Genomic DNA, 60,948 nt, shown 5'->3' on the forward strand with positions numbered 1-60,948 from the left:
TTTAAATTAACAAAAATTTTTTTTATGACCCACATAAAAAGGTACACACAGCCTCTTTGTAAAAATACATGGAAAAATCTTCATCTTACGCCCAATTTGAGTGAGACTCAAGGGACTGTGGACCAAGAGAGCTTGTTTTAAGGCCTCTGAAGGTTCCGGGACCTCTGACGTTACAGGGACCGCACCCCATACCAGGGCAAACCTCAAAATGTCGCTACGGATCCCATTACACATATGCATTTTTGCTAAAAGTATCTGAAAAGGTGTTAAAGTAATTCACATATACGGGGTTTATGAAGAATAATTTTTCGTGTCCTTGTGATCTGTGCTTTTCTATTTCTAAACACAAGTGCCGTTGGATAGCAGGTGACTCACTAACATGTTGTAGACATTTAATCAGACATGTATTAATTTTGAGTTTGCAGTTGCCTTTTGGTGTTCTGGGGTCGATGTGCTAGTGAGTTCAGGTTTCAAATATCTCTGTAGGCCCTTGACAGGTTTGTAGATCTCAAAATGCCTCTAATGTGGGACCATGGAGGTAGGGGCCGGAAGCAACTCCTTGGGTCTCAGTTTTCCCATAAGCAAAATGGGAGTGGTTCACGAAAAGATGTGCACAGAGAGAGAGAGAGGGAGGGAGAGGGAGGGAGAGAAAGGTAAAGCAAATGGGGAAAAATATAAATAATTGGAGAATCTAGGTGGAGGTATAAGGGAGTTCCTTGCACTACTGTTGCTACTTTTCTGCAGGTTTAAAAGGATATCAGAATGATGGCACATATCTGGAAAAGACACAAACCTTAGTCTGAAAAGACACATGCGCCCCAATGTTCACTGCAGCACTATTTACAGTAGCCAAGACATGGAAGCAACCTAAATGTCCATTGATAGATGAATGCATAAAGAAGATGTCGTATACACAATGGAATATTACTCAGCCATAAAAAAGAATGAAATAATGCCATTTGCAACAACATGGATGGACCTAGAGATTATCATGCTAAGTGAAGTAAGTCAACAGAGAAAGATAAATATCATACCATATCACTTATACATGGCATCTAAAAAAATGATACAAATGAACTTATTTATAAAACAGAAATAGATTCATAGACATAGAAAACAAATGTACGGTTACCAAAGGGGAAAGGGCAGGTAGGGATAAATTAGGAGTTTGGGATTAACAGGAACAAACAACTATATATAAAATAGATAAATAACAAGGACCTACTGTATAGCACAGGGAACTATATTCAATATCTTGTAATAACCTATAATGGAAAAGAATCTGAAAAAGAATATATATATATGTATAACTGAATCACTTTGCTATATACCTGAAACTAACACATTCTAAATCAACTATACTTCAATTTGAAAAATGAAACATTATATCAAGATGAAAAATGAAGAAGTCCCCCCACCCAAGGTGGGAGGGGGCAGGGTCAATGGATGAAATGGAAGTTTGGGGCTGTGCTCAGATGGAGCCTGGGGACAACCAGGGAACTGAGGGGTGTGGCTCCCTGTCCCCTGACCCCTCTAGCCAAGCACGTCCATTTTCATGTGCCTTATATTTTGGGGATCCAGATTCTTCTGGAAGAAGAGGGTTCTCTAAAGAAAAAGCCAGATATCAGTGGCCGTGGAAGTGCTTGAGGACGGAGGCAGGTCTAAGGACATGAAGGATCTTGTCCAGCCATCTCGGAGGCCTTGGGTTTTCCTAACAGTGAAGGGAAAAGAGGCCAAGTCATTGGCTGTAGATTGTGGGTGAGGCAGGAGGAGGAGGTGGGCAATGGGAGGAGAAACACGTGGAAGTGGCGGAAGACGATGGTGAGCTTGAGTCTTTACCAGCCAGTGCTCAGTAGGTGCCAGGTGCTAATCTAGGTCCTTCACAAGCACTAACTCCTTTGAATCTCAGGATACCCTCCCAGGCAGGCACTGTTACCATCCCTATGTAACAGAGGAGGAACCTGAGGCTCAGAGAGGTGAAGTCACTTCCTCAAGATCACACAGCCAGGCAGTGGCAGACCCAGTGTGGCTTTACTGCTTCCCTGTTAAGAACACAGCAAGAGGGACTTCCCTGGTGGCGCAGTGGTTAAGAATTCGCCTGCCAATGCAGGGGACACAGGTTCGAGCCCTGGTCTGGGAAGATCCCACATGCCGCGAAGCAACTAAGCCCGTGAGCCATGGCCACTGAGCCTGCGCTCTAGAGCCCGTGAGCCACAACTACTGAGCCCACGTGCCACAACTACTGAAGCCCACGCACCTAGAGCCCGTTCTCCGCAACGAGAAGCCACCACAATGAGAAGCCCACACACTGCAATGAAGAGTAGCCCCTGCTCGCCGCAACTAGAGAAAGCCCGGGCAGCAACGAAGACCCAACGCAGCAGAAAAAATAAATAAATGTTCCTTTAGGAAAAAAAAAAAAAAAAGAACAGGGTCTTTGGTGAATGATGCAAGGCCAGAGCAAGGAGGGAGGATGGGGGGAAATGGGCTTCCAGAAATAACTCACAGAGTTATGGCAACACTATGTATTAAGCACTTGCTCTGAGCCCCATGCCATATATACGACATGTATCACCCCGGAGAATTCTCCCAACCAGCCCTATGAGGTGGAGATTATGTTCTCCATTTTACAGAAAGGACACGGGAAGCCCAGAGAGGGCAAGTGCCTTACCCAAGGTCACACAGCAAGGAAGTAGCAGAGATGGGATTCAAACCCAGATCTTTCTGACCTCAAAAGGTTGTGTTCCTACAACATTGTACATCAACTATACTTCAATTAAAAATAAATAAATAAAAGGCTGTGTTCCTGAACTGCCCTAATATGCCGTGGCTTTGGTGTATCTGATCTGTTTCTAGTAGCTCACGTAACAGCTGGCTTTGGGGAGGGATGGGCAGGCATGGGGGCTACCTCAATCCATCAAACATTTCCAGTAAGGGTCAGGTCTAGTGTCAGGAACTGGAGCAACAGAAGTCCAGAGGCTGAGACAGGTGTGCACATGGCAGAATGAAAAAGCAGTGTGATTTGAGAAAGGATGGATGTGTTGGCCAAGTACAGACCCACCTGGCAGAAGGAGTAATCAACTTTCCCAGGTAGGTGGGAAGAGAAGGGACAATCCTGGAAGGCTGACTGAAGGAAGGGACAATTGAGCTAGGTTTTGAAAGATGACCAGGTTACCAGGTGGCTGGGCACAGGGCGGTGAGAGAGACCATTACTGGCAGAAGGGGCAGCTCAGGCAAAGGTGCCAGGATTTGAAACTGCACGATGGGGTCAGAGTTGAAGGAGGGGAAGAGGTGGGCCATGTGGCTGGGGAGATGGGCAAGGGCAAGGTAATAGAAAACCTGTGTGTGTGTATGTGTGTGCGTGCGCACGCCATGTGTAGCACAGGTGAGAGGGTTCTCTGGGAACTGGGAAGCTTGCCTGCTCAGGACTTGCTGTGTGGCTCTGAGCAGCTGCTAACCCTCTCTGGGCCTCTGTTCTACCCCCTGGAAAATGGAAGCTTTCCCAGAATCAAGCGACATGCTGTCAGGCACCACCTGAGAGCTGGGGAACTGCAGGCAAGGGGGCTCCAAGCTTCTCCCAGCCCCATCCTGGAGAAATGGGCCGGAACAACCTTGCCGGCTCTCCCAGCACCCCAGGCATCCGGGGTGGTCCCCCCCCCCCTCCACTGCCAGAGGCAAACTGTCTCTTCCAGCAGGAGGAGCTGGGCGGGTGGGGTCTCCATGGCTCACGGGGCAGCGGTGGGCCTTATCAACCCCTCACCAGGACAGTCCCCTCCCCTGGTCTCAGAGTTGAGGCTTCCTCATTCCTTATCCTACCCAGGCTCCACTTAGCGCTGTTAACCCTTCCCAGCTTGGATGAAAGCCCAGGGCCTGGATGCTTGCTGAGTGGACAGAAACCTGGGCTGCTAGCATCCTCCCATCTCTTCCTCCTTTTCAACCCCCCTCCAATTCAACATCTCACCTCAGACAATCTCCGACAGCTCGAGGGACCCGCCTTCACCCGAGAAGTATTAACTCTTGCTGTTACTTGAACCCAAATCAAGTTTGCAATACAATTTTTGGCTGAGGGTTTGACAAGTGTCCAGTGATACTTGGCCCAGGGCTCAACTCTCCTGTCTCGATAACTCTGCAGCCCTCTCAGTGGTTAAGAACCAGGACTTGCCTGTCAGGAAAAACTCTGGGTCCTCAGCCCAGCTGGCCTGGGCGGTTGTTGACTGGTCATCCATCTCTTCATTCATTTAACAAATCCTTATCGAGAAGGGACTACATGCCTAGCACCAGTCTCTGCCCCCATGGAGTTTACTTGTAGAGGGGGAGATGGGTGGTATATTCCCAGCACAAATGATCATCACATTACGACTGAGGTTGGTACTGCTGTGGAGGTCAGGATGCTACAAGAATGGACAACAGGGGTGCTGACCTGTCTCAGGGGGTCTGGAGAAAGTGACGTTTCAATTGACATCCGAAGGTTTGTCTCCTCAAACTCTTTTCAGCTTTGCCATCCCTTTGTTTTCTCCTTCCTGGGAGATGAGGCTGGCAGGAGCCCAGTTATGGGGGATTTTGATCAACCAGATTACAGACATTGTACTGGGGAGCCATGGAATGTTGTTGAGCAGTGGAGGGACTCTGAATGAAATGGAGCATCAGGAAGGTGGCTCTAGCAGCATCCCAGGGGAGATTAGAGGGCCTGTATTTGGGAATGTAGGCCTCTTAAGGCCCAACAGAAGGGGGAAAATCCAACATTTATTGAGTGCTGTGCGCCAGACTCTGTTCTAAGCATGTGGTGTGTATCAACTGATTTCATTTTCCCTGCAGTCTGAGGTTGGTTCTTTATTACTCTCATGTGCAGAGTAGAAAGCTGAGATTCAGAGAGGTTAGGAATTGCACAAGGCCACACAGCTAGCAAGTGGAGCAGGGACTCAAGCCCAGATCTGCCTGCCACCAAGGGCAGTGTTCTGGTCTTCTCTGGAACAGCCCTTGTATTCATTTCCTATTGCCGCTTTACAAATTACCACAAATTTAGGGGTTTAAAACAGTACACATTCTCCCACAGTTCTGGAGGTCAGAAGTTCAAAATGAGTATTAAGGGGTTAGAATCCGGATGTTGGCAGGGCTGGCTCCTCCTGGAGGCTCTAGGGTAGAATCCATTCCTTGTCTCTTCCAGCACACAGGCTGCCTGCATTCCTTGGCTCGTGATCTCAGATCTCTGCTTCCTTCATCACCCTACTGCCTTCTCCTCCCTTTTATCTCCTGCCTTCCTCTTCGGAGGCCCCTTGGATTATACTGGGCCCACCCAGATAATCCAGAATAATCTTCCCATCTCCAGATTCACAATTTAATCACATCCGTAATTTAATCTCACGAGCACTGAAGGAACCAGAGAGGATAAATGACTTGCCCAAGGCCACACAGCCCAAGGCCACACAGCCCAAGGCTGAAATGGAGTTCTCATTCGGTGTGGCTTGTTCATGCCTTAAAGAAAGTCCAAAATTGGCACAGTTTGGTTTTATAGAGAATCCTGCATGTCACAGAAAGCATCTTTGAAGGCTCCCTTTGGTTTGAGAGCCTCTCTGGTGAATCTGCTTTAGCTGCTGATGATCAGGAAGATAGAGGAATCATTTAGCTTTAACTAGGATATTAGGGATCCATGAACAGTAAAGATCAATCAGAAATAAATACAAAGGAGTGTGGGAATTGAGATACAGATTAGATATACACTAGGATCTGCCAATTGCTGGAACAAATGGGGCAGAGCTGGAAGCAGCCCCTGTGCCTTCTAGTCCAATGGGATGGACTTTTGTTGGAGGACAGAGTGGGATGAGAAAGCCAATACGACCCCACCCCACTCCCGTCCAGGGCAGGCATTGCTAATCAATCACTGTGCTCTTCCCAGCCAGGCCTGGATGTGGCCTCAGATTCCCTTAAACAGAGAGCTCCAGGACTCCAGAACCAACCAACTGGAGTTGGGCATCAAGATGAAGCCTGATCGGGCTTCCCTGGTGGCGCAGTGGTTGAGAGTCCGCCTGCCGATGCAGGGCACACGGGTTCGTGCCCTGGTTCGGGAAGATCCCACATGCCGCGGAGCGGCTGGGCCCGTGAGCCATGGCCGCTGAGCCTGTGCTCCGCAACGGGAGGGGCCACAACAGTGAGAGGCCCGCGTACCGCAAAAAAAAAAAAAAAAAAAAGATGAAGCCTGATCTGCATGCACCCCTATGTTCATAGCAGCACTAGTCACAATAACCAAGGCATAGAAACAACCTAAATGTCCCTTGACAGATGACTGGATAAAGAAGATGTGGTGTATATATACAAGGGAATAGTACTCAGCCATAGAAAAGAATGAAATAATGCCATTTGCAGCAACATGGATGGACCTAGAGATTATAGTAAGTGAAGTAAGTCAGAAAGAGAAAGACAAATACCATATATCACTTATATGTCGAATCTAAAATATGACACAAATGAACTTATCTATGAAACAGAAACAGACTCACAGACATAGAGAACAGACTTGTGGTTGCCAGTGGGGAGGGGGTTGGGGGAGGGAAGTATTGGGAGTTTGGGATTAGCAGATGCAAACTATTATATATAGAATGGATAAACAACAAGGTCCCACTGCACAGGGAACTATATTCAATATCCTGTGATAAACCGTAATGGAAAAGAATATGAAAAAGAATATATATGTATGTATAACTGAATCACTTGGCTGTACAGCATAAATTAACACAATATTGTAAATCAACTAGACTTCAATAAAAAAAAAAAAATGAAGCCTGATCTGCCACCTTGGAACGACACAGTTTCTATGGGAATAAACAGAGGCATCTTTGCAGGCCCTGAAGAGCACCACGTCTCTCTCAGGCCCCAGTATTCCTATATCAGGCCTTAGATTTCAGAATCCTTTTTAAAAAAAAAACACCAAAAAGTCAAAAAACTCACCGAAAGGCTTTTCACTCCAAGGAAGAAAACGCCAAACTTTGCCGCCATGTTCAGAATGGTGGCCCAAGACTGTGGCTTCTGATTGGTCGGAGCAGCGCGACTCCGCCTGTTCCTCGCCGGGCCGGGTGGGGCTGTGAGCTCCGACTTCCACCTCTGGGTCTCCGGCCTCCGGCCTCCGAGGCCTGGCTGGCTGGGAGCCCAGCGTCCTCCCTCAGCCTGGTGTGGCTCCCAGCTGATAACACCTGAGCCTCATCATTATAGCCTTGGGTTGGCTCGGGAGGCGTGAGGCCTCCGGGGGGGCCTGCAGTAGCGGCACCCAAGGAAGGAGGAAAAGGCAATATCCATAAATCCATCCAGAGGCCGGATTCTCCCAGCTCCCCTTTCAGGATCTCCCCTCCCCCACCCCCAGTGTGCTCCATCTTCCTGGAAGGCTGCTTCCTCCCTCTCCTTCCCCCCTCCATCCTCTACTTCCTCCCCCTTCCTTCTCTGACCCCCGCCCCCCCACCCCCGTCCCCTGCTCCCTCATCCAGAACAGATGAGGAAACTGAGGCTCAGCGAGGTGAAAGGACTTGCTCACACAGCTTCCAGGGGTGGAGACAGGGATTCAATCAAATCGGGTCTGTCTGATCCCAAGGTCTCTGTTCGTAACTACGATTCTGTGGATTGACAAGGTGACCTGTCCTGGGATCCAGAATGTATTCTTAGTGGCTTTTCCATTAAGAATACAGACAGGGCTTCCCTGGTGGCGCAGTGGTTGAGAGTCCGCTTGCCGATGCAGGGGACACGGGTTCGTGCCCCGGTCCGAGAAGATCCCACATGCCGCGGAGCGGCTGGGCCCGTGAGCCATGGCCGCTGAGCCTGCGCGTCCGGAGCCTGTGCTCTGCAACGGGAGAGACCACAACAGTGAGAGGCCCAAAAAAGAATACAGACGTTTTCTGTATCAGTGGTTTTTAAACTTGAGCCAGTGTCAGAATCCCTTGGTGGCTTGTTAAGAGCCTGCATTTCTAACAAGTTGCCAGGCAAGGCTGCTGCTGCTGGTCCAGAATCCATGCTTTGAGTACCACTGGTCTGTTAACAAACCTTTAGATGGTGATGTATAGGATCCCCCTTGCATGGTGGAAATGTCCTCTCCTTTGGACCAGGAGACTTGGTTGGAGCTGCTGCTCTACTGCTAACTGTTGGGTGACCTTGGGTGGGTCCCTTGCATTCTCTGGATCCAATGTTCCCATCTGTACAGTAAGGATTTGCGTGGGCAAGCCTGGCAGAGTGGGGAGGAGAGGAGTTTGGAGTCAGGCTGGGTCTGACTTCTGACCCTAGGAAGCTGTGTGACTTTGGGCAAGTGACTTAACCTCTCTGTGCTTCCAGTTATTATCTCTGAAATGAAAGCATTAAACCAGATAGTTTCTAAGTGTAAATCTCACTGAATTAAGGGTTGAGGATGGTGGGGAGAGAAGATGAGGTTCTCGGGCTGGTCATATGGTGAAGGACATGTTTCCCCACTTGCCAAAGTTCTGGAGGCCCAAGAAGAGCAGATGCCCCTTCTTCCCCCTCCCTCCCTCCTTTCCTCCCTCCCCCTTCCTTCTTTCTTTTTTCCCTCTCTCCCTCCCTTCCTTCCTTTTTTCCTTTCCTTCTTTCCTATGCCCCCTCCTTCCCTTTTTCTCTGTTACCTTTTCTCATCCCCTCCCCTCCCCCTCCCCTTCTCTTTTCCTTTTTTCACAGGTTATTTTCAGCAGCCCCAGCTTTGGAATCAGACAGACCTGGGTTCAGTCATGCCTCTGTTGGCATGATCTGGGCGCCCTTGGCAAAACGACTTTCTGTCCGTGGCCCCAGAATCCTCATCCGTAAGGTGGGCAAGTGTCACCTCCTGCAGCGTTGTTGGTTCACTACTTACTCCACGGAAAGCACCTGGCACAGGGCAATGCACACAGTGGGCCCTTCTGTTCGTTCTTTAGTTTGGAGGCTAAAGGCGGGGCTCTGGAGCCAGGTGGCCTGGTTGGAATCCCAGCTGTGCCACCTACTAGCTGTGTGGCCTTGGGCAAGCGACTTAACCTTTCTGTGTCCCAATTTTCTCATCGCAAAATGGGGGCAGAAACAGTGCCTGCTTCCTTCCTTCAGAAGGATTAAGTACCAAGTTTCTAGCACACTGCCTGGCTGTCAGCTATTTAGATAATTCACTGATGATGGTGATGTCGCCAGGCACCGTGCTTAGCGCTGGGGATAGAGCAGGGGACAAAACACAGACCCTTCCTCAAGGAGTTCCTAGTGCAAGGGAAAGAGACACCCTAACAAGCTGGGACAACATTGCATCAGTGCTGTGATGGGGGGAGCCCAGAGCCGTCCCCCAAGGGGCAGGGAAGTCTTACCTGGGAGGTGGCCCCAAGCTGAGACATGAAGAGAGTGGGCGACTCTTTGAGTAATAAACATGTTCATGGGAAATTTGTATAATAAAGTAATTGGACAAGTGTGCAATGGCGTGCTCACTATAGTCGAAAAGTTGAAAGTAACCTAATCATCCACCCTCAGAGTATTGTATTGATTAAATAAACTACGGTACATTGAGTAAATGAAATAATTAGCAACTTTTAAAATATGGTAAGGTATATATACATATACACATATATTTTATATATGTAATCATTGACTGCAAAAGCAGGTTACAATATGGTACACAGAGCATGACTGAGCCATTTTACATTTATATATAAAATATATATGTGCATGTGCTCAAACCAACATGTTAATGATATTTATCTCTGGGGAGCTGGGTTTAGGATGAAAGCAGAATTTATATTTAAACAACACAAGGTCTGAACATCGTTAAAGGTTTGACGTAGTTTGTTAGTTTTCTAGAAGTGGTACATGAATGTATGTGTATTCCAATGATGGATAAGAATTTTGCTTCCCTGTAACATTTACTAAAATCAAATATTACAGAACATTTTAATCTTTGTTCATTTGATACTTAAAAAAAAAAACCACATTGTTATTTTAATTTAAACCCCCCCCCCCCAAAATAAAAGGAAGCAGGAGGTCATCAGGCCACGAATAGGGGCAGGAAGCAGGAAGGGCATCCAGGTGGAATGATGTACAAACGCCTGGGGTGAGGAGGTGACCCAAGGTGGTGGGATATCCGGCAGCTAGTCTTGCTTGTACGTAGTCTGTCTGGAGCTCCGGAGGCCCTTGCTGGGAGCAGACGTGCTTCCCACAGCTGCCCGGGGCCCACATGTGCTCCTGGTTTGTGTTCAGACGGTGAGCACAGCTCCCAGCTCCCAGAGGGGCGGGTCGTCCCCAGCAGGCCTCGCCATCAGCCACCACCCACGACAGGCAGGCTCCCCTGACAGCCCCGCTCCACGCAGCTGGCCGCCCCCGCCCCCCGGTCAGCCCGGTTTCCTGCCCCTCCCTCTCTCCTCCCTCCAGCTGTTTCTCTGGCAGAGGCCTGTCCCATTCAGGACAGCAGCCCTGGTGAGCAAAGAGCGCAGGAGCCTCCGGGGGATGAGAATGTTCTAGGGGGGCTGAACTCTGGGCTATTTGAGGGGCCCTTGAATGAATGGATGCACTGCTTTCTGGGCAAACGGCCACAGCCAAAGGACAGTGTGATTTCAAGAAAGAAGTTGGGGAACACGGGTCTCCTGCACAACCTCGAGTGGTCTGAAGTCACCGAACGCTTGGGAACACCTGGGCAGAGGAGACCGGCCACAAGGTATCACGCTTCGCTCTGACATCACCCAGAGGCGCCAGGAAAGGGGAAATGGTAATAGAGAGAGAAGTTCTTTGGTTCTTGGTAAAATGTAATTTTTGTCAAAATGGAAATAGCTTTATTATGATTTTCAGATTTCCAAAGTAATGCATGCTAATTGTAAAAAACCAGCGAGGTCACCATAGTTATAAGAGCAGCGAGCTCAGTGTTTCCCTTCGGTTGATGCTCACAACCACCCTACAAGGGAGATGCTTTCATTGTCCACATCTTATAGGTGAAGAAACTGAGAGTCAGGTTGGGGGGGTGCGGGGCTGGGCGCTGAGATCCAAGTGACATGAGAGTCTGCATAGCTCACCTTCTTAGCTGCTGGACTGTCCTACCGCTCAGCTATGGAGAGGAAAGAAGGGGTTCCTAACCCAGAGGTGAACCTTCGGGTGCCCCTCTGTAGAACTCTCACTCACCCTCTCACTACTTGACCTATGATGTTTGTTGAGTGCTTACAATGTACCAGACACATAGGGGTATCTAGATGTGGACACACCCATGCTTTTCCAACATCTCGTTTCGTACCTTACCTTGTCCTTAACCACGGATCATGAACCTGCATCTGTATTTTCTATGTTCCTCCAATATACATTTTAATGGCTGCACAGAGAGGGCGAGTTGGGATTTATTAATCATTCCTCCATGTGGTTGCTTCTTCTTCCTCTTTTTTTTTTTTTCATTATTATAAACAGCACTGCAAAGGCTGCTCCTAGTACATCATCTCTGCGTGTTTGGGCCTATGGATACGTTTCCTAAGGTGAATTCGCTGGCTCACATGTTTGCGTGTTTTTAAGTCTTTTGAGGCTATCGCCCTGGAAGGTTGTGCCGGCTTGCACTCCCCCGGCACAGTATTGGGGTGTGATGTTCTCACAGCCTCACCCACACTGGTTGCTACCCATCTCCTAAAACTTCCCTGACGGGAAAGGTGAGAATAACATCTGGCTGCTTGACTTTGCACTCCTTCATTCATGCTGAATAACCTTTATAATCTTATTGTTCATTTTATGACTATCCTGCTCAAGTCTATTCCCATTTGTTCCTTGCTGGCATGTTTGTCTCCTTTCTTATTGATATTTAAGAGTTCTTTGTATATGAAGGATATGAACCCTTTGCCAGTGGTATCTGTTGAAAATATTCCACTCCCCTCTCTGCTTTCAAATTAGCACATTTTAAATGGGTGAGCCATTTGGACCAGCGTTTGGCAAAGTTATGAGCAAACAGCACATCATTATACTCAAGTAACTGTTACTTGATGTCAGTCTGATCATTCAGACCTATGTGGTTCAGAGAGGCCAGCGAGCAAGTGGCTGAGCCGTGGGCCTACCTTCTCTCTCCATGCAAGGGCCCAGCCCCCAGCTTCCTTTTTGTCATCCCTGACCTCCTTTTCAAGACCTGTAGTTCTTGCTGTCGAATTACACTGAGTCGAATTAGACTCAGGACTTCTCAAAGGGCAATCCTGGGACCACGAGCATCAGTTTTTTGAGTCAGAATCTCTGAGGATGGGGTATAGGAGTCTGCATTTTGAATCAGCACCCCCAGTGATTTTGACACACCCTAAAATCTGAGAACAACTGAGCTAAGTGTCTTTTCTTTTTGTCCTTTGTCCAAGTTTCTGGGTTCTTTGTTGCACACTGAGGCTTCTCTTTTTCCTTTCTAAGCAAATATCTATGCTCTTCTGCGAGTCTGCATGCCCTGTGTCAGCAGCTGAGGCCAGGAGACAATGGTGGAGAAGAAGCAAAACTTGGTCTTGTACCACAGAAAGTCAGACCACATCATCCAGCATTCGGGCTTTGATGTTAGTTTAAGCCACAGAGCCCTTTCTTCTGATGAAAATATATGGAGAAGTGCGATTTGAAGACAGATAAAAGTGATGTTTTTCTAGTAGAAACAGAAGTGGAGGACTCCAGACGGCAGCTCACTGAACCTCACCCTCACTGCCGAAGGGCCTCTCGGAATCCTCATGGCTCTCGGGGGCAGGTTGAAAACTGCAAAATCTACTCCAAATTGTTCAGACACCAAAGTTCTTAACCATTGCTGAATTTGCTGTGTGACCTCAGGCAAGGTACTCTCATTCTCTGGCCCTAATCGTCTCATTTGTAAATAAGGAGGTTGAATGTTGTATTAGGGCAGTAGGTGCAGGAACAAATAGACCCAAGCACGTATAATGGCTCAAACAAAACAGACGTTTGTTGTAAGGCAGGTATTTGTGAGTGGAGGGTTGTCCTCTTCCACACGGTGATTCAGTGAGCCATCTCACATTCCGACTAGCCCTTGGACATCATCGCCAAGGAAGGAAAGCATGGAGGGGGCATATTTGCTTCTTAACTGTTTTCTGCCACACACGAGAACTAGTCATGTGACCAATCTAGTTGCAAAGGAGGCTGTGAAATGCAGCTCTTGGCAAGGGTGGCTCTTTCCCATCTATGGCTGTGTACTGTGGAAGGGAGAACGAATTTTTGTGGACAGCTAGCTGTCTCTGCCACAAATACGGTGACCTCTTGGGTCTCTTCCAGTCTCCGATTCTAAATTTTCATTCGTTAATCTTAAAGTTAACATGGTGATGTTGGACCCACAAATACTTTCCTATCCTCAAAATAATCCCCATCAAATAGACTGAGTAAATTCCCACATTCCAGGCCCGCTAAACATGGATTTCCTTGAAACCTAGGCAACTGCCATTCTCTTTCCCTCCTAGAGAAACGAAACAAAAATAACAATGTTGTTGAGCAAATCACATGGATGAACCAAAGGTTTTTGTATCCACTATCTCATTGAATCTCCCTATAACACTACATGGAAAGGCTTCATGATTAGCATTCCCCTTTTATAAAGGAAGAAAATGAGTCTCAGAGAGGTAAAGGGACTTGCCCAAAGTCACACAGCTCATAAGCAAAAGAACTGGGATTTGAACTCAGAAAATCCAACTTCTGTCCTAGGGTCCTGCTGCACATTGGAGTGCATGTGTGCAAGGCTGCGTGTGTGTGTGCCAGTGCATGTGTGGGGTTAGGGTAGGGGTTTTCCTCGGGCTGTATTTCCCCAGGGCTGGGTATAAGGAAGTGGAAGTGAAGGAATCATTGTCCAAGTGCCCAGAATGGGCCAAGCTTGCTGTTTAGAAGGCAGCCGGGGCGTTGTCTTGGGCCGAGGAAGCCCACTGTGACTAAGTATTATAGTCACTGGCCAGAAAAAAGAGAAGGGGGTGGCGTGTGAGGACACAGCTGAGGCTGTGTGTGGGTCCTGGACGCCACCGAGGCCTTAACTGGGCCAGGCACATAGCAGGTGCTTGTGGACGATTTCCTGCGTGAATAAACCCACCGAGGAGCGAAAGCTGTACCTGTGCGAGAACCTAAGATGGGTCAGCCCAGTCCCTGTTTTTAAGGCCTTTGGGGGAGGGGAGGCAAACTTGTCACATAGACTTTTATTCAGTCACTCAACAAACATTTATGACCCCCTGCTCTGTGTCTGGCACTCCACAAGGCAGGGTGATGAAAAAGACAGGATTCCTGCCCTCGTGGGACTGTGGAGGGGCTGTGAGGGTAGTTACATTGGCCCCCGTATTAGATCTGAGGGAAGTGAGGCCCTGATTGGTTGAGCGACATTCCCAAGGTCACTTGGTAGGATTAAGACCCGGGGCTCTGGTTCCCAGGTCAGGACTCCTTATGTGCCCCTGGCTGAGGGCGAGGCCCTAGCTTCGGGCCTGGGATGCAGGGTTGGTTTCTGGCTCCCAGGACGTGCTGTTTTCAGGCAAAATTAGGACACCAGTTAATTTACAATACTTCTCTTTTGGAACCTCTATATTTTTGCAGTGTTGGGCACAAGCATGATAGAGGAAGAGTAGAATTTCTTGCCCTGCTGGGTGGAAGCCAGAGGCCATGTTAATTCTACACGGTGCTGTCAAAGAAAGGAACATTAATGTCAGGCTGCCATCGGCTGACAGCATGACATGGCATGAACTCCACAGCCACCTGCTCTAGGGTTCAGACCCCGTCTCTGCCCTCTAACCTCCCTCCCCCTCTGAGTCGTCATCTCTAAGGGGGGGATACTCTCAGGGTCTACCACTTCACAGCGTTGTTGGGGGTTAAACGAGTTAATATACGTAAAAATATACACGAGCACAGCACATGGCCAGCTCACTGAAGGCGCTTCTATTTTAATTCCCGGGGAAGTGGGCACTGATATTCACGTTTGTACACAGGGGGTGATGTGGGCATCTTGTGCCCTGTGACCTCGGGTTCCCAGGACAGGAAAGGTCATTTCAGTCAGTCTCCTGGCTTCATGCCTTGCCCCATGGGGGAGTCCTGGGCTCCGTGGGCAGTGGGGGGGTGCCCCACCCACCATAGACACACTCTGGCAACCTTGAAAGTATCAGCAGCTGACTCAGCAGAAGGGTCAGCTGCTATCCACGCAGAATGTCAGAATCGGTTCTGCTTTCTTGGGGTATGTGACTTGGGTCCTCTGATCTTGGCCCTGGGATCCCACTGAGAGCAGCTCTTGTGCAAGGAGGTGGATTGGGTGGGTGGGGGGTGGGGCATCTGGTGCAAGAAACAGTGGCTAGCGTGCTCAGTATTTCCTCCTGGAGCTCAGGGGTCAGAGACACAGGAGGCCTGGTGGGGTGTAGCCAGGCAGACCTGGGTTCTGGTCTCTGAGCCTCAGTTTCCTCTTGTTTCAGAGTTGTTGAGTTCTTCAGTGTTCAGTCAGTGATCTGGGGGTGGTGATTAGGGCCAGGGGACATTAAAAATATGCCCATCCCTTGTTATCAGAATTTGTTTGAACAGTTTCCAGAATCTATGAATTCCGGGGTGTGGGATGAACGAATTGCTCAGATAGTCAGTGTATGAGCCTGTTGCTGCTATAACAACCGCTGCAAACTTTGTGGCTTAAAACCATACACACTTATGATCATACCTTTCTGGAGGGCAGAAGTCTCAAATGAGTTTCACCTGGGCCTTTCTGACCGAGGCCTTTTCGATTGTTGAAGACACTCCCATCAGTGCCTGCCTGGTGCATTCAGCGCCCGAACTACCACGGGAGCAAAGAGGGGGTAGCTTTGATCGGGGCAGTCAGGAAATAGTTTCTGGAGAAGGGAGCATGCACCTGGGCTGGTTCCAAGGATGACTGGCCTCGAGCGCCTGGAGGAAAACTTGGCCAGAAATAAAAGATATTTCTGGCTGGGAGAGCAACGTGAGCAGCTTGACGAGCGAGGAACATCTGATGTGGCGAATGGAAGCGGGGAACGGCCGGAGGGAGCCTGGATGGTCTGCAGGGCCTTGAAGGTCCCATGCAACTTGCTGCGTGGTCCAGTACGCCCCATCTCACCGGAACAGCATCTTGTTGTCCCCAGACCTTGCCCTCTCCAAACTTGGTGCTTGAACTTGAACATTTGGACGAGTGAAGATTCCAGACAATCTCAAGTGAATTGAGTTTGAAATTCCAACTTGGCAGAAGTGGCTTCATCTCCTGGGTTGTCTGGTCCAGAAACCAGGTCGGAGGAGAGAATATTTCTTTGCATTGGTGGCTTTCTCGGCCACCCAATGTTGGGTCTCTTCTCCTAGCACAGCCAGGACCTGCTGACAGCTGTAGGCACGGAACTTGGGAGAAACGAGGTGTTTCCTTCAGGGTTAAAGAGAGTTGACATAGGGTGGCACCTGTGGCCAGCCCGGGATATGTTTACTGCGGGGAGAAGGACTTGGCCGCTGCCCGCTGGAGCCAGATGAACCGGGCTGGGCATTGAAGGGCCTGCTGGCCCCTGCCATCGCCTGGGGGTAGAGCTGACTGATGTCAAGAGCAGGTCTTCGGGGAGTTCGGGCAATTTTCAGTCTCTTTTATGACAGATGCGACTCACAGGGGGCCTTCTTCAATGGTCAGGGATCTGGGTCAGGAAGAAAAACGACATCCCTTGAGTAAGAAAGAAACGGCCACCCGGGGTAGAAGCGGGACTCTGCCAGCTCACGGACCTGTTTTGAAACCCACCTCTGCCCTCGCTGGCTGTGAGACCTCGGAGAGGACACTTAACTTCTCTGAGCCTCAGTCTGCTCCACTGTAAATTGGGGGTGATTAAAGGGTTTTCCTCACGGGGTGGAGGGTGTTGGCTGGCTTACGTGAGATGCAGAGTGGCACAGAGTTGGGGCTGAAGACCAACTGTGGCCTGAGCATGAAGGGCTGCCTCAGGTGGTGGGCGGAGCAGCGGGGGTCCTGAGCTGTGAGAGGCTAGAAATGCCAGGTGTGGACGGTGCCAGGGTCGGAGCTTCACCCCAAGCTTCCCCTCCGCTTCCCGGCTTGGCCTGAAAACACGGCGGGGTCCGGGTAGAGACCCCAGATCACAGGTCTTTCTTTTCCTGGGACCAGTGGGGCCTGACTGGCTTAAATGGGCCTTTCTTTTTCTGTGTTTCCCTGTCCTCCTGTGAAAAACCTCTGACATGAGGGAAATCAGAACCCGGGCCCTGGGGAAGGGTAGGGCAGCTTCCCTGAGCCTGGCTGGGCGATGCTGCTCATCTGCCCCGTCCCACTGGGCTGGCCCTGGCTCCACGCATCCTGTCTGCTCCATAATCTCGGCCCTCTCCCAGCTCTGGCAGCTCACACTTTCCAGGGGGCTGGGAAGCCAGCAGCGCCCCCAAATTCCTCCTTCCAAGAGCTTTTTGTATTGTTTCCACTGCCTGAAGGGACAGGTAGCTTTCATTCGCCGAGACCACGCTGGACTTCTGCCCAACCCTGCTTCCCACCGCCAAGATCCTCTTCGGGGGCCAGTCATTCCTCTGCTGGTGTCACACAGACCCATCAGAAATGTGGGAGATGGGGCAAACTGTCCCATTTTACAGCCGAGGAAACTGAGGCCTGGAGAAAACATGTGTGCTCACCCCTCCTCCATTCCCTAATTCACAGCCTCCCTCTCTGCCTTGGGAACACGTCCCACCTCCAGTGGCCCTGGCTTTTTGTGCTTTGATGGGGCCCTCAAAGTAATGGTTCGGTTTGGAGTAAGGCAGACCTGGGTTCGAATCCTGAGTCGCTTGATGACCAGCTGGGTGATCTCGGGTCGGTTCCTCTCTCTCAGCCTCAGTTTCCCCACTTGTAAAGGAGAGTGTTGGCAGGTTCTGCCCTGAGTTGTGTGGTGAGAATTAAAGGAGATAATCCATGTAAAGGGCTTAGCACTGGGTCCCGCACTTAGTGGGTCCCTGCAAAGACTTCTGGGCCCTGAAAATGGGGTACGTGGCAGGTCCTTGGTAAATACTTCCTGAAATGAGATTGAATTCTTTAATCACCCCCTTCTGCTCCAACCCCCAGACTGTTGGCAGTCATTTTTTTCCTGTGAAGGATGAGGCTCAGAGATTGAGGCTCAGAGAGGTTAATTGGCTCCCTAAGGCCACACAGCTCACAGCGAAAGGAGTCAGGCTCCTGAGCCTTGCCCTTCGTTTACCTGGACACCACAAGGGCTGTTCCTATTCTCCTGGTCCCTTCTCCAGAGCTCACCTACCCGCCTCCTCTGTGATTTCCAGGCCTTTCCGCTGATGCCACAGACTCTCCCTCCACCAGTCAGGGTTATCTCATTCATCTTTGATAGCTCGATCAACACATGAGTCTCATGCCCCATCCCTCAGAAGACTCTTCTCCTCCAGACGTTCCACTGAAAACCAAAGGGATCAACTCCTTCACGCTGAGGCGTTTGCAGCCGGTGACAGCTCGCAGGAGAGGGGTTTGTGAGGCTGGTGCCTTAAGCCAGCACAGCGTGTCCACAGTGGTGGACCCTCAGGCTTTTGGACACGGGGGAGGGGAGCCTTTGGCCTGGGATCTTCCTGGAGGTCAGTAAGCGGCAGCCTCCCCTGCTTCAGGAACCTGAGGACAGGCAGTGACTGAGTCAGTTCCATAGACGTCTGTGTTACCACTTCCTCATACCTCCACTGGGACCTCTCTGTTCCTCCCTTTTCTTGTAGAATTGCGTTGACTTTTTTTTTTTTTTTTTTTATAATGGGACAAAGCTGCATATCAGCGGAGCTCAGAGAAACCGAACAGGCCTGGGCGGCCGCGAGGGTGAGTGTTGCAATCTTGGCACACCCACGTCTACACTGCCTGCCTGCCTGCCTGCGGCCTTCTGCCAGAGCCCACAGGCCGCGGTGACTGAGGGTGGTTAAGGCTGTGTCCTGTGACCTGGATGAAGAGGCTGGGGTCCCTCTCACCTTCTGCTGAACTGGTAAAACTGTTCCCTCACTCGGGCATCCTTCCTTCCCTGTGTGGGCATTGGAGCCGGTGCCGGGAGACCAGGGGGAGAAGCATGGCTCGTCAAAGTGTGTTTGGAGAGGCAGGATGGCACGATGGTCAGAGCTTCTGGAATCCGACTGCTTGGCTTCAAATTCCTCGCCTTCCTAGTTCTGCAGCCTTGGTTTCCTCATCTGTGAAATGGGAACAACACTGCCTCACAGGGCCTTTGGTGGGGGGGACATGGATCTAGGGGAGGGCACATTTTATTTTATTTATTTATTTATTTATTTTTTGTGGTACACGGGCCTCTCACTGTTGTGGCCTCTCCCGCTGCGGAGCACAGGCTCCGACGCGCAGGCTCAGCGGCCATGGCTCACGGGCCCAGCCGCTCCGTGGCATGTGGGATCTTCCCGGACCGGGGCACGAACCTGTGTCCCCTGCATCGGCAGGCGGACTCTCAACCACTGTGCCACCAGGGAAGCCCTATTTTATTTTTTATCTTTGTTATTTTGGTATTTGCCGTGCCATTTGTTTAAAGGAAAGAACCTGGGGTTGGGGAACTTGGAATTGGGCGTTCATGTGGGGGACGCACTTAGCTGGGGTCCCAGAACTCGGTAAGCGTGTGGCGTTCACGACTCTGTCTCTAGGTGTCCATGTCCCCGGCGATGGGGCAGATTTAGTGAGAAGCTCTGCCCCTTTCTGCTTTCTCGCCGTGGCGCTTTGGCAAGTTGCTGTGCCTCGCTGAGAGCCGTGTTCTTGAAAACTGGGGCTGCGTCAGCTCCATCTCTGGTGGTTGTAAGGATGCAGGGCTGACATCAAAGGCGGCCCTGGCCCTGGGGCAGCCATCAGTTCTGGAAGCGCCTGAAAGGCCTCTTCGGGTGTCATCTGGCTCCCCCGGGGCGGGGGCGGCAGTGGTGTCCGGCTGGTTTCTCCCCTAGGATGTCATATGGAAATGCTGGGGGCACCCCAGACACTCAAGTTCCTTAGGGGGCTCTGAAGCTCATGGGGTGCGGAGCAGGGCCACCGTGGGGAGCTGAGTAGAAGGCCAGCTGCCTGGCCCCTGCCTTCTCAATGCACCTCCTGCTCCCGGGACCCCTCCACCCCTTCTGGCTCTCCCTCCACTCCTCTCCCCTTCCCCCTCCTTTTTTCGGCAGCCAGTGCTCTGAGCCAACCGACATCTTCCAGAGCTGGAGTGGATGGAGCATCTTTGGTCAAAACCAAGCACTTACCTGCACCCTGAATCATGGGCCCTCGTTAACCCTTAGTGAGGGAATGAACACATGAGCCGCAACAGCAGAGGGCCAACCCCTGATATTTTGGGGGACAGCATCTGGGGCATCACTTGAAGTCCCCTCTTTCCCTTACGCAAAACCAACCCTCACTAAAGTTATTTTGAGGTCGTGTGCCTTATTTTTAAAACACACATAATTCCTTTGAGGGCATACGCTTTGTAAAAAAGAAAGCATGGGACTTTTGTGTTCAACACCGTAATATTCCCGTCCATTTAAAGACCAAAATTGTGTCCCTTGGAAATCTTTGGCTCAGCTCCAGGGAGAGGCCCCTCACCTGATTCCTATCTCTGTAGTTCATTTGGAGAAACTTGGGGTAGAGAATGCATGGATCGTCAGGTCTGACGGGGGACACTCACAGACAATTGAGTCCTCTTCCCTTGCTTCTCCACTGTGTAGGTGAGGAAACAGAGGCACAGAGAGGTTAAGTGACTTGCCCAAGGTCACACAGCTGGTAAAGGCAGAGCCAGAGTTTGAACCCAGATAGCATTAACCACAACACTTGCATTCCCAGAAGAGGAAACTGAGGCCCAAACGTGATGTCAGAGAAAGAAGCCTGGGTGTCCAGGCCATTTCTTCAGCCGTGCTGGCTCCTGAGCTCAGGCAGGGTCTGAGCCCCATGTCCTCAATGCTGGACCAGAGGGCATCTTCAGGGTCATCTGAAATATCTACAGGTTCGAGGCTCAGAGAGGGGAAGAGATTTGTGCAGATTCTTTGAAAATTAGGAGCAGAGTTGGGCCTGGAACTCAGGCCTCCTACCTCAGCGTGGTTTCCCTCCGGGGAAGATTCAAGGATGTGGGTTTGGACGGGAAGACAGAGCTGCTCTGTGGGTCTCAGTTTCCCCTGATGTCAAAAGGGGGGTTGAGAACCCCGGCCCACTGGAACCTGTCTGTGGCCAAGTTTTTACCAGCCTGCAGAGAAATGAAAAGAGAGAACACAGACAATCGAGTGATTGTTTTATTCATAAAGTGAAGTATTTTCAGCTGAGAAGGATGAGTCCATGTCTCATCGATTTTTGTCAGTATTAACATACTGTTTGTTTTCTGAAATGGTGAAGATGGTCAAAGACAGTTTTAATTCTGCCGTGCCCTTACTTGGCAAACCTAGAAAAGTGGTAAGTCTAGGACAGTCTCAGAAGCGTTTGGGAAATGTAACTGGTTCAGGAGTTCGCTTGAGCTCAGAGGGTCTCTTGGGCTCCTTTGAGGTGAGGGAGGGCACGGGTGCAGCTGAGGTGGGGCGCCCAGAAAGAACTGAGAAATTGGGCGTGGAGATGAAGGCTCTGGCTGCCAGTGCCAGGGCTGGACTTCCAGAGAGGAGGACGTACCTGGCACACCATGGTTTCCCCACAGGGGCAACAGGATGCAATGGTTGCATGTGAGGCCTCCGTCACGACTCAGAGTCCAGGCAGTGGGCGGGGAGGGAGAGGACTGGGGGAGAGAGAATGAAAGGGGGAGATGCTGATCATGGGTCAGAAGGACACAGGAGGGGGCTGGGAAGGGGCGCAGGGAGCCTGCTCTGGCTGGGACAGAGGGCGAGATTTTGGTGGGAAGGGGGTTGAGTGGGGAGGAGCTGAGAGGGGGTCGTAGGGCCTCTGTCGAGGTGGTGGATACACAGGAGAGGAATGAGTAAAAGACAGTCCCAAGAGGCTTGTTGTGGCTTCTGAGCTGGATATCTGTCTTAGGCAGGGGCTCCCCAGAAGCAGAGCCTGAGGTGAGGATTTGGTGAATGGGAGGTGGTGAGGGTGTGTCTCAGGCAGGGCTGGGATTTGGTGAGGGAAGGGAGGCAGGGTCATGCCATTTCAGGGTTGGATCTCATCTTTATTGAACATTTTGATATTTTGCTCATCGTGCCTTTTGTGCATTCGCTTCGATTTTTCAATGCTGCATGAAAGTCTTATTTATCCTGATTAGTGGGTTTTGGGGGGCACACCCTTAAATGTGCATTCAAGGGTCGGGCACAGGGAGGATGTCAGCAAGAATATGGTCTCAGGTGGAGACTAGCCTCAGCCTGATCCCGGGGGGTGGGTGGACTCTGGAGCCTGAATTGTACCCCATGGCAGTCGGGGAGAAGCAGCTCCTGCTGGGCTGAGGGCAGTTCTCAGGGGAAGGGGGCAGCAGTGAGCTGTGCTATCGAGCATTCTCTACAGCTGTGGGATGGGTGCCCCCCTCTGGTAAAGGGGATCTGGGCCACCAACACCTACTACAATATTCTTTGTGGTTCTTTGAGAGATGGCAGTACAATTTGAATTATTTATAAGTGCTTATGGCTGCTGGACTGTTTCTTTGAATGTGACTGTGCTAGAGCTTCCAGGGCACAGCTTCTATTCCTGTTATAGAATGGAGGAATGAATGAATGCTTGCAGCAGGGAGGGTGTCCGGGCTTGGGGAGAGGGGAGCAGGATGGTGGGCGGAGCTAGTGTGGCTGTGGCCCTCACCTGAGGGGTGGACTCATTTCAAGTTGCTCGTTCATTTCCTTAGAAGGTGGGAGCTGGGGAGAGGAAGGCCAGAGTGGAGTAAGTATCTATGATTCTGGCCATGGAAAGAGGAGCAGAGGGAGGAGGAACCTGGCTTTGGGTTTCTTAGGACTTGGAATTACATCTTTGTATTCCGAGCTGCTTGCCTGCTACCTGGCAGATAATATGGGCTCCGTGAGGTTTCCTGAATGTATGAATGAGAAATATGTAATCTGTGAGCAGGTATTTACACCTCAGTGTGAAAGAAGCTCTGAGAGGAGGCTTTTTACACTCACACTCCCTTACGGCTGTACCACATTCAGGTCTGGGGCAATGCCAGGCAATCGTACGAATCGTAGTCATACCTGACGACACTAATAATAGAAACAGTGATAGATTCTTTACTGAGAACTTAACGTGGACCAGGCATTGTTCTGGATGCTCTGTATTCCTTCTCTTATTTAATTCTAATACCAACTCTGTGAGGTATGTACTATCACTGTTCAATCTTGCAGATCGGGAAACTGAGGCACAGAGAATTTAAGCGACAAAGAAGTCTCACAAGTCGTCAGTGGCAGAACTGGGATTTGAACTTGGATGGCCCAGCTCCAGAGCCTGCCCTCTTCGCTATCACGCTGAGCACGGCTTTGGGTTCAAGTCCTGGTTCCTCCGTTTTTTAACTGTGTGACCTTGGGCAAGTTGCTTGACCCCCTCTGAGCTTTAGTTTCCTCAGTTGTGAAGGGAGGGTAGTGTCAGGGCTCTTGGGAGGCTAGAGCAACGTGAGGGATGGGAAGGATCCTGAGGGCTCACGGTGATGGTTCCCACGGCTCAGCAACACGGTGGTTTCAAGGGTCCCCACTTGTGGCTACAAACTGCGGGGGCCCTTGGAAACCTACACCAGTGAGACGTTGCCAGGATTCTTGGCAGGAGGGTGAGGAAGAGGGATGAGGGAGACAAAGGCTCTTCTGTCAGCCACTTGGGGCCTGTCCCAAGTTGGGAAGATGTGAGTCCTATAAGGGAGAGATGAGGAGTGCCTGGGCGTGGGGTGGGCACTCTGTTGCCCGCCAAGATTTGCTCTTCATGAGAAATGGGTGGAAAATTATTTTGGATCCTTTCCTGAGGGGCGGGGATGGCCAGGGCCCATGCATGGAGGGGAGAGGTTTCTCCACACCCCGGGAATGCGATCACGGCCATATCTTAAAACAGGATGAAAGCAGAAAACAGCTTCAAGCCGGCATCTGCTGTGGGCTGCTCAAGGCGGCCAAGCCAGCTCCAGAAAATGGCTTCCCATGGGCTCAGGCTCCAGGCTCTGAGCTCGGGGTCGACCCCAGAAATCTGCTGACTGGTCCATCACTACCCTGTTCTGTGCCTCCTCCAGCCTGAGTGCCTTCTTCTCTGGGAACCTACAAGCTCCAGATCTACCCTTTGGGGTTGTTGAGGGCGCCTCGGGCCTAAATCTGTCTCCCACACTCTGCAGATAGTTTCATACACTGCAGCATTCATTTCTGATCCCAGTCTACATGGCTCTGAAGCTTTTTTTTTTTTTTTTGATGGATTAAATCACAGCACAGCCAGTGAAAAGGAAGGGCTTAAGACTTGTTTTCTCATCATAAAAGAAAGGGTTTGAGAGCCCCAGACACTATTAAGAGTAAGTGGGGAATCACACACACACACACACACACACACACACACACACACACACTGATTTCATGTAATACTGTAACACATACATGATGATGAACTCTAACAGTAGGAGACTGGAAACAAGCCAAGTGTCCGTGCCCAGGAGACTGGATAAGTAAATGAAGGCAAATCCAATAATGGAATACTATGCAGCCATCAAAAGGATGGGTGCTTTTTACACACTGATATGAAATCATCTCCAAGGTACATTGTTAGGTAAGAAAGATAAGTTGCAAAATAGTGTGTGTAACAGACCAACTTTCATGTAAAACAGGGAAGAACTTGGAATATATATTTGTATTTGTTTAAAGACACTCTGGAAGGAGACATAAGAAACAAAAGGATTTGGGTGCAGTGGGGACTGGGTGTATGGTGGCAGGATAGAATGAGGATTTGCATTCTAACCTTTTTATAATTTTAGATAGTTTTGAACATCACCAATTCGATGGAGTTGTGTAGCCTAGTCAAAAATTTAAATTAAAAAAGCCAACTTAGAATTGTGAATGGATGCCCATTAGGCTAAAGCAAGTGTCACTGTGAAGAGATATTATAAACGCTAATGTCCGTGGCTTTCATCACCGTTACCTCTTTGGCCACCACAGGAACATATTTGGGATTTTAAGTCTACTCTACCTGACTCCAGCTTCCTCAATGTCACAAGGAGAAAGTTCCTCCTGGTCTCCTTGAACCTGGCTTGAGAGGGTCCTGTTTGAGGTTTATGTAGGACCCACTCTTTCTTCGGCATCCGTGTCATCCTGGTGGCTGACATGTGCTCCCAGTGGCCCCCTGTGGCCACGGCCGGTCCAGCAGATGTCTCACTGTGGATTTGCCATCTCATTCCAAGAGAATCCTTGACCCCTCGATGAAGTGTCTGTAGGAAAGAAATATGTCCTCATGGGCTAATATTCAGTGGACACAGAGATCCTCTGGAGAAGGTAATGACTGAAAACCCATGCTTGTAGGAGTCGTGAGTGTCCTTGTCAGCATCCTTTTACCATAGAACAGGGTAACAGACAAGCAAGCCCAGGGCAGTGAGCGTCACGACACCCCAGGCCCGTCTCCAGCTGGTGGAGAGCGTGGCTGGGTTCTAGCATTTGTCACAGAGAATAATGTCCTGCTCTCCGCTGCCTATAGTATCAAGACATCAGTTCAGAGAAACGGCATCAGCGAGAATGCCTTGAGGGCCACACACTTCAGGCCCTTTCCCAGACATTCTAGAAATTTCTTCCCATTAAGCCAGCAATGCATAACCCTGGATGTCTAGACCAAAGCAAATAGTCACTCCTTCCCGGCACGTCTGGGGAAAGCAGCTCCTACTGAATGGCCTTTTGGGGCAGAGCTGCCAGCTTACAGGAGAGGGTATTGTATTCAGGCAGCCAGTGTTTGGAAGCCTCTCCTGAAACATCTGGAACCTCAAGCCTGCATCTACCGTCAGCACATCTCTGAGGATGCTGGCCTGCACGTCATGCTGTGTCCTCTCTACACGGAACTCTGGACAAGGTCCTTCTGTTCCTGGTCCCCGAAGGTTTTGCCTTCCCCGAAGTAGGTTTGTTTTGAGCCAAGGGGCACGTGACTCCTGTAACTGGTTTTTCTTTTCCAGACTAGCAGTCTGTGAGTCCACTGTGTGGCCCACCCAGGCTAAGTATTTAGGACATTACTTATTGTCTGCATTTTTCCCCTCAGCCCTGGCTCTGTTTTCTGTCTCCACCCGTTTCCTTTCCTCCTTTCACTCTCACTTTTAATTTATGTTCCCTCGGATACCTGAGCCTCTTCGGAGCTTTATCCCACCCTTGGGACCAAGCCGGTACCTAAGCAAACAAAAAATTTGACAAACCTGCAAGCAGAAGCAGCCTGTGAACACCCCTCCCCCTGCCCGGGGAAAGAGCAGTCCCAGCTGTAGGGACCAGCAGGTAAGGGGTTAAGAATGATGCAGAGGAAGTGCTGGCCAAGGTTAAAGTGAGGAAGTGGCCGCTGCCAGGGGAAGGAGGTGGCCGGCTTATCCTGTGTGACTCCAGGGGGCTGACCCAGGCTGAGGGGAATGTGGCAAGTTGCTGGAGTTCAGTTTAGTAAAAAAAAGGAAGAGCTTTCTAATGACTTGATGGGTTTTTCTAGAAGTTCTGCTGTGGGGATGGGGGAAGAGAGAGAAGGGCAACCTTCTCTGGAAAATGGCAGAACCCAGGGAGAGTTTTTTTTCTGATGATTTTATTTCTGAGTGATGACTCGAGGGCCTAGGGGATGCCCAAGAGGAGGTTCTAAGTGGATGGTCCCCCATTTTGAGGTGAAACCAAGCCTCAGAAACCAAGCAACTTACCAGGAGGGCTCCCCTTCCTGCTGCCTGTGTGATGATGTCTTGTGTCTTTCTAAGCTCTACCAGGCACCGGTTTTTGCCCACTCTGCTCTCTATAGCATCCCCACGCCTAGCACAGTGCCTGGCAGAGATCTGTCAAATTTAACTGAATGAAAAAAATAAAAGTTTTTTTTTTTTTAAATGATGACAGAGCTAGAATAACAAAGTCGATGTTATCTGACTCCAGAAGTAGCTTCCTTTAAACATCACCGCCACGGGGTGTGTTTGTTGGGGCTGGGATTTTCACATAGGCAGGGCCACCTGCCTGTCCTGATTTGCCTGGAACGTTCTGGTTTTAGCACCAAAAGTCCTATTTCTCAGGACACCCCCAAACTGGGATGACTGGTCAACCTATACACCCTGCATTTGTGATCTCATGTAAGCTTTACACTGGCCCGCTTTGCAGATGAAGAGACTGAGTCATGGCCTGAGATCTCAGGGGTCAGGCTGGCCTCGGCACCTGGCTTTGCTGCAGCTGTGTGAGGCTTAAGGCCTCCGCTGCCCTGAGCCAGTTTCCTTTTTCTGTAGCATGGGGGTGGCAGACCCCTCGAGCCTATAGCCTCTCCAGCAGTGGCTTTTAAGGATTCTGACATTTCCTCTGGGCTTCAACTGTCTGTTTTTTCCACTGAGGGTGGGGGGCAGTTTTCCCAGTGAGACCCTTTCTCGGGCAAGGCTGAGTTTCTCCCTGGGAAAAGGTGACAGCACGGTTATAGGGTCAAGGGGGAGGGCAGCCTGTCCCTCCTCCCCCCAAGCCTGGGAACAGGGTGGGATCTCCTACATACTCCACCAATGCCAGCCCTTCCGTCAGCTGCCTGGGCTGGAGCCAGGCAATTCCAGGGGGCCAGAGCCTGCCTGAGTGCCCCGGGGGCCCTGTGCCTGGTGTTGGCAGCCTGGGCGGGGCGCGGCTGGGGCGGCTCAGGCCTGCAGGATCTCCCAGGGGTCCTCCCGGCTGGACGTGCCTCTGCAGCCCCCTGCCTGCTCTGGAGCCTGGTGTGTGGCGACTGCACTGGCCAGAGGTGGGTAAGTCGGGTCACTGAAGGCTCTCTGAGGTGGGGTTGTGGGTATGTGAGACACGGCTCCCCTGCCTGCCCTGTGCATGGGGGAGTCAGCGGGTGCAAGAACAGAGGGCCTTGCACACAGTGGAGTCCCCAGCCAGCAAGTCGCAGGACATCAAGGGCAGTCACGGTGACTGAAGGTGTGGGCCCCCGTGTCAGAACAGCCCAGGTTCAAATCTTACCTCTGCCTCTTGCTAGGTGTGGGATCTTGGGCTAGTGGCTTTGCTTTTCTGTGCCTCAGTTTCCACATCTGCAAAATGGGAATGAAAATACCCACCTTAAAGGTTTGTTCTGAGTAGAGGCACTGGGTACACAGTTGGCGCCTGACAAGTAAGGGCCACTGTTATCACCACCTCCCACCCCCAGCCTCTCAGTGGTTTAGATTCCTCCCCTACCAGGGCTGCACCTGGGAACCCGGGGAAGAAGGAGGGAGAGGAAGGAATGCGGCCTGAAGGCTTGTCACGGCCTAGCCGTGAAAGAGGCCAGCAGCCCACCCAGGACGCTTAGAAGCGCTGTGATAAGGGCAGGAGAACATTTTCAACAGCTGTGTGGGTTGCAGCTGGGGTGCCCTGGAGCACAGGCTCTGGAGACCACAGATCCAAGTTCAAGTCCTGGCTCCACCAGGGCTGTCTGGTGATCCTGACCAGGTTCCTTTCAGAGCCTCAGTTTCAACACCTGTTAAGTGGGGATAATAACCATCCCCGTCTTGGGCGGGGAGCTGGTCAGGCTACGGGGAGATAAGGAAGGCAAAGCATCCAGCCAGACGTCTGGCACATGCCAGCAGGATCATTCTCTGTCTTCTTACCATTTGCTCTCCGTTCTGCCTGTCTTTTTGTCCAGTGCGTAGCGAGGCTGGGGGGAGCAGGACAGGAAAAGGTTCCTCTGACCCCCAGCACAGCAACCTGTAAGAGCAAATGCCCAGAGGCCTTGACCGCCACGCATTCAAGGGGCACTGGGCTCCTGGGGGCACAAGTGAGTGGGTCGTCTTCGAAGGACTTGGGGTCCAAGGTTCCCCCTGTGGCCCCTCCCTGAACCCAGCCGGCGGTTTCCCACGAACCCTGCCGCCCTGTCCTGGGTGGGTGCGTGCATGTCGCTGACCTCCCTCGGGCTGGCGAAGGGGAACAGAGCTCAGTGCTCACAGCCAGGGGCCCTCCCTTCCTCTTTTTTGCAGCTTATCTCCACCCAGCCTCCTGATCTGGGCTGCCTTTTCCCCTTAACATCCCTTCCCTGAAACTTAGTAACGTCAGGATCAGGCAGGCGCGCACACGCACATGCCCCCACGTAGATGCTTTTAGCCTTGTTTCATCAATAGTGAGATAACAAGAAACAGGATCTATGCTATGCGCTCTACGTATGTCAAGTTATTTAATCCCAGAATAGTTCAGTGCAAGAGGTATTACAATTTTCCCCACTTTGCAAATAGGAAGACTGAGGCAGAGGGCAGGTAAGTGATACTCCACTGCTGAGATTAACCCCAGGCAGCCTGGCTCCCCAGCTGGGCACTCAGCCCCTCCACCATTCGGCCTCAGTGAGAGCCTGAGCTTGATGAGCTGGATGTCTAACCTTCCCCCACATCCTATCTCAAGGAATAGCTAATGATTACATAATAGCAATATTTCTGCCTTTTGTCTTTCAAAGCTCTGCAACCCCCATAATTCCTCCACACTGCACCCCTTTCTTTGCTTTCCTACTCTCTCTTTCCTCCACTCCAAAGTCTTCCTCTCTCAGTCCAACCTGTCCGTTTTAGAGATGTGGAAACTGAGGCCTGATCAGAGAGGGAAAGTGCTTGCCTAAAGTCACACAGCAAACCAGGGACACGATGGGAGGTTCTGTCAGTTTGTTCTCTAAGCTCAGCCCTCAATGCCCTCCTCAGGTTTGCTGGAGTGGAAGACAGGGAGGGGGGGGGATCAGGTTGCATCCTTGAGATGTCCCGCCACCCCCATCATTTAGCATAAACTATTCTCTCCCTGGCTTCTCTCCACACCCACAGCTGCTCCAGCCTTGCCCCCAACCAGCCTGAGCCAGTGAATGGTGGTGGTGGTGGGAGTGTTGGCCCCCAGGCCATTATTACTTTTACTGCAGTTAATTGTGGGGGAGTTAAAAGTAGAACTCTAATGGTGGAATTCAAGGCCTAGCAACAGGGTTTACCAGGCATCAATTTTGGGGTAGGGGATGCCTTTCTGAACCCAAAAATCAGACCCCAGAGGCTGCTCTTTCATCTGCACCCGTGTTCTTCACTTACCTGCCTCTCACACCCATCCTAGGATTAGCATACCTTGTAAGCTACTGGTCTGGCTGCCCCTTGGCATTTCCTCCCTCCTGTCTCTCCCCATCCCCAGTGACACCCAAGGATGGGGAATCAGTGTTGCCATGGTGACTAGATTTCGTCTGTGGCATCAGGGATTCTCGGGCTGGGGTTGGGTCTCAGCCCCTGGGACTGGCCAGTGTGACCTGGCTTCTTCCATGAAGACTCATTTTGGTGTATCCTGTCCCTACTCCTCTGCTCATCCAAGATTTTTCTTGGAGCATTGGCAGTTGCCATGGAAACGGCTCTTGAGGCAAACGTGCCCATGCCGGCTAAGGAAGAATTCCCTCAAGAAAATGGGGAGATTGCCAGACTCCCCGGCTCTGTGATGGGGCCCTTGATTTCTGAAGCCTCCAAAAACTGCCACTTCTGAGTGGACCTGGAGCTGGTGGGGGATTCTCACTCAGTTCATCAGGTCTTTTGCTAGCCTCTTGCCTCCAGTCTCCCCTCTTCCAATGCAGTCTCCGTATGAGCCACCTGGGCTAGAGCTGGGGTTGTTTAGAAAAATGGACACCCCTCTGCTTAAAAACCACCCATGGCTCCCTATTGCCCACAGGATAAATTTGGTACCTTGCAGGAGGTCTCATAATCTGAACCCCTCTTCTTTTCTCAGCCACGTCTCCTGCCATCCCCCCAAAATTCCCGCCACACACACACAGACACACATGCACAGACACCCACACACAATCTAACCTCACGTTACCCAGCCTCTGTACCTTTGCACACAGTTTCCTCTGCGGAGGTGCCTTCTCCCTCCACTGCTCCATTAAGCAAAGGCGTCGTACCCCTCAAGCCTCAGCTCAAATGTCACTTCCTCCCAGAAGCCTCTCCTGATTTCCCTGGCTACCTTCCCTTTGCTTTGTACAGAGCCAGGGCCACAAACTCAGCCAGCAACAAGGTCAGGCAGGAGACACCGTCAGAACATTCTCCACTTCCACAAAGAAATCCACACTCTCCCATTAAAGCTGAAAGTGAGAGTGACTGTTCATCTTTCTCTTATCTTGCTCTTGTTTCGACAACAGTAGAGAGCCAGGGCAGGCTCCATGGTGAATCACAGCAGACTCATTGCCCCAGAGTCAAGGGGTTGAACATAGGGAGGCTGCCAAGAACCCCATCCTGTCTGTGACGCAGGCCCAATAGGGCTGGTTTGCTGGAAGTCTGGATTTTAGGTGACATCTCAGAGCACTGACTATGCCATGGTCCTGCACCCACCTCCCCTACTTGGGGGCACAGACTCCCACAGTCTCCAACAAGGAGTGTGACACTTAGAAGGTATTCACTAGCTGCTTATTGAATGGATGTTTGAATGAATGGATTCACGCTGTTTCTTGAACCTGCTGAACCTGTTCCTGCCTCAGGGCCTTTGCACTTACCCTTCCCCCTGCCTGAAGTGCTCTTCCATCAGATAGTGATATGTCTCCCTCTCCCTGTATTCAAATCTGCTCAAAGGTCTCCGTATCAGAGAGGGCTTCTCGGAACACTCTGCCTAAAATAGCACCCCGCCCCCATCTCTATGCCCCACTCCTCTTTATATTTTAGTTCATAGCATATATCATCATCTGTTATTTTCGTTTCATTTTTCCAGCACTTACATACTGCTTCCAATGAACCAGGCATGCTTCTAAACATTACCAACGTAAACTCATTTAATCCTCGTAACAACCCTATGAGGAAAGAGCTATCACCCCCATTTTTCAGATGAGGAAACTGAGGCACAGAGAGGTGTGGTGACTTGCCCACAGTAACGCAGCTGGTGAATGGCAGGGCGGGGGTTCAAACCCAGGCAGTTTGGCTCTAGAGGTGTTTGTCCTCTTTATTACAAATGTGTTTATCTGTTTGTTACCCAATCCTCACCCTCGAGAATGCCAGCCCCTCCAGGGAAGCAATGTGTCCATTTTGTTCCCTGCTGTAGCCCCTGGATCTGGATCTGGGCTTGGCACACAATAGGTGTTTAATAAATATTTCTTGGAAGGATGGAGGAAGGGAGAGAGGAGGATCAGAGAATTGGAGGGAAGAATCCTTGGCCTTCTGAGCTTTCCATTAGCCCAATGTCAAGGCCATCTTCTTGGAAGTTTCTCAACCTCCTGGAGGGTTTGAGTCAGCCTGTCTGGAAGGGACCGCACCTCGCCCTCCCTTCCCCTCCCTCACCCTCCAAGAGGGCTTCTGTTTTCTGACCTCTCCCAGGCAAAGGTGCCAAACCGCACTCCTGGAACCCCAGGCCCACGCTGCGCACACTTCCTCCCGTGACAGGGCCATGGAGGAGAACGTTCCAGGCCAGAGGCAGGAAGTCTCCGAAACAAAGTGGCCTGGAGTGAACAGGGCTGTTGGGCAGACAGTGAGGGGCCTGGGCGGGGCTGCTCTCGTCTAGATGTGCTGGGGCCTCAGGGCTGCTCAGGCGACAAGCAGATGGGACATGGGAGAAGGCTGGAAAGGGGTCTGTGACCTGACGCTGCAGCCTCCTGGTGTCTCCAATTTACCCAATGTTCCCTGACATTCTGGGAATTCTAGAAAAGGCTGTGTCCTGCCAAGTTCTCCTTGGATCCTAAAATAAAGGACCCCACCAAGAGGGTGGAAACATATTTTCCAGTTTTACCGCTGTGAGATAAATCCCCCCCCTTTCCTGTAATATTACTAATTACTGGTATTAATAGTATTGGTAACTGTGATCATGGCAGGCACAAGGCCAAGCACTTTACCAGCCTTGTCTTATTGCATCCTCACAACTCCTAGAGAAAGATGCTATGGATGAGGCGCCTGAGGCTCAGAGAAGTGAAGCAACCTATACAAGGTCACACAGCCTCTAAGTGCTGGAGGTGGAATTGAAATCTAGTTCTAAGTCATGTGGAAAATGATTCCAGGGAAAACCAGGAGAGGAGAAGCCCAAAGTCCAGCCTAGAGCTCCTGGTTATACCCATTGCTCAGTTTCTGGGTAACTTTGGGAAAGATCATGAAACTTGTTTGAATCTCAGTTTTCTTATCTGTTAAATGGGCATAAGGGGGAATTGGCATCGTCTGAGGCCCTATGAGCGGCTGGCTGTTTTGCTAGGTGCTTCATATAATCATCTTCCTTCATCTTCACAGTATGTTGGGCCATCTGTATGTGCCAGGTTAGAAACGGAAGGTTGGAGATGTGGAGAATGGGCCCGAGGCCACATAGCCTGGGCACCTCCTTGTTATGCTTTAATGCCCTGTGCAGCCGGAAGTGGGACAATGCTTGTTTTAACCGAGGGACTATAGTCAAGTTGAAAAATGCTTTGCAGAAGCTCTGGCAGAGGATGTGGGGATGCCAGGAAAGGAGAAGGGGCCGAGACGGGGAGGGAATGACAGTAGCCACCGTTTCCTCATCCGGCCCCGGGCGGCATCTGGTCTGGAAGGAGGAGGCTGAGAGCAACCGCTGGCTGGCTCCCAGCCCTCCTCTACTTCCAGACACCATCCAGGCTCATCTTTGAGCTCTGTGAGTTTCCTGGTAACACAGCCCTTTGCTTTGGTTCAGAATCTGCAAACTGGATATTTGGCCTGGCTTTCTCCCCTCCCTCCATGAGACAGGGATGCTACCGGATCTCACAGGCACGTCACCATCTGATTTTTCTATACAAACGTTTGCTGAGCACCTGCTGCGCACCAGATACCACGTTCACCTCGTCATTTTGTGATATGCTCACGGTAACCCTAGGAGGGAGGTAATAATATCAGCCCCATTTTACCAATGAGCACACTGAGGCTTGGAGAAGAGAGGTAATATGTCCACAGTCACTGAATGAGGAAGGGCCTTGAAACCTGGTCTGGCTGACTTTCAAGTATGGGCTTTTAGCCACTGTGCAGCTGGGAAGGGGGAGGGGGGCGAGTCTGAGACAACACTGTCACAGTCAGTAAGGACCCCAGACTTGGGGTCTTGGTGGTGGGGACGCTTGTAAATTAACCTTTAACTTCCATCCCAGAGATCTTAATCCTGCAAGGGGTCCCAAGAGCTCGCTTCATCCAGATCCCTGGATTTTCTGAAAGGAAGGTTTTATTATTGCCATTTTATAGGCAACCCTACTATAGCTCAGAGAGGTAAAGCAACTTGTCTGGGGTCACACAGCGTGGAGCTGAGCCATGCTGTCTTTTTATGGGCACAAGGCTAGGAATAGACAGACACTTGGCCCATTCAATTATGGCATATTTTAAAGCTGGAAGAGAGCCTTTGATGCCATCAACTCCAACCTCCTTGTTTTATAGTTGGGGAAACCAAGGCCCCAAATGGTCAGGGATTAATCTAAAGACATTTGCCAAGCAGATCCTGTAAGGTATAAAAGAAAGAGCACTGTATTCTTAATCTGGGTTCAAATCCTACCTCTGCGTCTCACTAGCCACGTGACTTTGGGTAAGACCCTTAACCTCTCTGGCCTTGGCTTCCTCAACTCTAAAATGGCCATAATAATCCCCCTGGGTTTGTGTGAGATGATACACATAAGGTGCTTCTCAATGTCCTGGCATATATAGTAGGTGCTCAATAAAATATTGATATTTTGGTGATTATTATAATATTTAACCCTGGCATTCTAGGGTCAAAAGCTCTTTACCAGAATGTCCAGGAGTGACTTTCAGGGGCCTGGTAAGGTTCTCAGAGTAACAGAGAGAGAGGGAGGGGCTGCAAAGAAGGGCTGCAGAAGCAGATGAGGCCGGTCTTCAGCTTCCTCGCCCTTCTCTCCCACAGCAGGTTGGGGCACTAAAGATGGGGACAGTTCCTTTCGCTGCTCCCTTCCACGCATCTCAAGGTACCCAGAGGAGAAGCCATGCTCTGGGGCGGTATCAGATGCAGCCTGGCCCTCAGGGCTGAAGGTGGGCTGTGCTGGCCTGGATTTAGGGGGACAGGGGCTGGAACTATGACAACTCGCAGGGCACCCAGGAGCCACTCAGAGTCTGGGCTCCAAGCCCACGCCATGAGCAGAACACTGAGGGCATTGCCAGCACGGGGGAGACGGCGACCACCACTGGCAGCCTCCTCCGACCACATCCTGAGCGGCTCACGTAAAACCCCTGTGCCTGCTGCCTTCCAGATACTCTGTGTACACAGCTTGGGGACTATTGACGTGAGTAGACTCAAGGCTGACTTCAGGGGATTAAGCGAACGGGATGCCGGGCCTCCCAGTCCAGTGGGTTATAAGCATGGGAGAAAATCTGTTTACAGGCCACCTCCAGGGGCTGGGGCACTGTTTACGGGGGAGAGACCCAGGCTATTTCCCTGACCGCTTTGGATGTAAGCTGAGTGGCCGGGAGAATTCATAGTGTTTGTGCATTGGACCCACGGTGGGGGCCAGAGTAGCCTTTTGGCCTGGAAAGAGAGACATATGTCCAAACAAAGAGAGACATACGTCCAAACAACATACGTCCAAACAATCTTGGACATATGTCCAAAGAGACACATCCATCCAAACAATCTTGGGGGTCTTTTGTGGCTGGAATAGCTGCTGGGTCTGCAGTAAAATAGTGGGGCTGGGTTTGCAAGGAAGAGTCCGCCCTCTACCTGGGCCAGGAATCTGCTTCCGAGTCAGGATTCTCTCTGGGGCTGGCGTCCAGCCTCCGCTCAGTCCTAGGGTAGGCAGGGGCCAGACTGCTTGGGCCTCCGGGACACCGGTAAGGAGTTAGCATTGTTCTAAGAACAAAGGGGAGCTGCCAGGGGCTTTTAAGCGGGGAGAGCTGTGATGCGGTTTGCATTTTGACATGGTCTCTCCAGCTACTAGGTGGAAAATGAAATTATAGTGCAAGTGACATGCTGGTTAGGGATCTCTAGCACTCACCCAGGCGGGCAGAAATGATGGACAGATTTGTGAGCTGTTTAGGAAACAGACGTGTGGGTGTCGGAGGGGGAGACACGGAGAGTCTGGATTCTGGGTCAGGGTCTCAGCGGGAAACAGATGACCCACTCACATGAGGACTTGATGAGTTCTTAGGCAAGGGAGGACTTAGAAAGTGTGGACAGCCTAAATGATGTATCCTTGTATCTTAGACCCCAGGTCCCTTCCTGCCCTTAGGTCGAGGGGTCAGGGAGGGACTGCTTCCTGGGACCCAGGTTGTGTAGCTGTGACCAACTCATGGAGACCCTGCAGGGAGGGCACTGGGACAATAAACACCCGACCTGCTTTCTTCCTGTCCTGCAGCCCCTGCTGGGCCTTCATGGATGGAGTCAACTGGAGGTCAGAGGGCAGGGAGTTAATAATATTATTCCTACAGCTCAGCCTGCAGGGCACAGAGCAGGGAGCAGTGAATTTGAGGACAGCACATTGGGGAGAAGGCATGGGTCATTCTAATGGGGGGGGATCCAGGCAGCGGAGTGGACAGTTGGCGGTGGCGGGGGTGGGGGGCAGTCTTCCTGCTTCAGTGCTCCCATCAGGCACTGGAGGTTTACTGGGGCCTCTGGGCAAGCAGGTTGCCCACGTCGAAGGGCATAAGCTCCTTGCTTTTTCCCACCGCTGCAGAGTCCTAAGCCCAAACGCAGCCCCAGCCCGACCCCAAGAAAATGGGGCAGGTTGTTAGGCAGCGAGCACCTTCGATCCCCACTACGGTGACTCAGCCAGAGCTCCCGGGTGTGGGCGTGGGACCAGGGAGGAAATTTTCTCCCAACACAGAGCTAATTCTGTCCCAGCGCTGGCAGCCAGGTCTGTGGCTGGAACAGCTGCTGCTGTGTGGTTTCGAGATTCCTGAGTCCCTCGGGGCTAGGGATCCAGGGCTGGTAACCCCTGAATCTCTCTTGGAGCCGGCTGTGGGGCTCGAGGCCCCCCCCCTCAGCCCTGAAGGATGAGGGACTGGTGGATGGGACCAGACAGAGGACTGTGGCAGAGGCCAAGGCATCAGGACCAAAGCTGGCTGGCAGGGCCTGGGGGAGGTGGGGACACTGCCGAGGAGGGACATTTGTGACCGGGAGAGTGGTGCCTGGAAGGCCCCATTATGTTTCACCTGCTGGCTGAGGCTGTGATCTTGGGCAAGTAGAAAGAGCCAAGGTTTGGGGGTCAGAGGGTCCTTGGTTCAAACCCTGGGCTGATGCTTAAAGGCTGTGTGAGCTGGGGTGAGTCACTTCACCTCTCTGAGTGAGGCTTCATTCGCAAATCTATGTCACAAGCTGAGGGCCTGAGGGCGGAGTGGTGAGGCATAAGGTGTGTCGAGCACCAGGCTGGCTTCTAGGCTCTGGGATACATCACGGGCAAGACAGGCTAAGGCCCTCTTCTCTGAGGCTTAGGGAGGGTCAGTCCCTCTCCTGGACCTCCGTTTCCCCGGCTACAAAACAGAATGCCCTCTGAGGGGCCTCCCGGCTCCTGAGAGCCTGTTGGAGGCTCTGAAAGCTGGAGGAGAGGCATCCGGGGCCGCCCGGCCCGGACTGTCAGGGTGGGCCATGGGGGAGGTGGGAGACGCGGACAGGAGCCAGGGCAAACATGGGGGGAAGAGTTTCCAGTTTCCCCGATGGGCTCCCACGCCCACGGGCCCTGATAAAGCCCCTGCACTCGGCCTGGGGCCTGCAGCCAGGAGACGGTTAGCCATAGGCTGGAGACGCAGCGGCCGGAAGGCAGCGGGCTGGGAGACAGGGTGGCAGCCTGCGGTGTAGCCCGCTAGGCACATAGGTGAGTGATGCCGGAAGGTGAAGGGTGGCTTGGCCTCTCAGGCGGGAGGGTGGGGAGAGAGGGAGGGAACAGGGAGACAAAGAGAAGACAGGGAGACTGCACAGAGAAGTGAGAGGCAGGGCGAGACACAGAGACAGGGACAGAGAATACAAGATGAGACAAAGGGAGAGAGACCAAGACAGAGGCTGGCGACGGAGAAGCAAGCAGGGAGAGGCCAGACTCGGACAGAAAGGGAGCAAGTCCTTCGCAGAGCCTGGCAGAGGGGCGTGGCAACGACACGGAGAGGAAGCTGAAGGCCACATCTGCCACCCAGATGGCTCTCAGCCCTGCTGCCCCCTGAGCCCAGGGGACACAGGCTAGCAGGTGGCAGCTGGAGGAGGTGGGGCCCTGGATTCCTAAGGACCTGTGTTCAAATCCCTGCACTGCCACTAACCAGGTGTGTGACTGCAGGCAGATGACCCTTCTCCCACTGCTGCCTGGCCTCAGACATCCCCTCGGTAAATCAGGACGGATGACAGTGACCTTGCAGGGTTAGGGGGAGGTCCAGGTGGGAAGAGCTGTGCCCATGGCACCCTGGCCTCCTCTCCAGGGCCAGGGGGCAGCAGGCTCCACACATCCTTGAAGAATGGATGAATGAATGCGCCCCCCTCCGAAGGGCTTTTCCTGCAGCACCTGGGATGTGACATGCTCCCCTTAGGGCCATTACCTAGAGGCACGGGGGCTTGGGGGAAACCCAGGGGAGCCTCGTTTTGCCCCACCTGGAAAATGCACACCCTGACCTCGTGGGGACTCTTGGGAGGTTCCACTGGGGCAATGACTAGAGGATTCTGGAATGTCCCGAGGAGGCGAGGCAGTGGACAAGGAAGGAGAGTGGGTTCGGCAATTCATCGGGCTCTGAGCTTCCTCCTGTCTGGAATGACGAATTTGACCTATCTTGCTTACCTGAGCTATCTGTGTGACCCTGGGCACTTAACCTCTTTGGCACAATGTCCTCTTCTGTAATAGTGCTTAGAACCATGCCTGGAATTTGGTGAGGGCTCTATACACGTTTGCTTAATAAAAACTAAGCAAAGAACATCTGTCTGAGGTTTCTGCTGTCTGTGGTGGGAGGAACCAGATGTGGCCTTGAGCTCTCCCACCTCTTCCCCAGCAAAGGTCTGTCTGCCCTGGCCAGGTGGGCAGGGCAGGACCATCTGTGCAGGGTCTTCTGCCTGGTCTCTCTGGTCTCCGCCAGGAGGAATCGGGCCTTGGCCGCCGCACAGCCACCTCTGACGGGGTTGATGCTGTTCCCTTTGTGGGCTCATCCACATTCATTCCCAGCCTGATGGAGAAGGCTGGCAGGGCGGGGCTCTCAAGGCCCCGGGCAGGGACAAGGCTGCTTGTTTGGTCCTTCCCCTGCCCAATGTGGCCTTATGAGGGATTCAGTGACCCAGGCACGGGCTGGTCACTGCCCAAGCCTGAACCCCGGGGGCAGGAATTTGGGGTGTGTGTTTGTTTGCTTTGAGTTTTTCTGGACCTCAGGAGGGGTGGGAAGGCTGACATAATGACACCCCTCCACCCATCCCCATCTGCCTCAGAGGCCTCTGAAGCCCCTGCCCTTGTCTTATTTTCATTCTTCTCTGCATTCATTTCCTTTTTCCCCTTTTCCTTCTCCCTCTCCCTCCCACCCCCGCTCCCAAGGAGCTATTCTAATCTGTTCAGCGTGTATCTCGTTATTTGGCCCTGTTCTTGCAGAACGTGTGTTACTGCTTTTGGAGGCTTGTTTTTAGTGTACTTACGTGCTATTTGGGTAGGTGGTTTTAAATAGCTGTGCTCTTTCGCTGTGTGTACACTTGCTAATCTGTTGCCTCTAACAGCTGCGTAGCTCTTTGCCTCTCCCACACCGGACGTAAGCAGCTTCCAGCTTCCAGCCGTCAGCAGACACCCCTGCGCTGCCCGAGACGCCTGGCTCTTTGACCGTTTGGGGGCACACAGCCTCCCCGTGGGCTCTCGCTACTGACAGCCCGCACCTGTGGCTCTTTGTCGGAGGACTGCCCTCGGGCGCTGGGAGGGCCTGGGACTGCGCCCCTCCTAGGACAGGATGGAGGGATATAAATATCCTCCTGGAATTCAACCTCCATTGTTCCCTGACCCCGGCATGAACCAAGCCACCTTCCCCAGGGATTTTGCCTGGCGTTGCCCCCTTGTCGGACCTCCTCCCTTTCCTAATCCTACTTCTCCACTCCCTTACTGGGTTTTCCTGGAACACTTCCTTAATAATCACCTTTGCAGGAAGGCTTACGTGAGGTTTGCTTCTGGAGAACCAATGCTAAGGCATGCCCCTCCAAACACCGCACGTGAGCTGGGGGGCACGCAGGGGTTCACGGGTACCCGCAGCAAGGCATGAAGCCTGTGCCAGCCCCAGGGGGTCTCCATCCCAGCTTTCTAGAACCTTTCCACCGTTCTCATTCGCATGTCTTTGATGATCAGTTTGTCTAATACCTCGGTTTGGAGGTTTCCCTCCTGTAAATTACCTGTTTATATCATTAGCCCATTTTTCTGCTGGGGTTGCTGTGTTTTCGGATTTGCAGGAAGGCGTTCCCTGTACATTCCAGGTGGCAATCCCAGCACAGAGGGAGCGATCTGGAGGAACAGCAAATAGCAACGTTAAGTTCTAACAATAATGACAACTATGTAGGTGTTATGGGCTGAATTGTGTCCCCTCCCCCAAATTCATATGCTGACGTCCTAAATGCCAGTACTTTGGGAATGTGACTGTATTTGGAACAGGGTTTTTAAGTGGTGATTAGGGAAAAGTGAGGTCATTAGGGTGGGCCCTAACCCAATCTGCCTGATGTCCTTATATGAAGAGGTGATTAGGGCACGCACGCGCGCGCGCGCGCGCGCGCACACAGAGAAGACCACGTGAGGACACAGCAATATCCCGAGGACCCACTTGGTGCCCACATCCTGCTCTGACCTGAGATACGGAGCCTGAATAAGACCCAGTCCTCCCCCTCAGGTAGCTTGCAATCTAGTCAGATGTGTGAAGCCAGTAATAATCATATAAATACTGCGTGCCCCGCAGTGGGGAGCAGGGTGCCGGCGGAGCCAGAACGGAGGGTGTATTAGTGTCCTAGGGCTGCTGTAACAAGTTATTGCACACCGGGTGGCTTAAAACGATAGAAATGCATATTCTCTCGTGGTTCTGGAGGCCAGAAGTCTGAAAACAAGCCATCGCAGGCTGTGCTCCCTCCGAAGGCTCTAGGGGAGGACCCTTCCTCGTGTCTTCCAGCTTCTGGGGCTCTGGGTGTTCTTGGCTCGTGGCTGCATCCCTCCAGGCCCCACCTCCCTCTTCACATGGCCTTCTCTGTTTCTGTGTCAAACCTCCTTCTGTCATTTCCTCTTATAGGGACACTTGTCATTGGATTTAGAGTCCACCTTAATCCAAGATGATCTCATCTTGAGATCCTTATGTTAATTACATCTGCAAAGACCCTTTTTTCCAAATAAGGTCACATTTGCAGGTTCTGGTGAACGTATCTTTTTTTTTTTTTTTTGAGATGAGTTTGAACTTGTAGAGGAAATTTAAAAGGGAATAGAAACTCTTACACTCTGAAAAAATGAGTGATTTTGATTGTTGGCAGATGCCACGTAGCAAATGTGTTACTTCGCTTCGGGAAGCTTTTTCTCTCCACAAAGTGGAGCTCTCAGACCTCCCAGGGCCTTGACTCACATTGGGTCTTTCTCCATCATCCTCACCAAGCCTGGGACAAGCTGAAGGGCCTTAATGCGTGCTCCCAGCGGCCCTGAGAAGTAAGCAGGGCAGGGGTTATCATTCCCATTTTGCAGATGGCACAACCGAGGCTCAGAGATGGGGAAGAAACTTGCTCCGGTGTCATAGCGGGTCTCCTGCCTCCCCTACCACCTCTTCCCTGGCATCCCCTTCTGGGGACCTATGGGAACTGTCCCAAAGAAAGGACTGCCAAGACGGGCTTGGGGAGTCTGTCTCAGGAGCCTCAGAGCAGATCAGCTCTAGGTCCTGGTTCCAAATGGGTGTGAGTTTGGGATCACACGAAGAATCTGGGAGCCGCGCCAGGACAGCTCATCTGTCCCCTGGGCTCCCTGGGGAGCCGAGGGCAGAAAGAAGGACAGTCTGGCTACAGGCTCGCTTGCCCGCCTGGGCTGTGATGGACAGTGTCAGCTTTGGCAAACGATTCCCATCTGTGTCCCAGACCTCAGCCAGATTGTCCTGAAAACTGGGGAACATGGGTTCCTTGAGGGGCTAAGAAAGGGGAGCAAAGAGGAGGTTTCCCAGGAGGGTGGAGCTGGGGACCCTGAGGCATCAGCAAGGGTGTGAACAGACATGGAAAGATGTGCTCCACTTTCTGGAAAGCAAGATGGTTAAGAGCAGGGCACAGAGTCCCAGCAACCTGGGTGTGAACTGGCTGCTAGCTGACTGTGCCTTAGCCTCACTTCCTTACCTTGGGAGTAACAGCAGTACTACTGCTGGGGTTTGTTGGGGACGTATGAGCGAATGCCACTAAAAAGCTTGGTACAATGTTTGGGCTAGAGTGTGCCCCGATTTATCTATCACAAGGAACTAAAACCAACATAAAGTATAGCTAGATGTAGACATCAGAGCCAACCCAAACCAACGCAGGAATTGCAGACCAGCAGGACGAATGGGCTTGCTGCCTCTGACCTGCAGATGTGACTCTGAGCTTCCTTATGGCCACATCAAAAAGGGAAACGTGATCCTTTGTAGAACTTTGTTTATTAAGATTGAGGAAGCAGCCTAGTTCCTCAGAGGAAATAATGTTTTTCCTTATCTTGAATTCTCCAGGGCATTTCTCACTGGGCAGGGAACTTCATAAAGGGCACCTCGAGAGAGGTAGTGGGTAGCATCACTGTCCAGGACTAATACAGCATCACAGATGTGATTTCCCTGTGGTAGCTGCTTGTAGGGACCTTGAAGGCAAGGCAAAGGGAAACCGGGGAAGGCAGCTCCATGGGAGGATCAAGAATGTGATGAAGGTCTGGGCTCTCAGGGTTCAAAGCTAAGGCTTAGAGAGCTCAGAGAGGTGGGATTGGGACTCCTAATCTCTCAGGGAAGCAGGGGGAACCCAAGAGACTTTTCACTTGGGATCCTTGGAAGTCAGGCTCTGGAGTCAGATTTCCCAGCTGTGTGGCTTCGGGCAAGTTGCTTCACCTCTCTGAACCTCAGTTTTCTTAACTGCAAGCTAATGTATCCTTGTAAGGCTATGGCAGAGCACAATAGCATATAAGGAGTGCTCAAATAAATGTTAGCCATACACATATTATGTATGTATACTTATACCCTTTTTTCCTATAGAGGGTTTAAGGAATCTGAACAATGAGAATTTTATAGAGGGTTTAAGGAATCTGAACAATGAGAATTTTACAGCTCTTTACCATTGGCAAAGGAGTCATTGTCATTTCTTATGACCCTTCCAACAGCAATGAGGGAAGGGTTCTTACCCCTCTGGAGAGGTGAGGAGACTGGAGCTTAGAGAAGCAAATTCTTGCCTGTATCGCCCTTGACCTGCCCTTGAACCCAGAGCTGGGGAGACAAGTGGGCAAGATGCACAGGTCCTCTGGCCTTCCTGGCTCCTCCCGCCATTTTAGAATGGCAAAGGCCATTTTAGAAGGGAGTTAAGAGTAGAAGACTGAGGGGGAAAAATGATGATAATAATAACAACAGTAATAATGACAGTAAAAACATAGTGCTTACCCCATAAGAGACCCTGTTCTCAGTACTTTGCATGTGACATTTAATCCTCTCAACCATTTGAACTATTACGATTATACCCATTTTATAGATAAGACAACTGAGGCACAGAGAAGATACCTGAGCGGCTCAAGGTCACAGGGAGTTCATGAAGGAGGAGGATTTGGATGCTGGTAGCTAGGCTGGGCCCCAGGGTCTGTGTCCTTGACTGCTCTGCTCTACTGCCCAGGCTGGGGGCAGCACAGGACAGGAGGGATGTACGTCGGGATAGAGCAGAGGCCGAGGCTGAGGGCAAACCTGTGACTGGTGCCCTCGTGCAGGGAGATCCCAGGGGCTCAGGCAGGGGGGAGTGGAGGGGAAGGGCACACACCTATGGGGGACACTGACATTCCTTGGGGGATGAGGGGTGAGGAGTAGTCGGACAGACATGCCGGGGGATGTCAGCACCACCCTGTGCAGGCCCAGACTGGCCTCCACCCTGCTCAAAGATGAAAAGACCTGTGATCTCCGACCCCGAGCTGCTTCCAGCCCAGCGGGAGAGCCAGACGTGATGTCGCATTTCTGCAGCTGCTTCAGTGCCAATTGCTGGGTCCTGAGACCTTGCTACTCTTCGCCCTCCTCTGGGGGCTCAGATACCGCCCCCCCCCACCCGCTAATGAGGGGGGAATGCGGGGGCGGGGGAGACGGCCTGGCATGCCCTCCTTCCTCCCTCCTTCCTGTCTTAACTCACAACTGCCCTTTAAAACTCAGCCCCATATGGGTTTCCCTGGTGGCGCAGTGGTTGAGAGTCCGCCTGCCGATGCAGGGGACACGGGTTCGTGCCCTGGTCCGGGAAGATCCCACGTGCCGCGGAGTGGCTGGGCCCGTGAGCCATGGCCGCTGAGCCTGCGCGTCTGGAGCCTGAACGCCGCAACGGGAGAGGCCACAACAGTGAGAGGCCCGCGTACTGCCAAAAAAAAAAAAAAAAAAAAAAACAAACCTCAGCCCATAGCCCACCTGCCACAGGAAGCCTCCGATGCCCAGGTTAGGGGATGCCCCTCCGCGGGGCTCCCTGGGGGCAGCCTGGCCTTGCTCGGGACACAGCACCACCTCTGTCTTGTCCCTTGTGACTGACCGTGAGCCCCTGTGGAAAAGCAACGTGGGAAGCCACGGCCTCGTCCCTGGATCCTGCACAGCCCGGAACAGGGAACGCGGACATGCTCATTCCTTCCTCAAGGACACACTCGGTGGCTGTCATGAGATCACGATTTCGCAGCGTGGAGTGGCGGGCAAGATCCCACATTCTGCAGACCTGGTTCAAATCCAGGCTCTCCCACCCCCCTGCCCAAATGTCTTGGGCAAGGGTCTTCATCTCCTTCAGCCTCGCTGTGGCCCCTCCTGGGTCAAAGTGAGACCATCTGAATCACATGCTCAGCACATACATTATTATCGTGAGCACCTGTCACGTTTCCCCCAGTTGTGGGAGTCGGGGGAGGGGGCAGCTGCTGCCTCCTCGTCTTCTCTCCGCGTCCCACAGGAAGTCCTTGGGGACCCCTGATTGGACACTTCTGGATTCTTCTCCCAGGCTGCAGAGTGGGATGATGCCCACTCCTTTGAGCCCAGAGTCCTCAATGGAAATTTCCAAGTGGCTTTTATTTAATAAAAAGCGAAAGATGACTTTTATGCAATAAAATACCACCTCGAGCCCATCAAGCAGCAATGATGAATTTATATGGAGAAGGGCTGGACTTATTGATAATGAAGTGTCGATTGCCAGTGTCGCCAGGCTGAAACATCTTGTTTAGAGCCCATTTGTCAGATGGGGAGAACATGGGTGGTGGAAAGTGCATGGGCTCTGGGTTGTCAGCGCCCTGGGTTCAGATTCCAGCTCAGAATTCAGCTGTTTACCCTTGGGTTGCAATGTAATCGCTAATATTGAGTGTGCCAGCACTGGGCCAAACGCTCCACGTTCCTGATCGCCTGTGATTCTTACATCCTTTCTGTGAAGTAGTGAGTATTCCCATCTTACTGATGAGGAAACCGAGGCTCAGAGAGGAGAAGTCGTGTGTCCAAAGCCACGGAGCTGGCAGGTGGCCAAGGCTGGGTGTGAACGGTGCGTGAGACCACCTCCTCCAAGACCTCCCAAGCTTGCGAACTCTCCAATCTTTGTTCCTTCTTCCATAAATTGGGAAAATACCCAACAAGGTTGTTATGGGGATTGTATGAAGTACCAGTTCAGCTGTCTGGCATATAGTAGATGCTCAGGGAATGTATTTGTGTCTGTCTCATCGGACCGTTGTGACACCAGGGCCCAATTCTTGGTAACAGAGGGCCCAGAAGATGCCCGGTGAGAAGGATGCTTCTCTCTGAGCCTCAGTTTCCACAGCTCCAAACCAAGAGTAGTATCACCTGCCTGGAAGAACCTCTGGGAGGATTTAATGTGATGAGGAAATTATAGTTCTTGGCACAGAGTAGGTGCTCTGGGCAGTTCCTCTTCTTGTCTCCTGTGTCCCCAACACTGCCTGAAATGGTGTTTTCTGGGTCCTGCCCTGGCAGTGGATTCGTATCGAGCCATCCATACTCTCTCCCCTGCACCCATCCCTGAATCGGGCTCTCGTCTCTGGATGTGCTGGGATGGGGGGGGTCGGTGGAGATGGGGGTTGGGATGAAGGGTTCAGCTGTTGACCTGGGTTCAGGGGACTCCACCACTTCCCAGCTGGGTAACCTCGGGCACATCACTTAGCTTCTCTGAGCCTCTGCTTCCTCCTCTGGAAAGTGGGAGTAACAGCGATACATTCAACCTCTGGCTCTGGGTCCACCCAAACCTCTGGTTCTTAGATCCAGAGCCAACTGCTCTTCCTCATTCTTCCCTGCAGGTGTTTCCAGCTGTGTTTGGGAACTGATTGGCTAAGGACCCACATTGGAGAGCTTTGGGCATCGTAACAGTGAACGGTAAGGGACACGGGATCTGAACTCATCTCTCCAAAGGGCATCAGTGTGGGACGAGGATGAGGTGGGTGCACTGTCAGTGCAGCTGTCCCTGGGTTTTGGAAATATGGTCGGAACCAAGTTCGCAGCACTACGCACCTCTCCTTTATTGCGCTTAGCATTGTTGCGATTTGTCCATGATTTGAGGAGTTTTTTGATGAATAGTTGTCTCCCACTAGACTGTAAGGGAAAGGGGAGGGTCCCAGAGAGGCAGCAAAAACATGGTGGTCCAGAGGGACCATAGACTCTGAAGCTGGGGCCTGACTCCTGGCTCTGCCTCTTCCCAGCTGTATGACTTTGGGCACATGACTCAAGCTCTCTGTGCCTCAGTTTCCTCATCTGTAAAATGGGGTTTGTAACAACCTTCATTGAGTTATTATGAGGATGAAAAGAGTTTACATACCTCAACCCTTTAGAATAGTACCCGATATACAGGAGGTACCTGAGAGGTGTTAGTCCAGTAAATAAAATAGCAAAGCCACCCGACTGGCCTTGCTCACAGCCAGGGAGGACACGGTCAGTCGCACTGGCTTTAAGGTCAACCTCTTAAAGCCAGTTCTCATCAAGTTCCCCTAATGACCCCTGCCTAATGACCCCTAATCACCCCTGCCTAATGACCCCTAATGACCCCTGCCTAATGACCCCTAATGACCCCTGCCTCCGCTTGCAGAGAATGGAGGATGAGGATAACATCACCTCCCTCACCTATGAGTACGTGTACTCTGATGACTTCGACCCCATCGTGGTGTTGGAGGAGTTCTCTCCCCTGGAAGGCAGGGTGGTCAGGATCTTCCTGGTGGTGGTCTACAGCATCATCTGTTTCCTCGGGATCCTGGGCAACGGCTTGGTGATCATCATCGCCACCTGCAAGATGAAGAAGACGGTGAACACCGTCTGGTTCCTCAATCTGGCCGTCGCGGATTTCCTGTTCAACGTCTTCCTCCCCATCCACATCACCTACGCCGCCATGGACTACCACTGGGTGTTCGGCACAGCCATGTGCAAGATCAGCAACTTCCTGCTCATCCACAACATGTACACCAGCGTCTTCCTGCTCACTGTCATCAGCTCCGACCGCTGCATCTCCGTGCTCCTCCCCGTCTGGTCCCAGAACCACCGCAGCGTCCGGCTGGCTTACATGGCCTGCATGGTCATCTGGGTCCTGGCTTTCTTCTTGAGTTCCCCATCCCTCGTCTTCCGGGACACAGCCCACGTGCACGGGAAAATATCCTGCTTTAACAACTTCAGCCTGTCTGCCACCAGCTCTTCCTCGTGGCCCACTCATCCCCAAGTGGACGCTGTGGGCTTTGGCCGGCACGTGGCGGTGACCATCACCCGCTTCCTCTGTGGCTTCCTGACCCCGATGCTCGTCATCACCGCCTGCTACGTCACCATCGTCTGCAAGCTGCGGCGCAACCGCCTGGCCAAGACTAAGAAGCCCTTCAAGGTCATCGTGACCATCATTATCACCTTCTTCCTCTGCTGGTGCCCCTACCACACGCTGTACCTTCTGGAGCTCCATCACAGCGCCATGCCTGGCTCCGTCTTCAGCCTGGGTGTGCCCCTGGCCACTGCCATCGCCATTGCCAACAGCTGCATGAATCCCATTCTCTACGTCTTCGTGGGTCAGGACTTCAAGAAGTTCAAGGTGGCCCTCTTCTCCCGTCTGGTCCATGCTCTGAGTGAGGACACAGGCCACTCCTCCTATCCCAGCCACAGAAGTTTCACCAAGATGTCATCCATGAACGAGAGGGAGACCAGCATGCTCTGAGCCTCGCCTGGAACACCCCCGCCCCCCGTGGATACTCCCAACCTTGGAGGCTCAAAGCTACGCCTTCTCGAGACCACGGCAAGAACACCTTGGGCACCCACAGATGCCCGCTGTATTTTGCATGGGGCTGAACTGTGTTTTGAACTGGGAATCCAGGGCTCAGAACTCCTTTCTTCCAGGGGCACGGCGGACAGAGCAGGCTACGGCGCTCAGCCTTGGAAGAGGCTGGAAGATCCCGTGCATCCTGGGAGACCAGCCTTGACTGGTGCAAAGCAAAAAAGGGAGCATTCTCAAAAGCACTGCTATGAACTGGGATGGGCATAAGACAGAGGGATCAGTTACCTACCTGAGTGCTTCCCAGGAATGACAGAAACGCTTTTCAAGGTCCATTCCTGGTGTGAGCAGAGGAGGTCAGAGCAAACCCAGTGTGATGTAGGTCACGCCTCGCTCATATCCCTCTGTCAATAGCTGGCCAGAAATCCTGCCACTCAAGCCATTCCTCTGGGTTAGGGTGTGTGGAAATGCACACACCTTCTCCAGGTTCCCTGGGAAGAGAAGGTGACATGTGAGCACAGGAACTCCCGGGACCATGCATTTGACTTTCAGATCGGCTGAAAAGACAGGCAACAGGTCCTGAGGAGCCATGGGGCTCTTTGTGAGGGCAAGAGAAGCAGGGCTGTGATGAGGACTCAGGGGTTTGGGGGAAGGAATGAAGAAAAAAAAGACCTTTCAAAGGGTGCATGACATGTATCAACTCACCCTCAAACCTCCCAGGGCGATGGTGCTTTGGGCCGTAGCTATTTTGGGGGTGGGGGTGATGCCAGCCCCTTGCCCCAAGCCCTGTTCTCACTTTGCATTTGTTACCCTGGGCTGGTTCGAGGTGGGCAGCTTCACCAGCAGCCTCTACCCCATCACAGGGATTCCTCCCTCTTCCCTGATCCACTGGTTCTTGCTGGAGATGCTCAGAAGAAAACACTCCAGGGCAGGAGGCAGATGGGAGGATGGTGGGGGACATCTACTCCTTCCCAACTTCCTCAAAGCCTGGCTGGAGGCTAGTGCAAAATCAGCTGCAGGAAGCAACCTCGGAGCACCTCACGGGCTGAAGCTGAATCCGAGGGCTCAGTCCCCGAGCTTGAAGCAGAATCTGGAGCCTGGCTCACTGGACTGTGCTCCTGACACGCAGGGCCGAGGGGGGCCCACAGGCCTAGGGCCCCTCGTATGTGCAGTCACATTGTCTTTTCTGGGGCCCACACCTCCCTGTGCTGCAGTGTCATCGTCCCATTTACAAACGACACAGCTGAGGCTCAGAGAAGGGAAGTTACACACCCAACGTCACACAGCTAGCCAGGGGCCCAGTTACCCGTCTGAACCCAGCTCCGTCTGGTCCCAGAAACTGTTCTTTTATGGAGAATGTATCTACTGAGAATATTCTAGACTATCCTGGTAACCTACATTTATTTAGCACTTCTATGTTAAGCACTTTACATGTGTATCTCATTTATCCCTCACAGCAGCCCTGAGTTAAGTACAATCATCCCTTCCCTTTTACGGATGAGGCGTCTGGGGCTCAGAGTTTGAGTAACTCGCCCGAGGGCACCCAGCAGGTCTCTGTTAGAGTCTGGCTAGGTTTGAACCTAGGTCTGTCTGGCTCAAATAAGTCGGCAGAGGCTTGGGGTTTTGACCATAAATATATATGCATCCCTCAGCAGATGAATGTAAACATCTTAAGGGCTTTAAAGGCAGCTTTGCAAATAGTTTTCAAAAACGATCCAACGTGGCAAAGAAAATGTACTTGGCTCCCAGCTCCCTGGGCATCCGTTCACAGCCACCCACCCTGGCTCCCACCTCCTGTGTCCCCCCCCAGCTCTCCGGGGGAGGGCAGTGGGGAGAGAGGCCTGACGGGAGGGCCCTTTGGCCTCCAAGTGTCCATATTCTGCTCTCTTCCAAGTTTCTTTGGTGCGAAGCCACTTCAACAAGATACAGTGAACAGATGTAACGTCAACACAGCACGGGCCGCGAGTTCCCGAGGCCATGGGCTGTTTGGAATCACACCTCATTAAGAGACAAACTGTTCCTTCCCTTGTTGGGTCAGTGTGTTGGTGAGGCAGCTCCGAACTGACCCCGCTGGGGCCTCCGATGGTTTTGAGCAATCTGAACTTAGCTTGAGCTAAGGGAGCTTTAAATATTGCCCAGCGCCCCCTGTCACCCCCTTTCCCAACTTCACAGGGGAAGCATCCAGGGCGCAGGATGGAGTGGGACGTGTTCCAGGCCCCAGAGACAGTCACCAGCCACTCGGGGAGGACCGTGCTGTTCCCTGGGGCTCAGTTTCTCGTTCCTTCCGGGCTGCGTGCAGGTCAGGCCAGGCTGGGGAAGCCAGGAAATCATTTTGTCATTGGAAAAGCTGATGAACAGGAACAAAATGAAAGCCAGCTGTTTTCCTCCTCGGAGCCAGGGTTCGCTCTTTCTGGCTGCCCCACCAAGTCTTCCTGTTCTGATTGTAGTTCCCCATCAAATGCTTAAGTGCAACCATAACACCCTTTTCAACCTTGTCCCTACAGCTTCTGACGACCCCACAGGTCACACATACAAAGGCCCTGCAGTTCACAAAGCACGTGCATCTGAATTACTCCACAGGCAGCCAACACGCTTTGTGCCCGAGAGCCCTCCCTCCAGGGCCAGGACCTGCCAGTGGAGCCTCCGTGCTGCTTCCTGGGTTTGGTGGGTGGGTGGAGGGGGCACGGGGCTGTGGGCAGAGGGACAAGCAGAGAAGATGCTGTTTGAGGGTGGGGGAGAGGGAGGGAGGAGGGAAGCACAAAGGAAACAGAGAAGGACAATGAAGAAAAGAGATCTGGCATTTATCAAGCATCTACCATGTGTCAGGCACAAAATCTCATCAAACCCTCAAAAACGGTCCTGTGAGAAGAGAACCATCAGACCCGCCTTGGGGGGTGCAGAAAGGGAGGGTCAGATTGTGGACCTCACTTGTTCAGGGTCACACAGTAGTAAACGGAACTGGGTCTGCTGCCTGAATTCCCAGCTTCTTCAGCCCTTGGGAGGATGGAGAGGGAGGGGGGAGGGGAAGGGAGAGAAGAAGCAGGAGCAAGACAAGAGTGAGGGGCTCAGAAGGGGGGACCCACCCAGGCGCTGTCTGAGGGAGGAGTTTGCCTTAAGCCCTTAAGCTTGGAGGGCTTAGGGGCCAGGATGGGTGGGAGAAGAGAGCATCCAATCATGAGAGCCACAGGGCCATTCAAACTCAAACCACCCAGGTATTTCCCATTTTACAGATGAGGGAACTGAGGTCCTAAGAGCTGCCCTTCGAGAAATCTGCAAAATTAGGTGGTGCTGGCTTGGATGGAGTGGTCATTTATTCCCCAACTCCTGCCTCTGGCCTCCGTCTCCCATTCCTTCCTGACATGCTGTGATGCTCTGGCTTTGGAAAATTGCTACTGGGGCTGGTATCCAAGACCAGGGGAACCAGGAAGCTGCTCGTCAGACCTTGAGGTAGGGGGCTCGCTTGCTTCCCCTCTCTGAGGACAACATTTCTCTTAAATAAAGAAACTGAAGCAAGCCTGGGGCTCCATGCTGGGGGGTTCTGACCCTTGCCTTCCCCGCGCAACTCGTGGAATACCACCTGAGGCTCAGAGAGGTGACATGTCCTGTCCGAAGTCACACAGCTATGTTGTGAGACAGCAGGAGAAGCCCTGAAATTCCCGACCTCCCATTCCCCAAATTTTGAACTTCAAGAAATCCACATCTCGAAAAATATTCCCTCCAACTCATGTAATTTTCCTAGAAACCAAGGATATGAGACAGGTAGTGACTTACCCAAGACAAAATGGCAAGCCATGGCAGAGAAGGGACTGAAACCCAGGACTCCTTACTCCTAAGTCCATGCATCGGGCCACCCAAGGACAGATGCTGCCATTTACACATTCATCTAGCCATCCTTTCACGCACCCATCCATTTCCATAACCACCTGTTTATAAATCCACCCATTCATCCACTCCACAAGCATCTATGTAATACGTCCTCTTTGCGAGGCCCTGCAGGCACTGGGAATGCGCGGGATGATCAGTACATACACCATCTCTGTCCTCCTGCGCACATTCATTGGCCAGTGGTGACAGCCAATTAAAAAATATATACCCCAAATGGAAAACAACCATAGTAAATGCTACCCACATATTATAGAGGGATGTGACCCTGTCCAAAGGCCAAGGAAATTTCCTGGGGGAAGCGACACCTGAGATGTGAAGGGTGGGTAGGCACTGATTCAGTGGGTAGGTGCTGGAGAGTGTTTCAGGTGGAGGAAACAGCATGGGCAATGGCATCGATGTGGGAGGGAGCAGAATGGCTCTGAGCGATTGAAAGGGGATGGAGGCTGCAGCAGAGCGAGTAGAATGAATAGGGACCAGATAGGATGGAGAGGAGACAGGGCCAGACGGTGGGATGGGGGTGAAGGGGAAGCCACGTTTAAGGGAGTAATGTGCTCAGACCTGCCTATTAAAAGGATGCCCGATGCCCAGGGCTGCTCTGGGGGACAAGCTAGAGAGGGGCGAGAGGGGAAGCGGGAGACTGCTGCGGCATCCAGGTGAATGCCCTGGTGCCTGAACTTTGGAAGCCAAGGTGGAGCTTGAGAGAAATGGACTATTCCAAAGCTAGTTAAAAGCTACCCAAGCTTTCTCCAGGGACCGGTTAGCGGGAAACCAACCCAGGGCTCGTTTCAGCTGCACAGAGACCTCGGTGCATTGCTTTATTGACGGAAATTAATTGTAAATATTATTCAAATGTACCTCCCAATGCACACTTATATTTCTCAGGGGAGCCCTCTGAGCAGTTAATAAAGCCCTATAAATAATACATATATTAACCCAAGAGGAATGGAAGCATATTAATGCAGCAATTGTGGGTGGTGGCTGAGGGGAATTTAAGCAGACAACACTCCCAGTGCTTGAACTTGGGGTTTAACCTTGGAGGTCACCAAGTTCTGCCCTGGGGGATCCTCCAGACGCCCTGCAAGCACTTTCCTGTCATTAACTCATGGAATCCTTACAGCGATCTTTGTGGTAAGGACCATTACCATCTGCCTGTACAGATGAGGAAACTGAGGTTCAGAGAGGTGAAGTGACTTGCCCAGTGTCACACAGCTAGTAAGTGGTAGAGCTAGAATTCAAACCCCAGTCTCTTTGGACCCTAAAGCAACTTGCAAACATAAACTGTCCTCTGAAGAGACCCCTCCCTGGAGAACGATAGCAAGCATGTGCTCTCTCTCCACTGTCAGATTTTGAGGCGGTGAGAGTGGGGGAATCTGAGAGATAGGTTTTTCGTTTGGAGGGAGGAAGTGGTGTCTGGGTGGCTTTGTCACTTCCTCCTGAGCCTGAGAATCTTAGGGTTGTTGAGTTTGGAAGGAACTCTGCTTCATCAAGTTCATCCCTTCCCATTCCCCCATTTTGCAGATGGTGAAACTGAGGCTTTTTTGTAATAATATTGGGACCTCCTTCCTACCTCACTGACTGCTGTGAAATGAGATGTGTGTGGAAATGCTCATGTGGATCATTTTTAAATACCATTATTCTACAGACCTGGACATTCACCAAGCTACCCTCTTCACTTCTTAGTTTGTTGACAAGGGCTTTGATGCTGGTCTGCCCTGCAGGACCCCTGCCTAAGATCTGGAGTCACTGGGAGTTTCCAGCAGAGTCTTCCTTCCAGGGGAAACAGGAGATCTTGGAAAAACCTGGTACAGGGCAGAGACATGCTGTGTTTGGGGCATAAACTTTACCCTTCAAAATTGTCCTGGGTATGGGTGAGAAATGATCTCTATCTTGATGTAGATGGTGGTTCCATGGCTGTCTTCATATGTAAAAACCCATTTATCTGTACATATAAGACTAATGCACTTCACAGTAATTAAGTTACGCCTCAATTAAAAGTATTTTTAAAAATAAAATAAAATAATTCATGGCGTCTGCAGGAATGACTTCCCACTTGCATTGGCAGCATAGACAGACCCAGGTTTGGGGGCTTCCCTCTGATTCAAGGGAGCAACTCAGAGGCGGGTAATCCCTGCAGGGTCTATCCAAAGAGGCAGGACCTTAGGAAAGACTGAGCATACCCTGCCCAGCTCTGTCCCCTGACTCAAAGGGCTTCTGATGGTTAAGGTCCAGGATCACATGGGCTCAGGAGTCAGACTGAGTGGGTTGGAACCTCAGCTCCACCATTTACATCAGCTAGGGTTAGGGCTAAGGTTAAGGCTCTATGACCTTGGGCAAGCTACTCAACATCTCCAAAGCCTCAGTTTTCTCATCTGTACAATGGGTATAATAGGAACTTGCAGCTCACGGGGTTGCTATGGGGATTAAAGGAGATGTGGCATGTAAGCATTTAGCAGGTGTTGGGCTCACACTCACTGCCCTCTTTCATCTAGACATGCATCCACCCCATCATTGGTCTCCCCACTTCCAGCCTTGCCCCCCGACAACCAATCACCGCAAAGCAGCCAGAGTTAGCATCCATCCGTCACGGAGTACAATAATCCAAACCTTTTACTGTGGCTTACGAGGCCCTAGAGGACTGACATCACCTCCTCCATCTTTATCTCGTGATGCTCCCCAGTCAGGCATTCCTCTCTGCGTCCCCAAAACAAAAGAGGCAGGTTAACAACGGCAACAATGCTAACACATCCGAGGCTGTTCCCACTTCTGGCCTTCGTGTCTGCTATCCTGGGACCTCTGTTTGCATGACTGGTTCCTCCACCCCCTCCAGATCTCAGCTCCAGTGTCACCTCCTGAGAGAGGTCCTTCCTGACCCCTTCCCCCACTTAAAGTAGCCTCCATCCCCATTCACTGTCTATCAGATCTCTTGTTTCATTTTCATCATGGTACCTCCTGTCATCCGGATTGATTTGATTTATTTGTTTAGCTGCCTTAAGACTGTCCCCCTACTGGGCAGTGAGCTCCATCAGGGCAAGGACCGTGCCCATCTTGCCCACCTGTGTATCCCCAGCGCCCAGAGTGGTGCTTAGCACAGAAAAAGTGCTCACAGGATTTTGTTGAACAGATGAAAAAATAACATAAGCTGATGTTATTTTTATCATCATCATCATCTAATTTCATGACAATCATGATTACATCATTTCCAAAGTACTTTCACATTTTTTCCCATATTGATGGAACTTGGAAAGGGTAGGACTATCCCCCATTTCACAGACATGGAAACTGAGGCCCCAGGTCACCTAGTTTGGAAGTGGAGAAGCCACGGTTCTTTCCCTTGTACCATTAGGAGCGGTCACAAATGAAGGAGGCTTCCATGGAGTGCTTCTACCTCCCTTGGTTTTTTCCCTTCCCTTTTGTCTGATTAATTGCAGCCTGAAACTAAAGGAACCAGATGCCTCCCTCCTCCTCTTTCCCCTCCTCCTACTGTTTTGTAGTTCTTTTCCGGACCAGGACTCTGTTAAGGATTTGGCTGGTGCAACCATGACCACAAGCTTCCACTTAGAAATCATGGATAGAGCAATCAACTGGGCCCCAGGTCTGTGTTGGGCACTGGGTGATACTACAGCAGGAAGCACAGCCAGATAATGACTCCCTGATGCCCAAGTGTCCCTGGAGCCCAGATGTCTAGCTTTGGGAGAGGTGGATCTGGATTATCTTCTCCCTGGCTTCCATCATACAGATGTTTGACACACCTATAGAGTAAACATCTGGATAATAGAATGAGTTTCTGGTTGGCTCCCAGATGCTGGTGCCACAGAGCAGGGACACACACAGGGAGGTGGGAAAGGGGGCTCTCAGCCTTGGCTTGTGGCTGCTAACAGCCTATGAGCCCCTGGTTCACGGCAGGCAGTTTACGATGCTCAGGGTCCAGCGCTTGACTGGGAAGGTTTGACTCATGACGGGATTTTAGGCAATTCCACATCCATCATCCCATTTCATCCTCATTAGGAGCCTGAAGCGTAAAAGCGTCTTAACTTTGGAGATGAAGAAGCTGAAACTCAAGAGCTCAAGTTTCCTAGAACCACACGGATATCCATTAGGGTACTTATTGCCATCTGGAATCATTTCATTTATTTCTGTGTTTAACTGCCTTAAGGCTGTTCCCCTACTGGGCGGTGAGCTCCATGAAGGCAGGGATTGGTGTATATCTTGCCCACCTCTGTATCCCCAGCACTCAGAGCTGTGCTTAGTACACAAAAAGTGCTCACACTATTTTTGTGGAATGAATGAAGAAATAAGCACAAGCTGATGTTATTTTTATCATCATCATCATCATCATCGAGTTTATGACAATGGCTATTACAATTCACCATTTCCAAATTGTTTTCACCTTTTTTTCTACATTGATGAAACTTGGGAAGTTTCATTGATTTTTATTGAGCACCTACACTGTGCTGGGCTCTGGGGATATGACAGCAATCACTATCCTCACTTTCCTGAATCTTACAACATATTAGTATGGAGAAGAGTTGAGATTTGATCCCACGTCTGTATTGCTCAGTGGCTCATACTCTTTCACTAGATATGCTGCTGCTTGTGTTTAATAAATGAGGTGTGAAGAAATTAGTACAGAAGGGAGAGAAAGGCTTTCTGTTATAAAGCCTTGAACCTCCCAGGAATTAGAGAGAGAAGACTCACATCTTGGCTGGGAGTTGCTGAACTGGGATTGACTCTGGGGGCCAGGATGCATCTGTCAGCGACTGCTCCCCCATCTCTGACTCCTCAAAATAGAAGAGTGATTTGATCCAATATTCCTTCCCTCCTTTGAAAGAGCATCAGGGAGCTGGCATTGCTTAGCCCAAGCGAACGGCATGCTGAAGGTGGAATTGCAGGAACCGAGAAGGTTGAAGGAACAAGAAATTGGGAATGGAACAGGGGCTTCCCTGCTCCCCTAACAAGCTCACCATAGGGACAATGGGTTTTCAGCTTGTTGGAATCTTAAATGTCACCCCTTTCTTGTTCCTGGATTTCCCAGGTGTGTCACCTGCTTATAAACCTCATCCTGGTCCCCTGGCCACAGCATCTTCAAGGATGCAGATAGTTCTATGGAAACGGCTTGCTCAAGCTGAACACGTCAAAACTGACAAGACCCTTATGGTCAGTCTAGTGGAGCCGCTCCACTGGATCCCTGATGGGACTCCACAGTCCATCGGAGGTGAGCCAGGGCAAGAACCCAGATGTCCCCACAGCCGGCTCCACTGTTCTCTGCTCTTCAGTGTGGTTGTCCATCCCCTTCAACAGCTCCATCTTTTTCTCACATTTTGGTTCAGACACATCAATCTGTGTCCACCACATATTCCTTTATAGAGCATTAATTGCTCAGTTGATTTCCTAGCAAACCTAGAAAAAGAACCGCAACTTATCTAGGCAACCCCCTATCGAGGGACATGTAGATTGTTTCCTTTTTAGAAGTGTCATTGTTGGCCCTTGTTGTTTTTGTAACTCCCTGACGGATTCTCCCCCGAGAAGCTAGGTATAGCTGAGCTTCTGAAGCCTGACCCTCAAGCCCGGGGAAATCTGCAGGTCTGACTAATCTGAGCTTTCCGCACACCAGCCCCACCTCAGGTCTGGACCCCACCCTCTCCCTTGGAGGAGAGGTACACGCTCTTTGGAGGCCTTAAGAGGGGGTCAGCCAGCTCAGGAAAGAGAGGCGGGTGCAGTAGGCAGTGATCACACGCATAGTCTCTGGAATGAGGCCAGGTTGATTGGGCAAATGACTTTTCCTCTCTGAGCCTCAGTTTCCCCATCCATACGATTCGGAGTGTGGGGAAAATGTCTTGCAGGGTTGCATGAGGATTCAATAAAATAATCCATGTCAGGAGCTTATCACAGCATCTGGACAATGTTACATGCCCCCCAAAGTTGCTAGCTCTCGCTGTTGTAATGTTTTATTCCATTTTTTCCCTTTTACTGGAGCTACCAGACTGCACTTGCTTTGTTATGTCTGGGGGCCGTGCCTAATTCAGACCATTGTTTCAGGAGGCCGTGCAAATCTGCTTAAATTACGTATTGGGGTTGCACCTCGAATGCTTGCTGCAATGCTGGTGTGTGAAGAAAATGTAATTTCTTTGTCTGCAGCTGATCTGGTCTTCCTTATGACATCTGTCCCAACTTCTCCCACCCCCCTGCATTGGCAGAAAACAAAACAAAAAACAAACAATTAAGCTTTACCCATGTTGTGGGTTGAAGTGTGTCCCCCAGGTTCATGTGTTGAACTCCTAACCCCCCGTTCCTCAAAATGTGACCTGCTTTGGAGATAGAGTTTTCACAGAGGTAATAAAGTTGAAATCGGTCATTAGGGTGGGTCCTAACCCAATATGACTGGTGTCCTTATGAAAAGGGGAAATTTGAACACAGACACATACAGAGAAAAGACGACATAAAGAGACAGAGGGGGAAACAGCCAAGTACAAGCCAAGGAGAGAGACGTGGAGAAGATCTTCCCTTCCAGGCTCTCAGCAGGAACCAACCCTGCTGACACTTTGATCCTGGACTTCCAGCCTCCAGTTGTGAGACAATGTGTTTCTGATGTTTAAACCGCCCAATCTGTGGTAATTGGTTACAGCAGCTCTAGCAAACGAGTCTAACCCCGTTTTGACATTTTAGTCCAGATGATAGTTATACAGGTTCCTGAGGTTAATTGTCCTCCTGCTTTTCTCCTGGGGTGGTTTTGGGCATGTGGAGGGCGGGGCTTGGTCTGATGGTCCCAGGGGATTGTGGAGGAGTCCAGAGCTCCCGAGGGCTCCCTGACCCAGTGCGTGTGGAGAAATGTCTCCCTTCTCCCTGGTCCTGTGTGTGTGAGTATAAGACCAGGGCAAGAGGATCTTGCCCTGGGCTTGCCTGGTTAGCTTCCCCGTGGCTCCCCTGAATATTAACCCCAGCACCCCTCCTCTGCCCTCCTCCCAGTTTGGACTGAGGTGAGGCATCCCAGCTTGTGTGAAGGTCACCTGGTCCTGCCCCACATCCACACCACATGAGAACTGAGGGTGCTGAGAAAGCCAGTGAGATGAGGCTGTGATTTAGAGAGCCCCCCTGTCCTCACTGTACCTGGGGCAAAGCTGCAAGAAGGAAGGCCAAGCAAATGTCTAGGCAGTCCTCTCTCCTGAATCCTTCTCCCCTTCTCCTTCTACGACTCCTGGCTCTGGAAAAAGAAGCATCTTTTCTTTTCCTCTCCCTATGTTGTATTCCCCTATCATCTGGTGGTAAGCCTCGGAGTTGTAGCAGGAAGGGGGACTGCTCTGCACCCTGGCAGAATCCAGGAGCTAGGCTTTCTTTTGTGTGTTAAAAGAAGAGAATAAAGGAAGTTGGAAAATCCTTCCTCAAGACAACAGCCCGCCTTTAGTCCACAGCTTTGCTGCAAATCCCACTGCGCGTGTCAGAGCAGAATATCCCATCATTCTTCCTCTTATACAACAGGTTCAACTCTCCCCTCACACGCACAGCCTCTCGGGGCCAATTGGACAAAGATGTTGCAGTTGGAACACTAATAATAAAAGCTTCCTTTTATTATCATTTCCGGAAGAGCCACCTGTTACCATTACTTCTTGACTTTCTGCTGCTCCCAACAGGGTTTGAGTCTTAAAAAGTGGAATGAAAAAGTCATAATGATCACTATTAAGATCATTATTAACAACTTTCAACAATTATTGACAATTATTCTACATTTCACATTCGGAGGAGGAATGGAGGCTTGGAGAGGTGAAGTCTCTTGACCAAGGTGACTGGGTTGGGGAGATAGTATGGCGATGGGAGTTGAACCCACCTTTGTCTGACTTCAAGCTGTTTATCCTTGCACTAGGAAGAGTGCATCATTGCAGCCCAGGGATGGTGTTGCTGTAATCAGGCTCCTGTGCACAGCCGCATGTGATTTTCTGCCCCCTTAGGTGAGCTGCTTCCCAGATTTCCGAGACCTGGGACTCAGCCAGCGTTAGTCTCCTAATGCATCTGTAATAGGATTAATGTTGCCTGGAACCCTGGGCATCCTCTCTCCCTTCCTGAGCTCTCTGCGTCCCCTGGGTCAGAGGGTTGCCGGGAATTAGAGACCCATCCTGGATCTTTGGAGACTACAAGAGCAGATGCTCAAGCCATTCCCCAAATGGTCCATGTGCAGTGCTGTTGGCAGCCATTCCGGCTTACAAGAGGCTTTCACCTGCCTGACCTCACTGCACCCTAAAAGTTCGCTGGGACGAGGGGGATGAGCCCCAATTTTAATGAGGAGGAACCAGGTGCGCAGAGAGGTCAAGACATGTGCCCAAGCAACACAGCTAAGGAATAGCGGTGCCAAGACTAGAGTTTAGGACATGGCGGCTGCCAAGTTCTTGGGCTCAGTATTGAACTTGATGACCTGGTCACCAAGTGTCTTCTACACTTTGTGCCTCAATTTCTTTCTTTTTTTTTTTTCACCTGCAAAATGGAGAAGCAGTGCAGGTTCTGAAATGAGGTGCTAAATCAGAAGGCAAGACACTTGTGTTTGAGTCCTACCTCTGTCACGGGGTCTCTGTAACTTTGAGGTGGTCATGTTCCCTTTCTGGATCTCAGCCTTTCTTTCTGAAAAAATAGGGAAGGGGAAGGAGATGGGTTTTGACAGGAATGCAGTTATCAGAAGTTAGCCTATAACAGGTACCTACTATGTACCAGGTACTTAAGACACACATCACTTCATCGAATCCTCCCCAAACCCGGGGAGGCTAGCATGGCTATACACATTTTATGGATGTGGAAACTCACGTTTGTGTGTTTCCAGAGGCTTGCTCTTGGCCAGACGACCTCTAAGGACCCTTTAAGCTCTGACATTCCAAGATTCTAGGCAGAGGGTTTAGACAGATCAGGACTCAAATCCTGCCTTTGCCACTTCCCAGTCGTGGGACATTCTGGACTACCAGCTTCACC

General features: G+C 51.4%; 1 protein-coding gene and 1 long non-coding RNA gene across 10 annotated transcripts; one reads left to right on the forward strand and one right to left on the reverse strand.

Moving 5' to 3' along the window:
• Window positions 1-10,371: 10,371 nt before the first annotated feature.
• On the forward strand, window positions 10,372-48,416 carry CMKLR1 (chemerin chemokine-like receptor 1). 4 transcript variants are annotated; one of them, XM_033837097.2, is made up of 3 exons: window positions 10,372-10,690; window positions 46,181-46,256; window positions 46,963-48,416. In XM_033837097.2, the coding sequence occupies exon 3, from the start codon at window positions 46,966-46,968 to the stop codon at window positions 48,061-48,063; it is 1,098 nt and encodes a 365-aa protein (XP_033692988.1). In that variant the 5' UTR covers window positions 10,372-10,690; window positions 46,181-46,256; window positions 46,963-46,965; the 3' UTR covers window positions 48,064-48,416. The 4 variants fall into 4 exon arrangements, with proteins under 4 accessions (XP_033692988.1, XP_019806139.1, XP_073646346.1 ...); XM_019950580.3 differs by having other exon boundaries at window positions 10,372-10,639; XM_073790245.1 differs by lacking the exon at window positions 10,372-10,690 and adding an exon at window positions 27,458-27,659.
• LOC141276153 (uncharacterized) lies at window positions 12,378-41,368 on the reverse strand. 6 transcript variants are annotated; one of them, XR_012325228.1, is made up of 10 exons: window positions 41,310-41,368; window positions 40,108-40,216; window positions 28,500-28,596; window positions 27,877-27,944; window positions 24,926-25,163; window positions 20,917-21,068; window positions 20,435-20,548; window positions 19,461-19,802; window positions 18,847-19,059; window positions 12,378-16,547 (listed from the first exon to the last, which is right to left on the reverse strand). It is a non-coding gene; the product is annotated as an uncharacterized lncRNA (long non-coding RNA). The 6 variants fall into 6 exon arrangements; XR_012325230.1 differs by lacking the exons at window positions 40,108-40,216; window positions 41,310-41,368 and adding an exon at window positions 21,482-21,584 and having other exon boundaries at window positions 25,024-25,163; window positions 28,500-28,776; XR_012325231.1 differs by lacking the exons at window positions 40,108-40,216; window positions 41,310-41,368 and having other exon boundaries at window positions 12,378-14,569; window positions 15,584-16,547; window positions 28,500-28,776.
• Window positions 48,417-60,948: the final 12,532 nt, after the last annotated feature.

Source organism: Tursiops truncatus, chromosome 13, assembly GCF_011762595.2.
Source record: "Tursiops truncatus isolate mTurTru1 chromosome 13, mTurTru1.mat.Y, whole genome shotgun sequence".
Lineage (NCBI taxonomy): Eukaryota > Metazoa > Chordata > Mammalia > Artiodactyla > Delphinidae > Tursiops > Tursiops truncatus.

Coding starts and splice junctions, on each gene's coding strand:
- CMKLR1 (XM_033837097.2), top strand. CDS start 46,966: ATGGAGGATGAGGATAACATCACCTCCCTCACCTATGAGTACGTGTAC.